Raw genomic sequence first — 72,089 nt, forward strand, 5'->3', positions numbered from 1 at the left:
GGGAAAATGATTTTTTTAAAAGATAATATATATAACTTAAATTTAAGAGTCTTATTTTCAATCTCATCAACATGATTTATTTGTTTGAAGATTTTTGATATATTTGATTGTTCTTCTTTATGAATTGTGAATTTGTATTTTCTAATATCAATATCAATTGTGATGTTATTCTAGATATTTTTGTAAACCGACCTTATAAAAATAGGTTTATCTTCTAATATTAATAACAAAAGTACAATTATATAAGCTGAGAAATTAATTATTTCAATTATCCTTTTATTTCTTTTTTATAATAAAATATTATTAACCTGATATATATATATATATATATATATTGAATATCAGTTAAGCATATTAGGTTATATGATCCATCATCTTCATCACCACCTCTTTCTCTCTCATACTATTTCCCAGATTTCAGAGCTCACGAAGAACAAACATGGAAGATCAGCTCATAACCAAAACAAACAATGAACAAGAAGATGAAGTATCCGTACGCACCAAATCAAACCTCCAATACAACAACACATCTAATGAAGTGTACTTCGACGATGTTGACAGCTCATGCTCAACTCCCTTCGTTAGCGCTCCAACAAGTCCTGACCGTGCTGAATCGGTTAACTTCGGAGGCGGCGGTTTCTTCTACAGTGCTCCGGCTAGTCCAATGCATTTCGTCCTCTGTTCCGTTTCTCCGAAACGGAGTACTCCTCCTTTGTCCGAACCGTCACTCTCCTTTGATTTCGGTTTCTCCGCTAGACACGGAACTACAGTCGATTCAGCATCTGGAGGATCGATGAGTTCCGCCGATGAGTTGTTCTTTAATGGTCAGATCCGGCCAATGAAGCTCTCTAATCATCACAAAACTCTAGCGCCGTTACCTGATCTGGATGAATCTGAAGAACATGGAACAGATCATACAGATGATGGTTCTGTTGGAAGAGGTCGAGATCTGAAATGTAACGATAGATCTTTGAGGCGTAGAGCTAGATCCACTTCTCCTTTAAGAAAATCTTCCTTTCAATGGCTAGACGTTGAGGAAGAGGATGCAGAGAAGACGGAGATAACTGAAACAATCGAAGACAAGAACAACGAATCATCGCCATCGGCATTGGGAGAAACTGAAACTGAAACTACGCCGTCGATGTCAACTTCATCTTCTAGGTCATCATCAACTAATCGGAACTCGAAGAAATGGTTGTTTCTCAAAGATCTACTCCACAGGAGTAAAAGTGAAGGTAGTAGTACTAGTAGTAACAACGGTCAAAGATTCTGGAGCTCCATCTCGTTTTCACCTGTCAAGGACAGAAAAGCTTCAACGCCGTCGCCGTCGCTTCCGCCGGCGGCGGAATCCGGCGGGGAAAAGAAGAAATCAACGAAGAAGGTGGTAATGAATGGTGTTGCAGGAAAGAGTAGGAGTAGAGGAGTACCAATGTCGGCACATGAACTTCATTACAAGGCAAGTAGGGCACAGACTGAAGAGATGAGGAAGAAGACATTCTTACCGTACAAGCAAGGAGTGTTGGGTTGTTTGGGATTTAGTTCGAAAAGCTATGGAGCCATGAATGGGTTTGCTAGAGCTCTGAATCCAGTTTCATCCAGGTAAGAAATCAGATCAGGAAATGGTAATAATCAATCAAACATCTCTGAACATCTTCTTCTTCTTCTTCATATCCCATCAGGAACTGTATAGATGATGATGATTGCTATTTTTGTTTGTTTTATAATTTGTTTTGTTCCATATATCATCTATTATCTGTATGTTGATATCTGCAATTGAATTGAATTGGGACCCGCCTTCCATTCCTGAGTTTGGGAAAAGGGACCTCAGTTTATTAGTTCCACATTTATGTGTATTATTTATGAACCCTAATTGTTTCTTTCTTGAAAGAGGTGTCCCCAGTCCCCACCACCATTCAATACTGTCCTTGTACAATAATAAACTTTGTGATTAAATTATGTCAAGACCTCTTCTTGCCAGGGCTTATTCAAACAAAAGACTTTGATTCCATTCTTACAGTCTGGAACAGATTAGGGTTACCACTTTAAATTAGCCCTAATTTTAAAATAGGGTTCAAACTTTAAATATCTAAATAATAAATCAAAAAATTATTATATATATATATATATATATTAAAATGGTTATATTAAAAATGATAAAACTAGTTTATTCATGGAAAAAAATCACGTTATTTTTCGATCTATTTCACCGGTATATCAAAACAAATTATATAAAACATTATAATAATAACATGAATGATACGCATTGGACGTCTATAATCATTAAAAGATAGATCACATATTTTGCTCTTTTTTAGATTTAAAAAAGAACTAACATGACACCCCACCGTTATAGTCTCGTTTAAACTTAAAGTTTTTTCAGATAAAATTGAATCCGCGACTTTTTGGTCTCTTAAACCAACTCTTACCACTAGACTACTTTGATGGGATTAGTATGTTTGACTTGATTCAAACTTACATGGAACCTAAAAGATAATTGAAACTGGCGAAATTGGATAGTCAACTTTAGAGCAAGAAATCGTTAGCCACACTAATTAGCGTCGACCAGCTTTGCGATGCAGACGAACACGAAGAAGAACGCGAGCAATGAAAATGTAAAAGAGCTAATTGAGTTCGAACGAAGTGAGAAGATCGAAAAGACGCTGGATCATAGGGTTCAGGTCGATATCATCTCGAATGAGATGTCAGAGGGAGAAACTATTTCAAGCTTTTGAGAGCGAAAAAAGCTTTGATGTACTTCATAGTTGGGTTGTACCTTCCTACCCCTCTGACCAAATCGAAAAAAGTTAGGAGCGTAGCCCCAGCCAACCCGAGCTACTTTGGTCAGTGTAAACTTCTGAAATGAGCGAGATGAAAGAGATCTAAACTAGAGTGGAGGGAGAACTCAGAAACCTTCTTAACACTATTGTTGTCATCTCCTTTACTTGAACCGCGCCATTTTTTTTAACATATCCTAATTCTCCTATTTAGCAAGCTGCTACTATGACCATCTCTACTCTTCTCTTCAATCTCGGGATACCACCGGTTAGATAGTCAAATGGGTTCAACTCATCTGAAGAGTGAATTGACCCGAGACACTAACACTCAGATTTGTTCTTACCAGGAACCTCTTTCTTATCTTGAAGCTGACTGCGGAAAAGTTGCTCTTTCATTCATTATGTTATCTAGGGCTTTGCTCATGCCCCTATCTTCATTTGAGTTAATGCCTATTAGTTGTGCTATTTGCTTCTCTCCTCTCTCTTTGTTCGGTTTCTCTCCTCTCCCTCGGTTATCAAGCTTTTGAGAGTGAAAAGAAGATTGACGCAACATTATTCATTTTCCTCTTTTTGTTTCCACGCTACAACTAATTCTCCACTGTAGACGCTGGATGAGACTAAAGTTGAACATCCAATCTCGCTAGTTTCAATTACTTTTTTGGTCTCGACAAATAGATTCAATGCTAGCTCTCAGTGGTGATATTAAGTATTCACATTCTTATCTTAAGTCTTCCCTTCCTAAACAAGTCTTTCGAATCCAGGATTGATTTTGTGGGTAAGAAATGTATATATACAGTAATAGAAGCAAATCTCCTATTGAATTTGGGTTGAATGGGAGTTCTCTTTATTTTTATTTTTTTCTCTTTTCACTTTTTAGTTTCCTAATATGTGTTTAAGAAGTCCATGCAACATCCAGATCACAAACTTCAACCGTGCTTGTCGCTTCTGGCCGCTTTATTTCATCACCCTAAATCTTAGTCAGCACCGACAACAATCTCTTTCTTCTTAGCGGTTGGGCCGGTTTTGAAGCAAGCTACTTGTTGCTTATCTCGCCCATTACTTATTATTAGTAAGATAGGTTGCTCCTTTCCCGTTTACTCTTCGTTTAATTAATACCCACATAGCGGTATTTAATTACATCGATCTGAAACATCTAGTCCACTCAATTGCATCAACCCTTCCTTTGGGTGAGCATACGCTTCTTGGATTGTCTTCTACCCAATGCTTTATCCCCATTTTTTTTGTTCACATTGGTTTACCTTGATCACAGGTCGACCCCATGGCAGGAAGAAAAGACGATTTTGTGTTATACTCTAGTGATCGATCCATACCTTTTTTACCTATGCCTATATTAATATCTTCCAGTTGTGGATCCGAAGCGAGTATGAATCGAAAATTGAAAAAATATCAATATGGTATAAAATGTGAAGTGGATCCCTCAATCGATGTTACACATGAATCTTACTCAAATCTATACATTGAGCTGAATCTTTAGAAGTGAGAACAATGGACATAGTGTATCACTCTATAGTAGGTACTTCTAGGCCCCTTCTCGGCTAAAGTTTAAAAACGAACTCGAGTGATAACGTTTTTTTTCCAATAAGATAGTTCAACCGAAAGCAATTAAAATAGTAACCCAATATACTAAATGAATCTCAGTTATACTTCACAAAAGAATATATTTTATTTAAATTAATATACTTCAATATCCCAATTAATATTTTAACAATTTACAATAACTTAAGTCTACTTCAACCTGAATTATTTGAATTTAACATTAAATAATTTATTATTCAATTACATAATTTTACTATATCTTTTCCTCCTTAATATTTATTTTTTATGCAGATTACAGTTTACACATATTTTAATAATATATTTGAACAAAATTAGTTCGAGTAACTTAATTATCCAAAATAATTCAAAATCAAACCAAATATTTTTAAAATAATATGCAGCTTATTAATAATCCAATATCTAACCAAGCCTAAACACATACCTTGGCCCTTCTCTAAAATCAAAGAGAAAAATAAATTTTCAAAGTAAAATGTCAATAATTGTGTAAAAATATTTAGACGAGATAATCTTTTAAAACATAACTTAACTATATATATATTAACATTTTTTTTTCGAATTGAAGCGTTTTCAAATAGATATATTATAAAAGGCCAAACAATAATGATAAGCTCATATTTGAATATTAATAGTCACTTAAAACTTTTAACATAAATAATTTGTCCGGAAAAGAGAAACGATTTCTTTTTTTAATTAATAAAATATTTGACGCTAAATAATTCTTATATATATATTTTTTAAATTACTAAAATTGTTAAATTTCCTATCTAGTATAAGATGGTGCATTTCAAAGCTTGAGGCTTAAGTGTACAAAAATTTGTCAAGTTCAACCCTAATTTGTAATTGTGCATGTTATCAAAATAAAAATAGTTTTGAGGATCTCTTTATAAATTCAATTACTTAATAGGCTTATTTATAAATAGTTTAAAATTCCAGACCTAATAACAATAATTTTCTCTCCCTCTTCTTTCTAAACATCATAAACCCTACAATGATAGTTCTTAGTAATGAAATCAATCTTTGAAGAAAGATGTCATCTTTGATATTGAGAAGATCATCTCATCTTGTTATAAAATCAACCCTAAAACGAAATCTCTTCACTCCCCTCAATTCCTTTACCAAAGACGCTCAATTTCACCGCTCCCGATTCTCAAATCTCATTAACTCGAATTTATCATCTGCGATTCATTCAAGTACTATCATCAATAAAGGATGTTACCGTTCGTTTACTTCTCAGCCCGCCTTCGAAGCCGCTACAATCGATGGACTAACAGTCGAAGGTATAATCGCCAATCAATGGCCAATACTTGACGAGAGTGAAAACGATTGGAAAAGCCATGCTTCAGCGATCGCTCAATCCATTCATCTAATCAAGAAACGGATGCAGGTATATGTTAAATGCTCAGTCTTTTGTTTGTAACTTGAATTTCAGTTTTTCTGAGATGTTTCATTGAATTGGATGTAGTGGAAGACATTGATCGTTAGAATTCAGATGTTATCAGCTCAATTAGATAAACCAGATCTTTGGGATGACCCTGTTCGAGCTGGGAAGATAAGTAGAGAACATGGTTCACTTATGAGCAAAATGAAAGAGGTGAAATCTTTTGAACAAGAGCTGTTAGAACAGATTGACATGATTAAGCTTGCCCGAGAGGAGAATGATTCGGATTTGGAATCGGTGGGCTCTTATTTGTTTCTTCTCTAGGCATGTGCTTATTTATTTTTGTACTATCAGTTTAATGTTTATGTTCTTGGTGAATGGAATCCATTTGCTGATGCTAATGTGGAGATGGGTTTGATGTATAGGAAGCATTGAAGGCTTTACTCGATATGAGAAGATACTCATTGGAGAAAGAACTTGAGGCTTTATTGGCTGGAGATCAAGATCCTTGTTCATGTTTTATAGAGGTAATTTTATACATTGAACTGAAATCTATTGGATTGTCATTTATATGAATATTGAGGTTTGTTTTCCATAGTCTACTTATGAAATTGTATAAAAAATCATAGTCAGTTTTTCAATGAGACCCTGCTGCAAAAACAAACCCAATGCTAAATGAAATCAATGGACTTATGGGTGAGCTAACCGCCAACCTACCCTACCCGATCCTATCTGAATCGAAAAACATCTGATTCACAGGATATAGGATATTGATATACAATAAATCAAACTATTAGTGTCTAATATAGGTCTAGACAAATTTGGATGATGATTTTGTGTAATTATTGAATTTGTTTGTGTTATGATGGAATTTGATTTCGCTTAATTAATTATTTGAAGTTATTTATAAACATGTTTGTATTTTTCTGTTTTTGTATATAGGTTCAAGCTGGAGCAGGAGGCACTGAAAGTATGGATTGGGCTTCAATGGTCATGAAAATGTATAAGATGTGGGCTCAACGCCGTGGATATGGAGTGACGGTTGTGGATGAGATGCCTGGAGACATAGCGGGAATAAAGGTTGATTTTTTTTTGTTTTCTTTTGTTATCTCTGTAACATGTTTATTTTGATTTTGTAATAATGCTAGTTTATTGCGCTTATAATCTTATTATACCCGCAGAGAGCAACCATCAAACTAGATGGGAAATACGCATTTGGTTATGCAAAAGCAGAGGTGGGAGTGCATAGGCTCGTTCGTATTTCTCCATTTGATAACGCCAAAAGGAGGCATACTTCATTCGCGGCCGTGGCTGTAATACCAATCCTTGGAGATGCATCTTCTCAAGTTCAAATCAACGAATCTGATCTCAAAATCGAACGGTATCGATCGGGTGGTCCCGGTGGCCAGCACGCTAACACGACCGACAGTGCTGTGAGAATAACCCACGTTCCCTCCGGCATTACTGCGTGCAGTCAAAATCAAAGGTTTCAGTTTTTCTTTTTTCAGCCATAGAAAAAAAAAACAGTTGATGTTCCTCTTCAATATAACTAACCTTGTCTTTTGTTTAACCAAACAGGTCACAACATCAGAATAAGGCTTCTGCAATGGCTGTTCTTCAAGCGCGTTTAGACCAGCTGGAGATGACCCGTCAAGCTCAGATGAATGCCCAACATACACAGTCTCTTACGGAGATCAGTTGGGGCAATCAGATTCGCACTTACGTGCTTCATGTAAGAGGATTATGAATGGTTTATATATCTTCTTTTACAATGACTGCTCATTATTTATCGTTTGTTTGTTCTTTCAGCCTTATCGGATGGTTAAGGATCTTCGGACGAACTACGAAGTATCGGATCCAGATTCTGTTCTAGATGGAGATATAGATAGCTTTATCTTGAGTTTTCTTTCATCTTCATTGGATAAGGAGGATGTTGGATTCTGATCAAGACTCTTTATTTAGGATTAGCAACTTTTGAGATTATTTTGTGTCATATTATTCCAATCTATGCAAGCCAAAAATCCTTGGTACTAACAAAATAAAAAAACACTGACTATCTGGATTTATACAATTTGTAATCTGCTTTACACTATGTTATCTCATTTGGATCTATATCTATGTTAGACATATGATACAAAAATAATTTTCAAATGAGGCTTGGACCAACTATGTTTGGAGGTTGGATCCTGTCTTCTTCTTTTTTTATAATTATTCCACTTTTACCCTCAGTGCTATGTTAAATAAAAAAACTAGTTTTGTTTTTTCTTTATTTATCCACTTTTTGATGCTCTCCACTTAAGTTTAGGTATATAGATTTTGAACAAAAATATATATCAAGATCACCAATTTTGATTTAATAAATGAGGTTGTGCTAGTTTTTTTTTTTTAAATAAACGCCAAAATAGTAATAATTAACTCTTCAACACTTATAATTCTCTCCCCAATTTTACTTATAGTTGATTGGGATGGAATATGTATGATATTTATATCTCGGTCTAGATTTTTGTCCTGAAACATTTATAAACACGATAAAATATATAATATTAAAAAATATATATTTATCTAACTTTATTAAATATTGTTTTTTCTTTATAAATATGATATAACTGTGTTCGAAACCAAACATAAATGGTAGTAAAATAAATTTTCGAAATAAAATGAGAGGGAATGATTATTATTTTCTCCGTCCATATCCGTCTCATTATCATCCCTAATTATCTAGGTGAAATAAATTGTTTTTTGATGATGTCCATTTTTTTAATTTGTTTAAATGTGGAATCCTTATTGGATTGACGCCGCAAATTAGATGATTTCGAATAAATTCCTTAAGCGAAAGCGGACGAGGGAATTTTATCGGGCGAACTGAGATGCTAGAACCAAATTCCAAGACTAGAACTCAACTTCCTAGGACTGCCCACTCAAAGCCTGCCCTATTTCTCACAACTAACAAGGAGCCTTGCGTTAGACACGGATAGAACAGAAAGGCTTAACTCAAAACTTGAAAGAGAGCTTGATGTAGGAAATTGTTCAGGTCCTGACATTAATAAGTTAGCAGTTAGGAGGTAATTTTTTTTTTTTGTTTCTTCGAGCTAATTTGTTTGTTTTATATTAATGAAATATAACTTAGAACAAAAATGAAATATATATATTTCAAATAAATTACATGACCAAAGATTGAATAATATAATGGTTAGTTATATTCTAGGGAGAAAATTATATTCCATTGAAATTTCAGGGACCCAAATATCGATTATCTCATGTTAATATAAAATAAACAAAATGTTTAATGGGCTGGACTTTGATTGTTTGGGCTGGGTCCTTCAGACTGTAATCAATCAAAACCCTAATCCATTACCAAATATATTCTTTGTCTCTCCCAATTCTTTCTTTTAATTGAAACCTAAAGGGGCTAGGTTTCAATTATATATATATATATACAGAGAGAGTTTGAAGATCAAGTTTCTCTGAAAATGGCGACTCCAGCAGTTGAATCCGTTCAATGTTTCGGCCGCAAGAAGACTGCAGTAGCAGTCACTCACTGTAAGCGCGGTCGCGGATTGATCAAGATCAATGGCTCCCCTATCGAGCTTATTGAGCCAGAGATCCTCCGTTACAAGGCTTACGAGCCCGTGCTCCTTCTCGGCCGTCACCGATTCGCCGGCGTCGACATGCGCATTCGCGTCAAAGGAGGTGGTCACACATCTCAGATCTACGCCATCCGTCAGAGCATCGCCAAAGCTCTTGTTGCTTTCTACCAGAAGTTCGTTGACGAGCAGGCGAAGAAGGAGATTAAGGATATTCTGATGAGGTATGATCGTACTCTTCTTGTTGCTGATCCTAGGCGTTGTGAGCCTAAGAAGTTTGGTGGTCGTGGTGCTCGTTCTAGATTCCAGAAGTCTTACCGTTAAGAATCCGAATGTGGGGGATTATGTTCTTATCTTTTCATTGAAGAAGTATGTTTCAATTTTTAATCTTTTCTTAGACCTTATTTTTATATACTAGTTGTTGGATCATGGTTTTGGAAATATTAATCTCATTATTTTCTGTTGAATGTGAACTTCTTCAGTTTGGTTGAATACATTTTGTTTGGTTTTCATTGATTTGAATTAGCTTCTATATTCAATTATGATTGCTTTATCATATGTTTAAAAGAAGCTGATGATATGGTCTTTCCTTGGCTGAATCTTCAATCCTGTTTAATGAACACTAATTTATTACAAATTCAAATAAGAAGAGTACAAAAGGTATAGTTGGTTATTTAAAGGCTTGAACATTCTCGTTTCCTCTCTATGATTTGGAATTGGTGTAATTCATGCTATCCTTCTAAGTTGAATAAGATGATGATCTTGATTTCCTATTTAAGTTCATATAACCTTGAAATTCATTTTCAATGATGTTTGACATATGATTTTAGGGTTTTTCGTGGATAACGAAACCTTGTATTAGGTTATCATATTAAAAATGTAACATGATAGGCCAAGATGTTTGAAGCTAAGGTGAATTTGTATTCATTTTTTGAATCCTTATGCATAACACCATTTTTTGGTTGAACTACTGCTAATGAGAGTCCAAGATGTTTGAGGTTAAGGTGAAATTTAGTATTTACTTTGTTTCCTTAGAATATTCAATAGGTGAAAGGATGATTTTTTGTTTAAATCCAGCTCTAATTTAGTGTCTTGTCCTTGATTTCTAACCAAGTAAGCCTGAATGCAGCTTCAACACTGTCAATGCTCCAACAATGAACTATTTGGATATGGTATCTTAATAAATTTGTAGTTGTTGTTGGGTTTTAGGGTTTCACTATTAACTTATAAATTTATTTTGCGAAATGATTATATTTTCATTTGGTTTAAAAATGTTGATGGCTATGTGATTGAGATTACAATATCAATTGAATAAATAAATGCATTTTGGTTTGGTATTTAAAATATGGTTGGTGTGTTTGCTGTTCTGATCTAAATAGGATAGTTTAATTAGCAAAAAACATATTTCATGGAAATGTTTACAGACCTGCAAACATGCATTTTCATTCTCTCCAGAATGGTCCAACATGCGAATTCCATTCCAAGAGTTCATTGTTGGGATGGTAATTAAAGCATGTCTATTCTGAAATTCTTTTTCCGTCTCAGCTTTGTATTTTCGTTTGGCTCCTTATCATACCACTCATCACATTTATAATTTTGAGCGACATTTCTTCTACTATATCCTTACATATTGTCTACATGGATTCCTGCTCTCAACTATCATTGTAGTTATTTGTTCTGGAGACACTTCTTTAAGGAACTACTTTAAGCATTTACAAGAAATTGGGGGACAAGATGTTGCCATAAATGGTGCTCCTGTTGCAAGAAGGCCTCCTATGCAAGCTATCTTAGGATGAAAATGAACCAGCTCGCCTCGAGGCTAATGTGGAACATATATTTGATGGTATGGATGATGCCATTTTAGGAATTTAGTGGCCTTTCTACCTCATGTTTGAAAGTGTTTTCACTGCAAGTCTACTAAGTACTATGTTATCAATTTTTTCTGTTTTTTTTGGTATTCTTTAGCACCTGCATTTGGTTGTCAACATCTTTATAAATTTGATCACCTTATGCTATATGTTGTTTGTGTTTTGATACTATGATATCTTAGTATTGTTTTTAGGCCTTGTTTGATCTTTGGGTTATTGGGGTTTTATCCAAGTTTTATCCCAAATAACCTTGTTTGATGAAATTAGGAAAAATCCAGTTTTTTAATTTTTATTGCCAAAAATACCCCAACTTCTCTCCTCCCCTCTCTCAATACATTTTAAAAATATATTAATTTATATTTAAATAAAATTTAAAATATAATATAATAAAATAAATATTAAAAATTATAAATATATTAATATTAATTTTTATTAATACATCATTTAAAATTTAAATGAATACTAATTTTATAACTATAATTTAAATATTATATAAGATAATAATTTTATTTATATTGTGTATTTATTTTTATTTAATATAATAACATAAAATTTTAAATGAAATAAATTTTATAATATAATAACCAAAAATTAAACAAATCTAATATTTATTTAGAAAGATAATTTAAAATTAGTTTATACCCAAAAAAAATAATAATTTTTTTTATAAATATTTAATTTAAATGAGATATATTTATAAATTAATTAATATTTTTTATTTAAATATATTTAACTTTATTTTTTAGTATAAAATTTTAATTTTAAATGGTATATTAGATAATATAGTTGGTTAGAATTTTATTTATATTTAGAATTTATTTTTATTTAATATAATTGTTTTAAATGAAATAATTTATTAATTTAAATTATATGAAAATAAATTTTATAATGTAATAAAATAAATATAAAATATATATATTAATATATATATATTAATATTATTTTTTAATAATATAAAATAAAATATTTAATTAAATGATAATTTTGGTATTTTAATTTATAAAATAATTGATTTGATTTATGATGTGATAGTTGGGTTTTGGGGTTTTATCCCAATAAAACAAAGATCAAACGAGGACTTAGAGTTATGTTTTATAATTTAGTTATCCTTCTCTAAGGTGATTGTGATTTATTAAAAATTATTCAAAAAAAAATGAAAAGAAAGAAATAATATTTAAAATGTTAAAATAAATAAATCAGTAAAATAATCAAGTCCAAGTGTTGCTATTAAACTTGGCTATACAGTTACAAAATTATATTCACTAAAAACTTTTAAAAAATAAAAATAAAATTAATTCTAATATTTATTATATACAACTTTTATATTTATTTATTAAGTAATAATACTATAATTTGAGTGTCCTAAAGTATTTAATCAAATAAACTATACTATATTTATACAATTTAAATAAAAATCAATATATATTAATATATATATATATATATTTATTTATTTATTTTTGATCAACTATAACCCCAACTTTGTGCGGCATGAGACTAACGGTGCATTTTTGTCTTATGTGTGCTAATATTGTGAGTTTGTAATTTATATTAACACTTTTTTTTTATATCAAATAATTATGTTATATATTTTTATTACTTAGTTAAAATATGTTTATACACTTTATTAATCATTTTTTTAAAACCTATTAAAATATAGTGTAATTCTATTAACTTATATACTTAACTAAAAATCTCTAATAGCTTTTATGATTTTGCTTTTAGATTAATTTTATTTATTTTTTTAATTTTTTTTATCAATATATGTCATGCTTCAGAAGATGGTCAAATCTCCATAAGCTTGTTTCTATCATATTTGGTATTATCGCTCTTCTTAAAATTTATTTTAATATTTTTAAAAATAAAAATATTAATTTGTATAATTATTTAGATATATATTATTAAATATTTACATATTGTATCTTTTTTAACATCATATCATACATCAAATAGTTTAAAATACATTTTTTATTTTTAAGAGTAAATATATATATATATATATATATATATATAATTTATATATTTTATATAAAATATTTATTAATTTATAATTTAGAAAGATTAATATAATAACTAACATTTTTTATTATATGTATTTTTAATTGGAAATATTTATATAATTAAATAATAATGTAAAAATTTGTTTTATTATATTTTTTAAATTATTTATTAATTTATAATCACAGAATTATTAATATTAAAAATTATATAAAATATTTTTTTTTATTATAAAGTGTCTAAAATATAAATTATAAATTAAATATTTGTAAAAATTGTATAATATACATAAACATTTATTTTAACTCATATATATAAATATATTTAAATTTGCAATATAATATATTATTTAATTAAAATATAAATGTATTTCATAATAAAACTTAAATTAACTAAATAAATATTTATTTTATTTAAATGATAAATATTTATTTAAATTATATTATTATATATATTAATATTTTTTTTTTAATTTTAAATTTTAAATTAATAAATATGTTTAAATTGTAAAAATTAAACATACATATAATTTTAATTTTAAATTATTTATATAACTGAAAAAATAATTAATAAAAAATAATTTAAATTTTAATTAATATAAAATAATTAAATTTATAATTAATATTTAAATAGTTTTTCAATCTCGATAAATTCACAAATAATTATAAGAACTTGTTCCGATAACACTCGATAAATATAATAAGATTATTATTATTTTTAAGAAATTGAGATAGATCACTCAATATAATCATTTAAGATTCCTATTTAAAATATTTTTAAGTTTTGATTTTTGTATTAATTTATTAAATTAAAAAGAAAATTAAAATACATACAAGTTTCTTAATTAATAAAAGTATATAGTTTATGTAATTAAAACATTGACTTTAACATACCTAATTGTAAAATTTACCACATAAAGTTATATAACAAAAAAAAAATATGAATATATAACCAGCTAAAGTTATTAACATTAGATAGTAAGATTATTTAAGTTACTGATTTTTGTTAGGAATAATTAATTAACTAATTTATTTTTAATAAATAATAATTTTTTTTTTATCTATTTCTTAAAAGTAATAAATTTAAAAACAAAAAATATCTAAGTAAAATAAAAAATAAAAATTTGAATGATTAATGTTAATAATTATTTCCATAAATATTCATTTTTAGCATAAAGAATTCAAAGTTTTCATTTTAGTTCTTAATTTATTAGAGATAATTCCAAATCAATAAAAATGAAATTAGGAATGGTAATAGACTAGGTTTTGTTCCTTTCTACTTTTTCTAAATTTTTTTACTTCTCATCTCTTTTTGTTTCATTTCAAAAAATATCTTGAAACACCCATTCTATCATGATGTTTTAAGAAAAATAATAAATTTCTATGATTAAATTATATACAAAATATTTTATATAATATATATTAAAATTTATATTATTATAAAAAATAAACAAATATATTAGTGAGGTTATATATTTAGGCGAGGAACAAATACTTTGCCCATTTCTAATCAAACCTGAAAAAAACTAACTTAATAAACAACTTTAAAAGAATATCACGAGACATTTGTCATAGAAAATACGAGAATAAAAGCTATATTTACTAACAAAATTCATAAAACTAACATCTTTAGCTCCTACTTAAATACTCAAGAAAACTCACAAAACTCAAAGAAAATAACCTCTTTTAGTCTATGGAGAGTATTAAGCACAATTTTTATGTATTTTTAATTATATATATATATATATAATATATATATATATATAAATATATATATATATATATATAATATATATATATATATATATATATATATATATATATATAATATATATATATATAATATATATATATATATATATATATATAATATATCGAATAATGACACTAAATTAAGTTTATTTGGTTTGTTTTCTAGATATTATTATCATTATAGTTAGTATAAATTTTGTAAAATTTCAGCCCTGATAGATTTTAAACCTAGCTCCGTCCTTGCTTTAGCGGGTTTTTATTAGATTATGTAACCAACAAATCCAATCTCAAAATCGAACTGCATCAATGGGGTGAGTCGAATCCTGTGAAGTGTGACTAGCACGCTAACACGACTGACAATGCTGTGAGAAAAACCCATGTTCCCTTAGGAATTACTACCTCTAATCAAAATCTAAGGTTTCGGTTTTTCCTTTTTCACCCAAACAAACAAAAAACAGTACGATGTTCCTCTTCAATATAACAACCTTGTGTTCTGGTTCTTGTTTATTGTTTGTTCTTCAAGTGCGTTACAATTACAATTGAATTTGATGGAATTTATGTCTAGTGGAATCCATATTTGATCAGTATCTCTTTGGGTCTAAGGAACGACCATCTTTGGTCTTGTAAGGTGCATTGAATTGTTGTTATAACCAATGATCCAATCTTGTAACCTAATAAAGAAAACATAAAAAAATTGCAAAAAATCTATGCTCTTTTCACACCTAAGAAGCAAGTAGTCTCAATCTCCACATTATAAAAGTCTTAATAGAAAATATATGTTTAACAAGTTTATCCCAAGTTTATCCCAAGCAACCCAGTGTATATTATGTTGGCTATTATGATTCCACAAAAAAATAGGCATTTTTGAGTTGAGTTTCTGGCAAATATATTTCTGGTATCATGAAATTAGTCATAATATAACCGGGAATTGATTGAATAATACTTTTAATAAGCACTTTTTAAATCGTTTTATAGATGAAGTTGCAAAGAATAATGGGTCGAAAATGACTAACCTCACATGGTGTTGCAATCTTTGGAATTAAAGAGATAATGGTGCAATTCATTTCAAGTTCATCTCATCACTAATCAATTTTGAGATGCTCTCAGTAAGGGGTATATATTTCCTCTAGTTTCACTTTTGAAGATACTTAAAAACGATGGAGATAACAATAAAACGAACAATGTCCAAACAATACGATAATTATTAGATATTCTAATTTCATGGCACCTCTCTTCAATAATGTTGACTATGTGAACTAAATGGGATTTAACGAAATATAGTTTCAACAAAATAAAAAATGTAATATTTCAAATAATTTAAATGGAAAATATTGAATAATATCTTGGTTCGTTATATTCTAGGGAGAAAATTCTATTCCAATGAAAGTTCATGGACCCAAATATCGATTATCTCATGTTAATATAAAATAAACAAAATGTTTAATGGGCCGGACTGTTATATTTTGGGCCGGGCACTTCAGACTTGTTATAAATCTTAACCCTAATACATTACCACATATATATTCTCGTCTCTTCCAATTTCTTCTATTTACTGAAATCAACCGGCGGCTAGGGTTTCGTTAGTGAGAGAGAGAGAGAGAGGTGAAGAACAAGTTTCTCTGAAAATGGCGACTCCAGCAGTTGAATCCGTTCAATGTTTCGGCCGCAAGAAGACTGCAGTAGCAGTCACTCACTGTAAGCGCGGTCGCGGATTGATCAAGATCAATGGCTGCCCTATCGAGCTTATTGAGCCAGAGATCCTCCGTTACAAGGCCTACGAGCCCGTGCTCCTTCTCGGCCGTCACCGATTCGCCGGCGTCGACATGCGCATTCGCGTCAAAGGAGGAGGTCACACTTCTCAGATCTACGCCATCCGTCAGAGCATCGCCAAAGCTCTAGTTGCTTTCTACCAGAAGTTCGTCGACGAGCAGGCGAAGAAAGAGATTAAGGACATCCTTATGAGGTACGATCGTACTCTTCTTGTTGCTGATCCTAGGCGTTGCGAGCCTAAGAAGTTTGGAGGTCGTGGTGCTCGATCTAGATTCCAGAAGTCTTACCGTTAAGAACGCCGACTACGGTATTCCTATCTTTTGCAGAAGTATGTTTCAATTCGTAATCGTTTTCGTAGACTTTATTATATACTAGTTGTTGGATTGATCATGGTTTTGGATCTATTAATCTTATTATTTTCCGTTGAATGTGAACTGTTTCAGTTTGGTTGAATACATTTGGTTTGATTTTCATTTAGATGATTTTGTTTCTTAATTCTATCTGTTTCTTTGAGTTATATTATCAATGATGTTTGCTTGATCACATGTTTAATTACATTGATGATTTGTAGGATCTATGCTATAGAATATTTCTGGTAAATCTTGATGTTTACTCTGTTTATGGTATTTTTCAGCTGAATCTTCAATCTTGTTTGATGAAGATTTTGATATATTGATTATCATATGAATTAAATGATTCATGGCTAGGATTTATCTAGTGAAGTATACTAAATTCAAATTTATCCAATTTTATTGTTGATTGTTAGTTACCACTTTCATGGGTTCGGCTATAAAATGATGTTTTTATTATAAAGATTGATCATTTATTGAAATAATTTTCTTACAAATAAAGTGTTCATATCAAGTTGTATTGATCTAATCTATACCAAACCCTTATATTCTAATTGTAAGACCATTCAAATAATAAAAAGTAATATTTTCAAAAATTTCATTTTAAACTTAACAAAGTAAATTAGTGGTTGTGTTTATTTAGGACAAAATGTGATAATGTTGTTTTTTCACAGCACTTATTTGTTAGTCTTCCCAAACGTTGTAGTTTTTAATAACAAAATTCTCATCTCAAAATGTTTTTTATATCTATTAAATTAGTTTTTTCCTATATTTTGCTTGAATTTTGTTGGGATATATGTATAAAAAAATATTTCATTAATTCATTATAAACTTCTCCTGCCCCATACTATGGTGTGATCTGATCCTGTTCTGTTTTCCTTAATATCTAAAGACATCTGATCTATTACAACCTTTGTTTTCTTTATTTTTTAATTATATTTTCCACATATTTTGCAATGCAGAGTTGAAATTACTCACCACGTTATATATTAACAAATTTTTATTTTCATTATTTATTTAAAAATATATTAATGTATAACAAAAAATGATAAATCTAGTTTATTATACTAGAGTAGAATTGAGTTATTCGTATAAATCAATCGGTTAGAATGATATGGAAATAAGAAAAAAAAGCACATTACAGAGAAATTCAATTAATCATGGAATAGTTAATTTTTTTTTTTTTTTTGTTAGGTTAGCCCTTTAAATCTTAACTTTTCAGGAACTATCTAAATTTTGGGTATTACCAATCATAATCATACCTTATAAGAAACTTTAGGTACTAAACATTCTACCATTAAATAGCCTCATAAAAAAACATTTTCTTGAATAAATTTTTTCACTCCTAAAATTTCTTTCAATAAAAAATATACAAATATCCATGCTCACCCCATAACAAATTGTGACATTTTTTCATCCTAATGTGATCAAAACTCTGATGTAGAAAAAAATATTTCTAATGTACAAACAACTTCTATACATGATTCGAATAACGAAATTACTATTCATTAACCGTGAACCTATAGTAATAAAAACAAGCTTAGGTTACGTCTCATTAGACTCTTGTTATTCATCAAATATTGCCCCCAAAATTAATCGATAATCTGTCCCCCGATTAATCTCGAGTTAACTCTTGAAATCTTACGGTTTTACGATTTCACAGAAAGGTTAACAAAGAAGGTTAACAAGTCTGATTTTAAATAAACTCTTAAATAAGTAAACTCTTAGGATTTTAAACTTATGATAATAAGATTTTACGAGTTTACAAATTTATAAATAATTTCGATTTTACGTTTAAAAAACATATTTATATTTAAAAATAAAAAATAAATTTATTATTTACTCTAATAAATTAATTAATATAATTAATTTTTTAAGTATAATTTTTTCACAGTGTTATTTACTTATTATTATTTTTTAATTAATATTATATTTAAATATATAAAATTTTAAAATTGGTTAAGTATAAAATATTTAATTATATATAAATAATAATAATATAAGTATAAAATATTTAATTATATGTAAATAATAATATATAACTATTATTTTCTTAAATTAAACTCTTACGGTTGTAAGTAAACTCTAGATTTTACAAGTTTACAACTGCCCAACGATTTTACGTAAACTCTCAATTTTGACAGCCTTGATCCGGACTACTCGTGTCCACGTAGAATAAATTCATCTTCAAATGTTACCACTCACTCAATGATTAGTCATTTTATAACCAGAATCCGTTCATTAATGTTAAAAATCATCTCGCTTCGATCCTAATCTCCAACACAATTTTGATACTTTATATATATATTATTTATTTTTTCTTTAGTTATTAGGAGATGATGAGGAAATGACGCAAAATATCTTCCCATAAAATCTAAGTCTACTTAGAAACTATAAATAAGAAAATGATACTTCATTAGTTTATCTCTATCTTTTTTTTTATGGTGAGTTATTTCCTCTACAAAATAATATTCATATAATCTTCAATAAACAAGTCATCAAAAAATAATGTTGAAAAGAGTTTGCATGCAATTGAAACAAATCATTATTAATAATCCTCACTAAATGTTATGACCCAATGAAATTGAAGGTCAAGTAAAATAGAGAGCAATGTCTTAATCATGTTAATAGTCTTCACCAACATTTGTAGTTTTGAGCCATTAATTTTTCTTGCATTGATATGGTAGATTCCAATTAATATACATTTACAGCCTATAAAATTGGTAGACAAAGTTAAGACTTAAGGACTTTAATTTGGGGCCATTGTTATTTATGATAATGATCCAAATTGAAAAAATATTTATTGCATTGATATTTAAAATATTATATTTTATTACATAAAATAAAATAAATGTGTTTTAATATTATAATTAATATTTAAATAATTTGTTCAACCACTATTTTGAATCTAGACTATTCTTTTATACCTAACTAGGAGATAGGATTCCACTGAAATTTTAGTTTAAAAATTTCTCCTCAAACTTGATTATCGATTGACTTTTTTAATATTAAGGCGTTTTAAGTGAGAATTAAACCCATGATTTTTAATCTCTTAAAATCACTTTTATCATTTAAACTATTTTAGTGAATTATATATTATTTTTTATGTGGGAACTGAATTTGAGAACATCTAATACAATATTTAATGTTACAAGATATTTTGTTAGGATCTAGTCTTATAAGAAACTAAAATTAACAAAATATTTTTTTTATTAATTTATCTGGTTACTTTTGTGAGTTTTTTTCACAATAAAAGATAATATAAAAAAATCATAAACTTTTGGACAACTAATATTAAGACGACATAATTTCCCACTAATTTAAAGACCATATATAAATAAATGATATGACCCAATGAGTATAAAATGGAAGCTCTTACTAAAATATTTCAAGAGATATGTCTTAATTAAACATGTTAGTTTTCATTCACATTTCTATTATTTTGAGCCATTCATTTTTCATTTATATATGAATTTATGCATACCATGGTCCATTTAATCCATATCATGGTCCATTTTATCCATACCATGGTCCATTCGAATTATACTGATAAAATAGGTAGAGAAAGATAAGATAGAGTCCTAAATAGAAACTGAACTTGGAGCCATTTTTATTATATTTTTCATAATATTGAACCAAATTGAATATTGGAGCATTTGTCTATTTAGAAGTGGATTAGAACAAATATTGACACAAGAATTTTTTGTATTTTTTTTTAAAACGGTTAAAATCATTTCATTAAAATCCCAAAAATGGGAGGGTTATAAATCAAAAGTAGACAAACCCTAATTATAATTAAGGATGACAATTAAAAGACCCTAAAAAAAACTAATTGGTAACATTCATACATTTTAAAAAAACGCAGAGATTACAAACAGAAAAGACTATATTCAAACTTAACTATCTCAACCTAGCATTTTCCCATGCCATCTGTTTTCATTGAGAGATATTCTTTCCCTTCCTCTTCCTTTTCCCGTTTTTATGACGATGAAAGGAGGTTGTATTGAAAATGATGATGTGTATTGTTGTTTCTCATTTTAAATTCTCTCTTTGTACGTACGAGCCCGTTTTGATATAATAGAAAGAATTGTTTTTGAGAATTTCAGGCTTTTACCTTTGTTATCTTTAACTTGAATTTATGTGTTCTTGTCTTCATTATCTTCGACTTCATCTTCAGACTCCACATTGGATTTGTAATCTTCTTTATCGGCTTTAGAATTCTCTGTTTGAGCTTTGAAATTTTGGGTATCTTCCTCTTGAGTTTCCTCAACAACAACTCGAAGTTCATCTTCCATTTCCATTCTGGTCCTTCGCATTATAAATTTTTTATTTTCCTCTTCACCTTGATTCCCTTTACTTTCCTTCCTTCACTGCTTTCCTTTTTCCCAGAATCTTTCTTACTTTCCTCCTCTGTATTTTCCTTATTTTTGTCTTTTTTATCACTATCATTGACTTCCTTATTCTTGATTCTTCTATTTCATTTTCCTGCTTTTTTGCTTCCTGGGCTTTCATGATTTTATGTTCTTCCTCAATTTCTTTTGCGCATTTAGTACTAACATGTTGGAAAGTATTGCAGAAATCACACTTGTTTGGCCTACATTCATATGAGATTTCCATTATTGTGGGCTTGCCCTTCCTATCAACAATTGTCATGTTCCTTGGCAATGTACTTTGAGGATGTACTTCAATGCTTATTCTAACAAAAGTAAGGTTCTCTCCTCCCTCTGTAATTCGATCCATATATAATGGTTTCCCCAATAGACTAGCAAAGTGACTTAGAGCTTCTGTATTATACATGTGTGATGAAATGTTCCTAAGTTTGAACCATATTTGGGTTGTTTCCTTTGGTCTGCTTAGAATGCTTAATTTTTCAGACCATCTCTCAAACTTCATACAGTTGAATCCAATATAAGTATGCCCAATTTTCAGAATATCATCCAAATTCGTTCGCTTTTTAAATTGTAAAAAATAGAGATCATGGATGTTTGCAGAAATCTTCTCCAATCCTTTCTGCTCACATTGTTTCATTAGTGATTCCTTAGTGTCTGAGAAAGATACACGGTTCTTTCCTATGTAGTTCCCAACAACTACATTTTTCCATTCTTTGACGCATTTCTTCTCCACTTCAGTGGACAATTTAAATTTAAAAGGAGAGTTGAGAATCTCAACTTTTGTTTTAAACTCACTCAAGTAGATTTGATATTTGTATGCATGATCTTCTATTTTCTTTTCTGCATACTTTTTCAGACTTCATTTACCTTTCAGTTGGAATTGTCCTGATAGAATTTTCAGTATTGTTCTAACCAACTTAGGTATTTGATCACTTTTAGAACTATTTTATTTCTTAATTTCTAACTTCATTCAATAATTAAGGCTTTTAATATAAATTGAGAATGTTATGATTATTTAAAAATCTCTAATAAATCTCAAACCCCCACCACATAATTCTTCTTTCAAACACTATTGCACTATTGTTTCACACACTAGTGAAGTTCTCCCACTCATTAATAACTATTTGTCTTTTATGGCTTAATTATTTAAATAATTCAATTTAATATTATTTCACATCTTCTCATCTCTTCTCTAATAATGGAGCGGATTTGAACGGAAAATTATATTAATGATTTTTAATATAATATATATTATAATATATTTAAATTCATATTGTTATTATTATAAAAAAAACTTAATTTTTTTTATTAAATATAAAAAATAAATAAATATATCAATAATTTTATATATTTAATTGTGTTTACCGTGTTAATAGGAGAGTCAATTGAGAATATTAGAGAGGGACTATGAATGACAATTATAACTTGTTCTACGATTTTTTATCCGAATCACCCTGTTAGGGGCGGTTTTTCCCTGAAATCGAACAGAGATGGGGCGGGATTATATTTGTGTTCTCTGCCTCCGCAATTTTACCTCAAACACGAATAAACATAATTTAATATATAACTTTACCAATATATTTATTTATTCGTTATATTTTATAAGATTTATAAGTTTATTTTTTTATAATAATATAAATTTTCATTATATTACAACATATAATATTAAAATATTCGTTTATCTAGTTTTTTTTTTAGATAATATGGTATAAGTGACATATAACATTGCCCTGTGGTCGGGATTCTCTTAAACCGAGAGGGAAGGGAATGGTAGTAATTTTTTTTTCTCAAAGTACGTAGAAATAGCCGGGATGGTAAACATATTTTCCACCCAATCTGGCTCATTGTTATTCTTAGTGGGGGCACAAATATCATCTTCATTCCATCTCTGATTAAATACCGATCAAACTTAGAAAATAACCACCAGGAAGCAATTTGTTTTAAATCACTCAAATTCATTAATAAAAAAATTAAAATATTATCTATTTTATAAATATATATTAATAGATTTTTTTTTTTTTTAATTAAATACAACTTTTCTTATTTAATCAGGACTAAACCTCCACTCTTCTTTCACACAAACTCTCTCCTCTCTAGACGACTGTTGTTACTATGGAAAGAGACGACGAGCCACTAACGCCATCCGGCCGAATGTTTCTACGGCCAGAAATGGATCAAATAATCCACTGCGTTTTCGGCCTCGGTAAACCCATCGATATACAATCAATCAAAGATGAAATGGATCGTAATATGCATATCGCACACCCTAAATTCACCAGTCTCCTCGTCCAAGATCGCCACGGCCGCCATTACTGGCGCAAGACTCAAGTTAACATCGACCGCCACTTCATCATCATAAACAACCACGCTTCTTCCCAATTAATCACCGACGAGGAGTCGGTCAACGATTATCTCGCCGATCTTTCCATTTCCTCGCCGCTCCCGACCGATAAACCGCTATGGGAATTCCATGTCCTCGTACCTAACAAGTGCGTCGTCCTGCGCGTGCACCACGCGCTCGGAGATGGCATTTCGTTAATGGCACTTATGTTATCAGGCTGCCGGAAAGCTAACGATCCTAATAACCCACTTGTTTTACCCACCGGAGGAAGGTTATAAATAATTAATTTGTTAAAATTTAATTAAATTATAAATATTTAATTAAATCATCTTTATTAAATTATTAAAAAGGTATACTTTTGAACGGCCAAGAACGATACGGAATCTTGTTCAGGCGACATGGATTACGACGAGGTATGTTTTGGAGTTCATAATGAGAAGTTTATGGATGAGAGATAAAACGACGTCGTTGAGCGGCGGCGAAGGAGTGGAGCTTTGGCCGAGGAAGCTGGCGACGGCGAAGTTTTTGCTGGAGGATATGAAGATCGTCAAAAGAGCAGTTGCGGGAGCGGTAAGTCGGAAAAATTACTTATTGGTTTCATTGATGTATTTTATTTAATGTTTATAGATATATTAAAATTTCTAAGTAGATGAAAGTGGTGAAATTTAAAAAAATAAATTTATATTATTTTTTTTTATTTTATAATGAACTATGATACTAAGGGAGAGAGAAATAAATTTGAGAATATAAACAAATGACAGGTCTCAAAATTAAAAGATTTTTTTTTAAATGAATATATATATATATATAAAATAATAAATAATAATTTAAAATAAAAAGTATTTTAATATTTTGATTATTGAGGGATTGATGTAGGACTAAATGAGTAAGTTGTTCATGAGCCGCTTGGTCATAGCTCGACTTGAGTTTGATTTTGATCAATTTCGAGTCGAGCTCGAACTGACTCGTTTAATATTTGAGTTGAGCTCGAGCTCATATAATATTTGTTCAATAACTTGCTGAATTTTTACTAGCATGATAATAAAAATATATATATTATTTATTTAATATTAAAACTTAAAATTTATAATATATATATTTTTTCATAAATATTTAAAAAAAATTCGAGTTCAGCCAAATTTGTAAGTAAAATAGTCGAATCAAATTCGAGTTAAAATTTATAAATTTGTTCGAGTTGAGCTAATAAATATTTAATCGAGTCGAGTCGAGATCAAACTCAAACTGACTTAGCTCGACCTAACTCGTTTACCGTCCATGGAGCACTGGAAAAATTAACTCAAAAACCGAAGAATGTCTAATTATGAATAAGATATGTGTAGTTTACCAAACAAAGCACTTGACAATTGATATTTATGTTTAATAATAACTATTTTATAATATATTTAATATTATAATTTAATGATTTTATTTTAAAATTTTAAATTAATTTAATAATTTCAATATTTATAATAATTTCAAATAAAATATTTTTAAACAATGATATTATTTTAGAATTAAACTTTCTAATTTATATTTAATTTTACTTATAATATATTTTAATAAAAATTACTACTAAAATATTTACTGAATAAATAATTTAATATATATAATTTATTTATAATTGTTAAAATTAATGATAATTCTGAATACATATTTTTAAATAATAATTTATTTTTATTTATTTTAATAAAATTTATAATGTATACATATAATCAACTAAATAACTATATTAAAATATTTATTAAATAAATATAGACTTAAAACAAGTAAATAATGATAATTTAAAATAAAATATTTTGAAATAATAATTCTAATTTTTAATTAGATTAATAATTTTAATTTATGTATATAATTATATTTATAATACATTTTTATTTAATATATATATATATATAATTATTATTTATTATTAAAAAATTCAAAATAATAAATTATATATAAATTAATTTTTTTTAATCTTATTATAAAAATTCTAAATATATAAATTAATATTTTAAAATATCTTATTCTAAATTCTTGGGTAGTTATTAAGTAAATATTCTATATTAAGTCTTAATTATATAGTTTTTGTTCATTAAAAGTTTGTTTAATAATTAAAAAATAATAATAAACTTCTTAATACCCTAGTTCTAACATATATATTGCAGACAATTAATGATGTGCTTTTTGCGGTAATCTCATCCGGGCTCTCAAGATACCTTGAGTATCGATCACCATCTGGTAATGTATTTTGTTATAGTTATATATTTTTTTAATTGATATTTTTATAAGCTCATGTAAATAAAAATTACTCATTGATAAATATTTTTCAATATATAAATAATGTGTATATAACTATATATAAACTGTCCACCTCGACCAGGTCTTCCCGAGGGGCTTCAAATCACTGGGGTTGCTTTGTTCAACTTGAGGGCACTTCCCAATTTTAAGGTCGGTTTTGATTTATTATTATTTTAATAAAATTGGCAACACTTTCAAATGAAACTATTACTTTTTTTAAGTGAAAATTGTACTCGAGACAATTGGTCACTTGGATAAGACTCGTATTCTCCATCGTTATTAAAATATCAATACTCAATTATTGCCTTAAAAACGCATGTTCTTTGACAATAACACATTTTAAATCGTATCAACCTTTTGTTAAATTGACGAGTTTTATATGAAAGTTTGGATACATGCATGTAGGATGAGTTGAGGTTGAAAAAGACAGTTTTGTCATCTGGTAACATGTTTGGCATGCTTCTATTGCCTGTTTATTACCATAAACCCGATGTCGGTTGCAGTCCTTTAAAGCATGTAGAGAAAATTAAGGAAGTGATGACTAAGAAAAAAATGTCGTCCGAAGCTTACTTCTCTTACAAACTCGGACAACTTGCAATGTCATGTTTTGGACCAAAGGTATCATATAAATAAGATTGTATTTCTTTTACTATCATTATTGACTTTTAGAAGATTTAAGATCTCGTTAAATTTGATAGGCAACGAGTTATATGTTCAACAAAGTAATAAAGAATACGACATTTACAATATCAAATGTGGTCGGACCACAAGAAGACCTCACTTTTGCTGGTCATCCAATTGATTACATTAGAGTTACCACAACAAGTCTTCCCCATGTAAGTAATTCTTCTTTTTTATTATCTCCATAATAAGATGAAAGAAAACGTCGTGTTTTGTGTTTTGATGAATGATTGTTTAATGTATTTTTTTGTCTCAATAAAGGCACTCACGATGCATATGGTAAGCTACGCAGGAAAGGCAGAAATGCAAATTCTCGTAGCTAAAGATATTATCCCCGATCCACAAATACTGGCTAAGTATTTTGAAATTGCATTAAATGAAATGAAGGAAGCTGCAAAATACTAGTAAAATATCTATGTTGAATCTATTGATTCGAATTAATGCTGTGTTATTTTGTTTGGTTGCTTTCATTTTGTATATTTGTGTTTTTTGTATTGGTAACAAATACTACAATATATTTGAAGTTGTATGGTCTTAATATATAATGAGATTTTACCAATTAAAAAAGAAAGAGAAAGAGTTGTAAGCAAGAATTGTAGTATATTAGCCTCTGAACTATTCAATTTCTTGAAATCAATCTCAAGTTTTATGTGATCAGATTAGACCCAAGTTCATCTAGTTAATAATGAAAAGTATGACCAAATACTCATAGAAATATAAAGTAATCTATAAAAATCCTTTTATTTAACAAAAATTATATATATATATATAAATATATAAATATATAAATATATAAATGATATATACAGCACCCTTATACCTATTTAATTTGGTAAGAAAGAAAAAATATTTTTTCTTTTCTTACAAAATTAAGGAGATGTGATATAAAGGTGTTATTTTAAATCCTAAATCCTAAACTTTCATTTTATTTATTATTTATGCCCTCTTTTTTCTTTTTCTTATTATTTTTTTATTAACTTATTAATATTTTTTTTTAGTTTTATTACTTATAAATATTTATCTAATATTTTTATTTTCACAATTAATTATTTTTTAATTAATTAATTTTTTTGATAAACTCATAATTCAACTAAATAAAAATAAGGGATATTATTTAAGATTTAAAATTTAGGGTTTAGAGTTTATGATTTAAATAAATTAATTAGAGATGAGAGAGATAAATTAATTAATTAATGAGAGAGAAAGATAAATAAATTAATTAATTAGTAGAGACATAAAGATAAATTAATTAATAAAGGAGAGAAATTAATTAATAAGAGAGAGAATATTCGGTGTTTTAAAAATATATTCTATTTTCAGGACTTTCGCGGCCTCATATTCACGTTCTCTATCATACACTAAAGTGTAAAATTGATATTCCTTATTAGCCATGTTTGAGAAATTTGTATCCTATGGTCAATAAAGAGGAAAAAATATTATTTTTATTTTTTGAGAAAATGACCATTTTTAAGAATTTTTTTTCCAAACATGACAATGTTTGTGACATTAACAGTAGAGAAAAAAAAATTATTTTTTACTTTTCGGAAAAATATCATATTTGAAAAAAATTTGTCCGACTGACCGACCACGTTAGATTCGTAAATTTGTTTTCATTCCCGTATTTTATAAAGTTATAAAACGGTGGATATCTCTAAACTCTCTGAGATCCTTAAACCGACAAGTTTCACTCGCTAATATGTGTTTGCGGGCAAATGTGATTAATCCGCGCACTAATCCAGATTAGAAGAAAAAAAACTATACCCAAATGAAAAGGTCCGAAATCTCAGATACCCCAATTTGACAATTTAATATATGTTTACCATTTAAGAAAAAAACTCTTTAAAGTCAGCTTGGAACATTAATTTTTTTGTTCATTCTATAGTGTGCCAACTGCCAACTGCCCCCGGAGAATAAACTTATATCACACAAAAAAAATAATAACAAATAAAACAGAAACCCAAAATCTCTCATTATTACAAACAACAAATTACAAATAACCCAATCTGCCAATCATTCATTATTACATAACCCAAAAAAAATCCAAATTAAGCAAACCACCATACTAAACATTATTTTACTTCTACTACAAGTAACTTTTATTGGCAACCAAACCAACCGGTAAGCCTGGTATATACATCACTTCAAAAGCTTCAAGCTATTACAATAAGAAAACAAACCCAATACAAAGAGACTAACCTCGCAAATCAAGATATGATTTTACGCCTTCGATCTTCCACTTCCCTTGTTCCGAATCATCAACAGCTTCCTTAGAAAACCGCCACCACCACCTTGATCTCCTCCGCGTTTCTTGCTAGGTATAATTGCCATAGACAACTTTGCAGCTGGTAATGGAGGCATGATGCATAAGAATGGTTTACTTTTTTCTGTCCCACTAATAATCGCAAGATCTTGAGGTTTGTTGAAGTCATCCTCCGCCAGCATCCGATCGCGAAGAGATGGTCTATTTACCAGCTTCTTCGATCTGACAATAGTCATTGCTTTGTCCATATTTGTTATTTTAGCCGAGTTTAAAGCCTTTAACTGTTTTCCAAGGTTTAAGATTGTCTGTTGACACTCTACCAGTTTTGCAGATGCAGCTGTTATCTCCCACCCCTGTTTCCACATTAACAACATTTTCAGAAAGGTCAATATTAATAGTCCATTTGGTAAGTGGTTTTGTTAACATATTAAATCCAAAATTTTGGCCAAATAATTCACATTTTTGGGTAAAACTTTCACCCGAAGAAATCACAATCACACAATTTCAATTCCTAGTTACGCGAATTTGCTCAAGTGGTTCTACTGAAATAGTAACTTACAGTTTTTCCTAGCTTCTCATCTCGGCCAGGACTGTCCTTATGATATGGCTTTCTGTCAATACTGCAACATAAGCATCACCCAAAGTCATATAATTATAGTGATGTCTTATTATCAAAGAAAATCGAAAGACTTGTATGAAAAAATTAAGTTACCTTTCTAGCTGGAGTTGAAGCTCGAGACAAGTTGCCTCTAAATCTTCACAACAATGAGTTTTATCCTCGTATTCAACTTCGAGAGATACAAGTTTTTGTAGCACATCGTTTAGTTTCACTTTTGTGATGCTTAGTTGAGTATCCAGTTCTTCATTAATCATCTTCTGGTTTTCAATCTGATCCTCGATCATCCCTTTACACTCTTTCGTTTCTTTTAACTCTCTCTGCAAGTTTCCAACAGTTTCGTTCGATTCCCTAAGTCTTTTCATCAAGTCCTCGTTCATATCACTAGCCAACTTCAGCATAGAATCTAAATCCTGATGTAAAGACTCCAGATTCTTATACTGATCTTTAAAAGGAATGCAGTTTCCCACAATCCACTCCATTGCAGATGCTAACTCGTTTGTAAATATTTCCAAATCACCTTTCCATTGGAAAGCTCGAACTATGTTGTCTTCCCCGAGAGGAGTTGAGCTCGTCTGGCCAATTACTCTGAGCAGCTCGACAATCTTGTGGATCGAATTTCTTAGTTTAGTTTGCAACTCCTTCTCGTATTTGTCTTCTGATTTCCATGTAATATATCCAGTTATAGATTCTTCTCGTCTATCATCATTCCCAGTCGGTTCAACAGAAACTAATGCGAGTTTCTCCATTTCAACGAAATCGTCCATTAAATTGAGATCTGACATCCTTCTGCAGCTCTTATCATTTCGGAAATTCTCCAGCTCTCCAATTAGAGCCAAAGCCCATGACTCGGAACTATTGCTCTCGTCGCTTCCGAAACCGAAGCTTGACTTTGGAGAGAGATCTTTGGAGGCATCGTGATGACAGTACTTCACCAGCTCCAAATTATCTTGAACTGTTCTTAAATCATCTTTTCGGGCCAAGTTTTTTCTTAGTATATTGTTTTCTTCTTCCATCTCATGCAACTGCTCCATCAAGAGATTCATTTCTGGAGTCGAAGGATTATTGTTTCCGAGATTGGATTTTTTTCGGAGAATTTCAACTTCGTTTTTCATCTTGGCTAAAGTGGCAGGACCTGGCAAGCGCTTCCTCATTAGAATCCTTAACCTCTGACATTCCGATTCCAGCTTTGAGATCTTCTTCACACCTTCCATGTATAGCTTGTGTGATTTATCAGTCGACTGACGATTTAACTCAAGTTCCTTCTCGAGCATCCGCAATTCATAGACAAGGAACGCTTTTTCCTTTTCTAATGCGTCCATTTTAGCCATCAACCTGGCGAAATCATCTTCCGCCTGGAAATTCCGTTTGGCTAGATCTTCGATCACCGTTTCTTTCATTATGAGGACCTTAACCAAATGGTTGTTCTCCACAGTTAAACTCGACAGCTTTTTATTCTGTTCGGAAAGTTTTTCCTCTAACCTTTTCTGTGCCTTCTCGAATTCGGCTGAAGTCTTCATAACTGCGTCATGGATTACCCTTTCTTGTCCTCCTCTGATTAAGTTTAACTGCTGCATGGAATCCTTTAGAGCAAAATTCAATTGAGTTAGCCTTCCATTTGAGGCTTCCTCCTGTTTGATTGCTTTTTCTAGTTCTTGCTTCAAAATCTCGGCTTCTGCTTCTGCCTTCACCCGCCCTGAGAATATTTTACATATGAGAGGATGAAAATGATAAGAGAACAAATGTTTAAACTCACCAGAAATGGCCTCTTTAGCAATCCTCGAATGCTTTGCGATATTTTCATCCTTAGCTTGGTTTTCAAGGAGAAGTGATGCCAATTTGAGGTGTAAATCCTTCACAGTTTGCTCCAGACTCGCTTCTTTCTCACGTGGAATCGTCTATAAGCAAATAAGACAACATTTATCACATTTCTTACTTTAAATTCCCTTATTCTACTGAAACCACTAAAACCAGAATCTTGATTTACATATCAACCTTTTCTAATTACAGGCCTACTTTATCATAATAACTTTCAAGTGCTATCACAAACCTCTTCATTGTCTGTTCTTAACGAAAGATCTGTGTTCTCATTTGCTATAATCGTCTTCTCAGATGACCTTTTTCTCCAAGCCCACGTCTTGTGATCCATGATATTAATCAATTACTCTTGTTCACACACAAAAGTTTCAGCAGCTCAATTGTTTGGAAATCTGAGAAATGAAAAAGGAACTGTTAATTTACTCAAGTTGCCAAGTTTGAAAAATATCTGGAAGATGACTTGGCAGATGACATGGCCAGCAACAAAACAAACAAGTCATCATCAGTTGTTAGAATCAATTAACAAGAATAGTGGACCACATCTCACTCAAAAGATTCTAACCACTTTCGCATTTATCCTTTCAATTTTTCATTCATAAATTACTCTTCTAGATTAGTCTAAAGGGAAATTTGTCTAACACATACATCGAATCAACCATCAAATTCGGTGATATTTACATATGTATATATATTTTTCTGTTTATTTAAAGACAAAAATACTAACAAATTACTCTTCTAGATTAATCCTTTGTAATCCTTTTATCTTTTCATAATCACAAAACCTATACAACTATAGAAGACAGTTCTTCTTCTTCTTCATACTCTAATTCTCAATTTGTTCAAAAGATTATCTGAAAGCTTGTTAATATGCACATCCAGATGTGATTATCTTCATATTTAAGCTATGAGATCTTCCAGTAGAAAGTCTAAACAATCACTGATCTAGAGCGGTTACAGGAGCTATACACAAATCCGAAGAGATAAGAGACAAATTAACCAGTTGATATCATGATAATCATCGTCTACATAAAGAAAACTATGATCGTAATCGAACAACTGAAGATTAAGTATAAACAAATGGAAAAAAGGACATAGATACACACTAACACAGACTAAAATGATAAAAAATTAAACAAACTCTAGAAAACGTAGCTATCACTATCAGAAGCTGGATTAATAAATGCAATCTCTATCACAGTCTCATTCTATTTGTCATATAGCATTGCATGTCAATTTCAAGCTATTTCACTGAACATATCGATGAAAATATAACGTTTATGGAATCAGTTTAGAGATGATCAAACACAAACACAAACTCACCTAGCTTAGTTTCTGCAGAGAGCTTGTTCTTCTTCTCCTCGATTCTGTCGGCGGAGAGAAGTATGGATGAAATTAGTGAAGAAGAAGGAGAGATTTAAAGGAAACAGAGCAAGGAGTGAAGAATGCTTACTGTAAGAAGGTCACCGACAGTCATAGTTAGAGTAAAAAGAGAGATGAATCGTTCATAGCCAGAAAGTCGTAAAGCAGAACGGTGACAAAATGAGAGAGATGACGGAGAGAAAGAGAGAGAACCATTTTTGACGTTTGACAGTTGCTCTGAAATGGAGCCAGTGGACCCCAAAATGGCGATTATGGAAAAATAATATCCGGCCTACCCTTCTTTTCTTTCTCTCTCTAAACTTTTTACCTTTAGCTTTTTTATTACAATATTTATAAGTTAAACTTATTTTATATTATGGATAATAATATAGTTTATAATAACTTTGTAACGTTTTATACCATTAATTATATAAATAATTTTTTTTCTCGCACTAATTTTTGTATTGTGGAGGGTGACTAGTATTTAAAGATTTTGTGAAGTATTACTCAAATTCATTTGATAATTTATTATAAGAAATTTAGATTGATACGGTTGATATGTCAGACTTACATATTTAAGTTACTATTTCAATTATTTTTTGGTGCATTATCTAGTGGTAAAAAAATCGTCGAACTTTTAATGATTGTTATTGTCCGATTCGTATCATTCCTAATACTATTATTAAGACGTTTTATGAGATTAGTTCAAAAAAACTAATTGAGTCTGTCAGTTAATCGTTCTTTTCAAAGATTTACGAACTCACTAATTTATTTAGTATCGTTTCTTTTATTTTTTTATTTTTATGTCATGTTTTATTATTGTGTTTGAAAGAAGGCCTGAAGATTTTATTTTACACAAATTTTATTTTATTTTAAACAAATACACATAAAAAATGAATTATTGATAATTATAATTTAAAAAAGAAAAGAGAATAGTATTCTTCTGCAATATAAAATGAAGTGAGAACATATACTTATTTCTAAACATCAAGCCACATTATTGAAAAATAATATACATAATTAATAATTGTACGGATAACTTTTTCTTTTTTTAATAATATCTATGTTGAATTATTTTTTCTTTAAAAAACAATTATCTCAAATATCTATGGCTAAATAACCTGTATATTAATTTCTCTAAAGAGAAATATGTACTGTTTTTATTTAATTATTTTATCAGAGTAAAAAAATTATTTATCAAAAATTGCAAATTAAATATTCTTTTTTAGCCAGATTTATAATTTGACAAAAAAATATTATTATTTAAGCTTTACCTTCTTTTTTCTTTTTTTTTCTTTTTTTTTATTTTCACTCAATTTTCATTTTATCTATTTCAATCACACAAAATTCAAAAAAATAATTTTCATTTTTTATTTTAATAATTCTAAAAATAATTCTAATTCTAAGAAAATAAATTATAATAGGCATATTTAAAAATACTTGTAGCTTGAATTAAACACTTCTAAATATTATTAAATTTGTTAATATACATAATTAAAATATATTATGTAACATTATTTAATTTAAATTAATATTAAAATAAAATATTAAAAAATAAATAATTATTAAATTAATTAAAAAAATTCAAACCCATAACCACGTCTTGAAATTGAATCATTATTGTCCTGTTTAGATACAAAAATTGTGACTGACAATATATATAAAAGAAAGATTTCATTTTGACTGGTGCACATCAATGTCATTACAAATGTTATCTGAAAAGTTAAAAATTATAAAAATAAAAAATTATTCTTATCATCTTAAAAATAATTTATTAAAGAAATTCCAAAAAAGAAAAATATCCATAGAAGAACAGGACATATAGATTATATACACGAAGGAGGATCCCCCACACCTGGATCTAGACTTGGTATCCCTACTTGAGATCTCATTTGTTCTAAACCACCAAGTTTCTAGTTTTTTTTAGTGGCTGAGGATTTGGGTCATCTATACAATGAAATTATTGCCTCATTAATTGCTGATGTTTAATAGTTAAAATTAGAGGATTAATAGTGTTCTTGTTATTAATCATTTGAACAAAGAAAGATTAAAAGAGAGTACATTTTCCACCACATTTCTTATCTTGCTTTTTCAAATAATTTATGTTTTCAAATATTCGCTATATTATCTATATATATATATATATATATATATATATATATATATATATATATATATATATATATATATATATATAATGATGCTTAATTTTTAAAGTGTCCGGATTATCGGGTCGAGAGTTGTGGTTAATTTGGATATATATGTAAGAGTAATTGGATACTTGGGTCGGATTGTGGGTTGACCCGCCAATAACTTTATACGGTTAAAAATTAAATTAAATATATGTTATAGGTATGGTTCGAACTTACAACCTAACAAAAACAAGTACAACCCTTAACCGATTAGACTAATAACACTTTATATTTTAAATTCAACACCAAATTTTATAAACGCGGGATATTTTAACAAAAAAAAGTTTAACTTTTTAACTAACTAATCTATATATATATAATTATGCTTAATTTTTAAAGTGTCCGGATTGCCGGGTCGAGAGTTGTGGTTAATTTGGATATATATGTGAGAGTAAATGGATACTTGGGTCGGATTGTGGGTTGACCCGCCATAAACAAATTTACCGTAATATTTTTTTCATAATTTTTTATATTATTACTTGTGCCTTGTGCATTTGCACGGAATATATGCTAGTTTTGATAATGATAGAAAGATATAGATTTCTAATAAATTGTTACTCGCGTAAAACTCTTAGATATTACTATTCAGTCTCAATATTTATTGTCAATTATATATATATAATTTGTAAAATCACGCATATATTTATATCTGAGTCAGATGTTTTATTTCGAGGCTGTCTAGTATAATTTTCTAGACTAATGATTTTTCTTTAAATCAAATTATTCACGGTAAAAATCGAATTTGAGATATTTAACATATTATATTATACAAGATCATTGTCACTTACAATACTCATATGGGTTAAATATTTATCTATAACTATTCTTTATATACTATTTTGTTTGAATAATAGATTTAACAAACATTTTTTTATTTATTAGATTATGTTAGTTATATTAATGGAATTAAAAAGTAAAATTTTGAAAAGTATTAATAATATTAAAAATATTGTTTCATATAGTTATTATTTATTTTTGTATGTAAGTATTATAATATTAAAAATATTGATCCAAACACTCTAGCTTACAAATAAAATATAATTCTAAATTTTACAAACAAAGATGGATGAGAAGCCTCAAATGATTCCCTACATGAGATCTCATTTGTTATAGACCACCAAGTTTCTAGATATTGTTAGAGGCTTAAGTTTGGGGCCATCAAAAATTAATTATTGCCTTATTAATGTGTAATGCTTGATAGTTAGTTGAAAATAATGGTTTGCCTGATTGATGTTTACCTTTTATCTGTTTTTACATAATTTTGATTTAGAGAATAGATACAAATTTTAAATTTTCTACTTTGGTAAAGTGGTTTTTTCATATAGTAGGTCACATTTGCCTTACTAACCCCTATTATTTTCCTCACATTTATTGCATTCTTTGTCTGAATATATGTTTTGGACTATTTTGTGGAATATTTTCGTTATTTGATTATCTAACGTTATAATATTTTTTGTTTAAGGGAGGATTGGAGTAGATATTACAAAAATATTTTTGAAATGAACTCATTAAGATAATCGTTGAGTTTTTTGATAAGAAATTCCGGTTTGTTCACCTAATTATAAAATCAATTCTAATCGAGTTTTTGGAGATTTGATCCGTGTTCACCATAATTAGCAATATCTCTATTTTGCATATTGCTATGTCTATGCCGGTTTCCTAATTATGTTCTTTAGACAAGTTTTATCATTAAATATTATTGTTTGCAATTTGCAAAAACTTTTTATCATACAATGACCTTTTTATTTAGTTTAAATAAGTTCTTAAAGAATACCTTATTGTTAAAATTGTGAACTTGTAACTAAATATTCTATTTCTTTTTTTTATTGAATAGCCTCTAAATTATTTTAGTTTTAATTTCTAGAAGCCCTAAATCTTTTAAATTAATTTGATTTGTGCCTTGAAGTTTTGAAAGTATTTGAAATAACCCATTTTTTTAAGACAAAGTTTAAGTAAATGGGTAATTTCAAAGATTTTCAAAATCTAAAAAATTGAGTGGTTTCAAAGGTTTTAAGTACATGAAATCAAAATAAGAAAATACTTGAAAGACTGGAAATAAAAATAATTAACTTGAGGCTTACACTGAAAGTTTTGGAAAAATATATATATATATAATGATGCTTAATTTTTAAAGTGTTCGGATTGCCGGGTCGAGAGTTGTGGTTAATTTGGATACTTGGGTCGGATTGTGGGTTGACCCGCCTTAAATTTAAAACGATTAAAAATAAAATAAAAAATGTTGGAGGTATGTTTCGAACTTGCAACCTAATAAAAACAAGTACAACATTTTACCAACTAGACTACTAAGACTTTATATTTTAAATTCAACACCAAATTTGATGAACGCGTGACGTTTTAACATTAATATAAATTCAATTTTTTAACTAACTAATATATATATATATATATATATATATATAAAATGATGTTGAGTAAATGGATACTTGGGTCGGATTGTGGGTTAATCCACCCATAAACTTAAAACGATTAAAAATAAAATTAAAAATGTTATCCGTAATTTTTTTTCACAATTTTTTATATTATTAATCGTGCATTTGCACGGGCTAAATGCTAGTATTAATTAATGTACTTATCATATTTCAAAATAACATTATTTTTGTAAATCACATAATCTTAAGTAAAAAAAAATCTTTTTCGGAGATAGTATATTGGCTAGGGATTTCTCTATTGTTTCAATTTTACAGATTTTGACTGGTTCTTTTTACTTTTAATGTCTATTTCATTTAATGTTTTTTAATTTGATTAATTTATTCTTATTATAATGATTAAACTATTTTTCATAGTTTCTATTGACACTCAAATAGACAATATTCAGACATATATCTCACATAAGGGGTGTTGATATATATATATACATGTTTGAAACAAACATTTTCTTAAATATTCTTCTTCCCATTCTCAAATTGAGACCCGTAAACCAAGAACGGAAACATAAGTCTTTCAATTCACTTCTCATTCTCTCTAAAAGAAATTCTCATTCTCTCTAAAAGAAAAAGCTCACCCTCAAACCTGGGCAGGTTGGTCGGGTCTTTTCCTCTGTACTCTCCCCGCAAAGATAGAAATGCAATCAGTATAACAATACCATGTATAAAAATGGATAGTTAGAATTTTAGATGAATACAACTGCTATATCTTAATATTTATGTTTCTATATGTTTTAATAGTTTTAGATAAATTGTCATAATTAGTTATGGTTTCATTGATAGTTACATAAGTATTTATAAATTACTAGAGAGAAAAGTAAGTTGTCATATTCCTCTTAATTAGTTGTGATGCAATTCAATGAAATATTTAGTAATTTAATCTCTCTATTATTCAAATTTATATTATATTATCGGTAACTTATTCACTCACCCAATATGATATTTTCATAATACCATAGCTAAGTCATATATATAAAGACTCAGACAAATCTATTATCAAAATCATTCTTACGTAATACAAACCGAATTAAGTTACGTACATATATAATAATGCAAATGAGAGAAAGTGTCTTCTTTAGACTTAATTTGGAATTACATATAATAAAAAGAATATTTAGGTATACATGATCTCATGTTTTGGACTTAATTTGGAATTACATATTATAAAAAGAATATGTAGGTACATGATCTCATGTTTTGTTGGTACGGAATTATTTAAATGATTTTAATGTTAGATAATTTATTAATTAAAATATATTTTATTTATAAATAAATAAATTACTTTATCATTATAAATTTTTTTAATTAAATTTTTTTTTTTCAAAAATAATCACCATTCATAATTTTTTTAATAATTCTCGATCGTTTAAATAACTCACAACCGTAAAAGGCAGCCTTAGACTTTGTTCGGTTAGAATTATTTAATAATCTCAACCTAATTAAATAGTATTTCTCTCCTTTTCTAATTTATTAAGTCAATTAATATATTAACTAAATACCAAAATATTCACTATTTTTTTACTTATAATATTTATAATTTTGTATTTCGTATATAACAAGAATAAAATGATAATTTTATTTTTTTAATTAATTAAACTAATTATGAATCTAAAATTATTTTTGTATAATAAATATTTAATTATTATTATTCTCTTTATTTATTTATTATTATACTATTATTATTTAATATTAATTATTATATTTAATAACTAATATAATTTTAATTATAATATAAAATTAATTATAATATAAACTGTCTATACAAAATTTCGTTAAATCGATATAGAGTAGCTCTGATACCATTGTTAGATTCTAGTCTAAATTTTTATCCGTTAAGTCTATCTTCTTAATATTCTATATCGATAAATTGAGATAAACATAAGTTGCGGAAACATATTTGAATCTTTAATATCGAACAATTCATTAAATTATTTTTCGTTATTTTTCGGATCTTCTCTTGATCTTGGATCTTCTTGTTCTGGATCGCAATGTTTGATGTGGGTGGAGTTTTAAGTATTTCAACCTCTATCGATAGTCTTATTGAGTGTTCTTGAGAGAGGAACATAAACTTTTTGTTTGATGAGATAAATATAATAGGTAGATTATCTATATGAGTTTGAGACCTAGTTCTAATATAATCATTTATTATTTGGCTCATCAACAAAATAATAAATAATATTTCTATTTTTACACAAATATATCCTCATATTTATTATAGATATCTAAATAAATCCATAATCTTTATACTTTTATAAATTACTTTAGTTAAACTTTAATCTTTAAATAATGATAACAATTAATATAAAATAATATATGTATTAAATATTGAAAATAATTCCAACAAGCCAATTAAAGATAGAACAACTAGCCATTGAAGTCTACTTAAATAGATATATATATTTGTGTACTCGAGTGGCTGAAATTGAGTTGGTGGATTGCAATTCTTTAAAAGATCCCAAAATCAAATAAAGTAAAGTCTAGTGGGAAGAATAATAGTTGAGGCAAGACATGTTGAATATCAAATAAATAAGAAAAATATATGAGATCTTATAAAATCCATTTTTTATGTCTATCAAATTTAAAAATGATTACATTTCATCTAAAGTCTTTTTTTTTTATGAATGAACTTTAGAGATATGCAAATATATATAACACAAATATGACTGATTTTGTTTGGGGGTAAAATTATGACTTCTTTATTTTGTGAGACTCAAGTTTATTAATAAACCATGTTCATATTAATGATTTAACTTTAATTTAGAACATTTTTAATAAAAACAAAATACAAAACATTTCATATATTAAGCTAGTTTATTATTTTCTATAGTTATTCAAATAACTTGTTTGATTTTATTTTTTCCAGGATTTAAAAATAAAAAATAAAAGTAAATTATTTGAAAATTTAATTGGTTAATTACTAAAAATATATTTATGTATTTAAAATTTAATAAAAGTAAAATAAATATATTTTAGTATTTTAATTAATAAAATAAATAATTTGATTTTTAAATAATAAAAATGTGATGAAAATTTTGTTTAATAAAAATAGATAAAAATTATAAGAAAAAATAAAATCAAACTTTAAATTAATTAGGTAGCATGTGTATTTAATTTGTACTTTTATAAATTGTAAATTATTGAAAATATTATTATTTTCTATTCTAAACCATTTTATTCAAAGTCGTCTTCTAAAAATTAATATAAATGATCATGTCAATTTATAAATAAATTAATATAAATTTAAAAATCTTACTTTGAAGGGAACGATTTACATCAAAATATATATAGAGAGAGATATATCGATGGATATATATATATAGATCGATGGATGTAAGATGTACCCACTGGTTAAATGAGTAAGGTGGGTTAATATATTTAAAATTAAGAATTGAAATTAAAATTTTAAAATTAAAATTAATATATTTTATAATTCTTAATTTCACTATTTTTAACTCAAAATTATAATTTATAATTTTTTCTATATTATTTAAACATAAATATAATATCATTTTATCAATTATAACACGTTAAATCAATAAAAAAAAATTAAAAATTTAGAAAGTTAAAATGTTGAACATATATATTTTTAAAATTTAATAGGTTAAAATTTTGAATTGTAATATTTTTTTTAAAGTGGAAAGTTAAATGTAAAACCAATATTTTGTTTTATGAATTTAGAAAGTTAACATGTCGAACTAATATTTTTTTTGAATTTAGTTAAATTGTCTAACCAATAGATTTTTCTTTATTAGAATCGCACTCTAAATAAAAACTTTTGAAACTTAAGTTATCTTAGTAGGTTATGTCAAAAGAAAATACGTTAATAATATAGATGGTATATATTTAAATTATTTTTAGAATTGAATTAAAATTCTATAATTTTTTACCATTCTAACATAAGAATGAAATTGTAATTTAATGTCAATTATAATTCCACTCATATAAATAAACTCTAAGTGTTTACTAACTATATACTTAATCTACGAAAATTAATCATCTCTGAATGAGAAGCGAAACTCATCTTTCAAAAGAAATATTCATCGGCTAAAGATTTATTTGACTTTGGAAATAATTTTAATTATAATTTTTTTTTTATAAAAAAAATTGACTGAATCAATTTGTTGTCGACTCAAGGATGAATAGGCGGGGTGCAACGGCAGCGTTCAATCTATTACCAGAGTCGTTGCTAACTAATAGCGGTTGGTTAATTAACGTTAACTATCCGTGGAAGGCTTCATCTTCATCACCGATGGATACTCCGGAGAAAAACTATAAGTACGACGAGAACGATGAAGAAGGCGACATTTATCGGATTTGCATGAACCCTCACTAGTGGGAAAAAGACTATAAAATACGGCGAAAACCATCGTTAAAAGCATAATGCCGATGTTAATGATTATTAACGTCGGCGACTAAAGTCGTCGTTCGTCGATACTACAAAACTCGACGTTAAAATATTTTAATTATTAACCACGGCTTTAAGGGGAGGAAGTCGTGGTTAATAATGATACATTATTAACCACGACGTTCTCTTAAATTCGTGGTTAATAATAATACATCACGACGTTCTCCTAAAGACGTGGTTAATAATGTATTATTATTAACCACGACTTTAGGACCGTGGTTAATAATTGTCACTCTCTAGTTTTTTACGGTTCACTTATTAACATCGGCCTTCATAACGCCGACGTTAATAATTGTTACTATTTGGTTTTTGGTTATTTTTTGAATTTCAAAAAACCTGTTTCAAATGTTTTTACGAAAAAAAAGACAATTCATAAATCAAATTCAATTCCAAATTCGACAAAAATCTAAAATCGTAATACAAAATCTCAAATCAAATCGTATGTTAATCACTGATTAAGGAGGAGGGGGAATCCTAGACATGAGCATCTCTAAAGCCTCTTGTTGTGCGCGCACATGCGCCTCTAAAGTCTTTTTTTGTGCGCGCACCTCCGCCTGGATATCGTTCATCCTCTGTTCATGTGCCTCATTTTGTGCTTACTAATTTACACACAACATCTCCACCTCTTCTCATAGGATCATGTTCTCCATCAACGTTTGTTGCGACACACGTGAGTTAACACTAGAAGAAGAACTTCCCCTTTAATCGGGTCTGAAGTGAGTGAGATGTATTCCCGATCCCATCCCGGTCACCCTCTCGTGTCCCTATCGACCAAAACTAAACTCAAACACCTCGAGCAACGACAAATTAAGGTTTGCTTCGAGCCGCTCGTGCATCACAGGCTACAATCATTTACAACATTAATCTTAGTAATTTTAAACTTAGACATCCAAACTAAAACGATAGAAATGATAATAATTAACGATGGCATGCTGAACTAGTGGAGAAGCCGCGTGAGTCGGATCATCGGCAGTCGCTCTCTTAGTGTGTGTTTATAGGAAGAACTCTTCTTGACTAGGGGTGTCCCATCTCCCCTTCCTGTACAAATAACATACATATATCATATGTAGATATTGTGTAAATTGAATATTTTTACTAAAAATTACCATATCTCGTTCTTTTTGCGAAAATGGTTTAATGTCAGTGTGGTGGGGGTACATCAATTTATTTATTTTTGGTCAGCGTTGGTCTTACTTTTTTTCTGCAATTATAAGATAGTAGTTGTTAGTTAATAGTCGAAAAACACATATAATAAAATATAAATGAATATGTACTATACCTTAAATTCATGCGTGAAGTACTGATTGTCAAGCAAATAATTCCAATCTTCGTAATAAAACATTCGAGGAGGGTTTATTCTGATTCTTTCCTCGTCATCAATATACGGGTCGATGTAAGTCCTCTTGTTCTCATATCTCCACTTATCCCATGCCTTCTTTGTTTTTGCCATTGTCTTATCTTTATAGGCTTCAATGGGAATGTTTGTTGAACTCTCGAAAGGATCTTGAAAAATAACAACATATTTTAGGATTGTGAGAGTTTCAAATTATAAGATAACACGTTAAAAAATATAAAACTCACAGAGATAGACTGCCATATATTGTTCAATTGGGAGAGATCAGACCAGTTTTTGAGACGATGTGGCACCAACTCGCCTTTTCGGACAACGCTGCCAATATGACGAGATCAATAATGGGCGTTATCGCATATAGGCCTTCCATCCAAGTCCCTGAACTCCAACATCATCTTCTCTTTAGTTCCCATTCTCGCAAGAACAATGTTTTTGTTCTTTCCCCGCCCCCTCCTCGATGAAGACGCTACTGCAAAATAACATTAAAACGACATTTGTTAAAATTTATATAATAATTTAAATATCACGTATAAGTTATTATTAATATATGTAGTCTCGGGAACGACGGGAGAATTCTCCTCATGGGTGCCAAACTCCTCGAGAATGGTGGAATCTGGATCATCCAGTCTCTCAATATCAAGAAGCTTGGATCCCAAAAACTACATAGGATCATTGGACTATACATCATCTGTACAAGCTCCATCATTTGTACGAGCTCGGAGGTCGTCCAAATTTCTCGATAGTCTTCGCTCTCGAAGCGCGTCCAACTCACTCGATAGTGCTCGTCTAGTACCCCGTTTAGGTGGCATGATATCTGCAACAAAATAAAGTTAAAATTATAAATAAGTAATCATATTGGACACACACAAATAAAACTTGTCTAGATGTTCGAATAACGGGGATTTATCTTTGTGACAATTTTCCATCCATGTTTAGATGCCATATCCGCAAAACAAAATATAATCAACCTAAATTAATCAAACAAAATCAAACAACCTAAATTAATCAAACAAAATCAAACAACATAAATTAATAAACCAAAATCAAACAACCAAAACCATTCAATAATAAAAACTTAAATCAAATATCTAAACATACCAAACTAAACCTAAATCAATCAACCTAAATCAATCAACCAAAATCAAACAACATAAATCAATCAACCTAAATTAATCAACCAAAATCAAACCACCTAAATTAATTAACCAAAATCAAACAACCTAAATCTATCGATAAATCAAACTAACCTAAATCAAGAAACCTAAATCTATTAATAAATCAACATATTTAACTTATCAAACCTACATAATTAATTTAAGCATATCTAACAAGTATCTAAACTATTAACCTACGAGAATAGATCAAGTTCAGACAACACATCCATAAGACCTATCAACATATCTGATAAACTAAAACTTCTGAAACTAAGTAGTTGTAATATTCTCCAAGTTGAATCAATCTCCTACAATTTCTTCTATCAATGAAGAATAAACAATGCATTAAATAGGTGAAAGATTCAGAACTCATGTGTATTGAACTATTTCAAGATAGCCTCAAGCAGATAATGAACTAGTCTAACAAGATATTACTAATCAATAATTAAGAAGAAGCGCGGTAACAGAAAATAAAGAACTCTATCAGAAAACACAAAACATAAATTAACTCCGGTCTCAAGTTAACCCTAAGCAGGTCAATTACTTTCTCCGCGAGTAAAAAAACAATGATTCATCATATTCTTATCATGAAGATGACATCAAGTGAGAGGAACAAGCAACATAAGGTAATGAAATGTTTTACCTGGAGAATTTCGCAAAAATTGTACCATATTGAATCGGAAGAAATTCTATGGACGATAAATGAACAGATAGTTGGAGATTCAACGAACTAATAATTCTTCATGCAGCTCTCTCTCACAAAGGAAGGGGAAGAAGATCGGCGTTAGAAAAGAAGCGACGACGACGGATTCGGCGAAAATGGATTTCGAGAACGGCAAAATCGGGGAAGAGAAAAAGAAGAAGGGAAAAAAAAGAAGTTTCGGTTTTATATTAAAAAGATATTAACCACGGCGTTATCGTGTGCCGACATTAATAATAACATCAACTTTAGGAGGAAAACTGTGGTTAATAAAAAACACATTAACCACGGCTTTACCAAACGTCATGGTTAATAATGTGAACCAAGAAAACGTTTCGTTTTCCAGTAGGTTCACATTATTAACCACGACGTTAGGATAAAACCGTGGTTAATAAATAATCACATTAACCAGGGTTTTACCATAACGCCGTGGTTAATAATGTGAACATTTCGTTTTCTAATAGGTTCACATTATTAACCATGGCTTTAGGTAAAGCCGTGGTTAATGTGATTATTTATTAACCATGGTTTTACCCTAACGTCGTGGTTAATAATGTGAATGTTTCATTTTCGTTCACATTATTAACTACGGCGTTAGATAAAACCGTGGTTAATAAATAATTACATTTACCACGGTTTTACCTAACGTCGTGGTTAATGTGTTTTAGTGTCAACATATTAACCACAACATTACATATTGTCGTGGTTAATAATGTTTGATTAAGGAATTATTATCTTGTTAATTATGTGATTTACAAAAAAAAAATCTCTAAATGTGTAACACTACATTTTGTCAAATTGTCTGACTACTTAGAGGTGGTCTCCAACAAACTCCCCCAAGAGTTGGTCAAGTAAGTTAGCATGGAATTGGACTTAAGGTTTTTTTACCTAATCTTTAACTAATCCTATAAATACCCGCCCTAAATGTGAACCAAGAAAATGTTTCATTTAAAGAGACCTTCTTTTCAATGGCCAAAATCTAAAGGAACCTCTCCACCCTAAATGGTTACATCTTATGAATCAACAAAAAAATCATCGAACAAGGATTGCATATTGGTTTAAAGGAAATTAGTAGTTTAGGAGAAGTGGTTTCATCAATAGACAATCAGACTCTTCTTCGAAATCTCCATCTTGAATTAATTATTCTAACTAATTAAAGATGATGGAAATATCGAAAAAGAGATTGATGATCATTGAAAAAATTATATAAGGAACGTGCTAAGTGACTACAGGAATTGATTTCTCCTTGTGATATTCAACCAATGAGATTCTAACCAATATGCAACATTGTCCATTCTTAGATATCTTCAATTTGCTTTTAACAAACTGAATAATATCTCAAATGAACACAGATTGCATATTGGTTTGAAGGAAATCGATAGTTTAGGAGAATCTATCTCAAATTCCTTATGGAGAGGAACAAAAACATTCTATTTATAGGCCTCAAAAATAATTTGACAAAGATTATCAGTGACGGCATTTGTCGGTGGGTCGTTAATAGTTTGAATATTAATTATTAAGGACGGTGTTATCATAAAGTCGTGGTTAATAAATAGTTTATTAATCATGACTTTATGATAACGTCGTCCTTAATAATTAATAATCTGGAATTTGTTAGTGGACGATTATTAAGGACGACGTTATCATAAAGTCGTGGTTAATAAATAGTTTATTAATCACGGCTTTATGATAATATCGTCCTTATTTATCACGACTTTATGATAATGTCGTCCTTATTAATCAATAATCTGAAATATGTTAGTGGACGATTATTAAGGACGCGTTATTATAAAGCCGTAGTTAATATTAACCACAGATTTATGATAATGTCGTCCTTAATAATCAATATTAAGGAATTTGAAGGTGGACGATTATTAAGGACGACGTTATCATAATGTTGTGATTAATAAAAAGTTTATTAACCACGGCATTATGCTATCGTCGTGGTTATTAATTCTCTCTAAAAAGGCGGGGAAACATGACTTTTAGTCACGACGTTCATCATAAAACTGTGACTAATAATAATGGCGGGAGTGTGGCGGGAAAGTCAAAACATTATCCGCGGAGAATACAATGAAAGTCGTGGTTAATAATATTTATTAGTGTCGGCGTTACATGGCCGACACTAATAAATATTATTAATCACGGAGAATCGATTGCCGACACTAATAAATATTATGAATATCGGCGAATGTTCGCCGTAGAATGTTGGTCGTTAAAAATACTATTTTTACTCGTGCTTGGGGAGTTGGTGTTGGAATTTTTAAACTAATTCTATAAATTCTATTAATGAATGGAAATTAGAATATGGGTAATAAAATTAAATCAATTTCATGTGAAATTCAAATGTGAATTATAGGATGAAATTTGATCCAAATGTTTGAATTAATTAATTTAAATTAATTAATCAAAATGCCTTGATGACCAATTAACAAAATGTTGTTAATTTGTAGTGTGACTTACATGAGTTTGTTATTATTATTAATTGTTATGATAATTTAATATTATTATTAACAGATTAAAAAACCATGTAACGTGAGTATTGCAAAATAAATGTCTTCATTAATTTTGGCAAACAATTATCCTTCATTAAGAAGAAATATTAAGGCAAATGAAGAGGCAAGCAATGCCAACCGTTGGATCAATTGATGATTTAATTAACAGTTTATTATTTCAACAATCTAAATAGGCATTCTATCCCACACCATTCGATGGACAAAAAAAAAACCACATCACTTCTTCATTTTCATTCTTTCTCACTCTAGAATTCCAAAAGTTTTCTTCTTGTTTGTGAGTGTTCTTCGAGTTCTGTGTTCGATTTTTCCGTTGAAACCCGGTGATAGTTCAGGTACTTTATCAAGCTCGTTGTGTAGTGATTTCGGTGCTGAATCACTACTAGATTCGTTGTACCCTGGGAGACAGCCATCTGTGATAAGCTCTAGCACATGGGGAGACGGTGAAACTGTTTTAAGGGAAATGTGCTAAGCACATGCCTCGAATCAACAATTTATTCGGTGATATTGTTTTTTATATATTTTATTTATTTCATCTATTTGTAACACAATATATATATATATATATATTTCTGTTATTTCAAAACAATATTTCTAACAATCTTAAAACAGGTTCTTTGTGCTAAGCTATTTAAGAGCTTGCACCATCGAATATATTTTTTGTCTTTGATGTTTCAGAAATACGAGTCGCGGTGTTGCGGAAGAGATGATGTTCATTTCAAAAAAAATGAAAAAGATTCATCTTAAGGAATCAACAAATAAAGATAAGTCTTTATTATATATAAATATGTTTGATTATTAACACATATGTTCTTATGCTGTTAAAGCTTAGTTTTATAAGCTAATATATTTTGATAGGAAAATTTTCTCAAGAAACATTAATTTGTATATTCATTATACAAATGTTATATAGAAAATAAATTAGAACACAATAATTTAATTTGTTCTAGTCTTATTTAAAGATTTGTTTGGTTATTAAAATTATTAATAATAATGAATGAAAATAAGAAAGTAACTAATATGTTAACTTTCAATTTTTATAAAATTTATGGTGTTAAAATTAATTATAATTGAAACATATGGTTTCAGTTTTAAAATAATTAATTATAATATATACCTTCTTTTTAATTAAACAATATAATTAATAAGAATATGGTAGGATGATTTAATAAATAAAGAGAGATGATATCTTTATTTATACATTGTTTTATATATTACATTTTATTATGGTAATAAGTTATGGTTTTAAATGGGTATATATTGTTTGACAGAGTTTAAGTAAAAAAGAAGAGAAAATTAAGTTTCTTTAAAAAGAAGACAAAAGGTCATAAAAGCGGTACAACAATGAAATGGCGCATTGGTGCAGTGGTTCAAAGTTCAGACGCAATGGTGCGTGATGGAAGGGAGGTCCCCTGTTCAAATCCAACTGATAAGATGATTTCTTTTGTAGAAATCAGACGTGATAAAATGACATTAGTCATTTACGTTGATTTCTTTTATAGAAATCGGACGTGATAAAATGACACTAGTCATTTACGGTGGAACCATTCAAATTTCTTGTATAGAAATTATTAGATGAATGGAGCCAATGATTTCTTTCATAGAAATCTGATGTGTTATAAAATGACACTAGTCATTTATGTTGAAACCATTCCAATTTCTTTTGTAGAAATTATTAGTTGAATGGGGGTAGTCAATGATTTTTTTTTTTTTTTTATAGAAATCAGATTTGTTAAAATGACTTTAGTCATTGATATTAAAACTATTTCAATTTCTTGTGTATAAATTATGAGTTGAATGTGTAGTCAATGATTTCTTGGTAGAAATCGGACTCGTTAAAATGACTCTATCCATTAATGTTGGAGATGAATGAGGTAGTTAATGATTTCTTTATAGAAATCAGACTTGAGTCATTGATGTGAAAATCATTATAATTTCTTGTGTAAAAATTATTAAATGAAATGAAATGGGGCACTATAGAAATTATGTGATTCATAATGACAGAAAATGAAGGTCATATGTATAATGAGATTAAATAAGTTATTTGTTTTAGAACTTATTCTAATCATGCATTTAAAGAGACATGACTATGTTAGTCGAAATTTTCTTCGCAAAAATTGTCTCGGTGAGAACAATCTACTAAGATTTATTTTGAGCATGCATAGTCGCTTCACGCCGATTATTGTTCAAAACATGGCAATGTAAGTGCTTCGATTAATATATAAAATATATTTGATTATGTGCTAATTGATTATTAATATAAATCATGCATATTAGCTAATAATATGATGATTCATGTTATTCATAATAAGTATGATTATCTAGAAATTTATATATATATATATATATATATATATATATATAAATTAAGATTTATTTTCTATCTATTTTTATTTTAATAGATAATTTTGAAATTTGCCACAAATCATGTGTTCTTTAATTGGCAAAAAACTGTTATAGAATGTTAAAGGTCATCTAATTAATTAAGAAACGAATAATTGATGACATGAATATTTATTTTTATAATTAGTTAGTTTTATATTCGATTAAAGATAAATGATCAACATTCTAATTAAGTATAATAATTAATATTCTAATTAATTATTATGTATTTTTTAAACGGTATTTTTAATGATAAATGAAGTTGTATATATATTTGTGTAAGAATATATATGACATATTATTTATCTGATTACGTTTCTATGTTATTGACTATATATATATTATAGTTGTTTTGTCATCGTGGTGACTAAAATGAAAGAAGAATAATATATAATATCATATATATGGATATATTAATTTTGGTTTAAATATATTTGATAATTTTGAAATCAAATAATTACAAGCAAAGTATTGTTTGATTTGAGAATAATGTGGCAAACGTGCCGATATTTCGGGATGCAAACGTGCAACCGGAAATAAATGTTTAAGCGACTTCGGTCAAAGATGCTTGAAACATTATGATTTATTTTGTATAAATCATGTGATATGGTGAATATTTATTTGATTAAATATTCTAATTTCTTTTATAGATTTTAAGTGTTGAAATAAATATTTTAATTGATTAAATATTTTAATTTCTTATGTAGAGATTATGTGAAGAATGATTTATATATGAATAAACATTCTAATCTCTTGTATAGAAATTATATTTTATTCAATTAAATATTTATGATATAGTTATCTTATTCATTGTATGATAAGTATAACAAAAGAAATTTGTAAAAGAATTGTGTGACAATTTCTTGATTAGAAAATCATTGATTTAAATCATATAAGTGTGTGATTTAAAAAATGGTACCAACACGAATGTGGGGGCAAATATTTTTATTGATTATAACACAAAAATAATTGTGTATATTATGATAAATAAAAAGATAATTTATTGTTAGAGAAATATGTTCTCTATAAAAGATAAAGTTGCGCAACTTTACAAAAAGAAAGAAAATAACAAGAAAATGTCTTGTTTATATTTGCTGAGTTGGTGTTCAAATCGATATTTTAGATTTGAGGATTTTGAAATCAAGAAACGTGTCATATTTTGACATTATTTTCATAAAACTTTGAAGAACCAATGTCTTCAAAAGGATTTTATGAAATAAATGAAAAAGAAAGTTTATAAAGTCTTGATATGACTTATAACAAATTTTATAATAATGATATAAAAATTTGATCATACTTTTATTAAAAAGTGGATGTGACAATTATATATATCATGAAGACAATGAAAATTATTTCATTACATGTCTTTTGTATGATATTTTTATCGTTGAAAATTACGATAAAAATGATTAAATCCATAAAGGATATGAATTGCACTAAACGAAATATCATGTTGTTATCAAATGATATATTGATATTATTAAATGAAAGACTTTACGTCTTAAAGTGAATATGTTTACACTTAGAAGTGCAATCTACGTATGGAAATCTCCTAAGAAATTTATGATGGATAGATTAAACGTTATAATCTATATTTTTGACTTATGTCGAAAAATAAAATATTTTTATGTAAAATATATAATCGTTTACACGAAGGCAGAATAGTTCAAAGACATTTTGTCTACTAGTTAGCCAAGTAAACAATATTTTCATAAAATTTTAAATGATAAGCATGTACGAATGACTATGCTTCTTATTAGAAGATGTTCCAAGGTTAACTAAGAATGTACCAACATAAATTTCTAATTATTATGATAGTAATTAGAAATTGGACAAGCTTAGAGTCAGTGGCAAGTCTAGACATACACGTCTTAGACATAATGTCATTATACTATACTCTCTAATGGAGTTATCAAATTTGACTATGTAAGTCAAAGATAACATTGTGGATCCACTAATCAGATTATTGAATAGAGAGATAGTTTGAAGTCTTTTGAGACATTAGCCTACTATAAGTTGGTATGAAGGAAAACCCAACCTATGCAGACTGGAGATCCCAAGAACTAGGTTCAATGGGACAACCTAATTGTACTAACTTGGAAAGTTATTGTTGAGGATTAATCCTATAACAAAACAATATATATTTTGACGAGGATAAGTATATTGCTTTTAATGATTCTTTGTGAGCAAAGAGATCACCTATGTGAGGGAGAAGTGGGGCCGCTTCGAAAGAATTGCATGGCTCAATTCTAGACCCTCTCACAGAACCAGGCGCGTGTTCCATGGCCAAAACGGACACAACTATGAGAGCTTGACATGTATCAGGGAGAATTCTATGTGAAAGTGTGTAATCGTTTACACAAATGGCAGAATAGTTCAAGGACATCGAGTCTACTAATCGGCTAGTAAAGTTATATACTTTCATAAGGGAAGGTTCAAAGGGTTTCACCTACCTATCCTATGTAGAATTCAACTGTTGAACATTTCACCGGGTTAATCTTTCAATTTCCATTAATGTGGGGGATTGTTGGAATTTTTAAACTAATTCTATAAATTCTATTAATGAATGGAAATTAGAATATGGGTAATAAAATTAAATCAATTTCATGTGAAATTCAAATGTGAATTATAGGATGAAATTTGATCCAAATGTTTGAATTAATTAATTTAAATTAATTAATCAAAATGCCTTGATGACCAATTAACAAAATGTTGTTAATTTGTAGTGTGACTTACATGAGTTTGTTATTATTATTAATTGTTATGATAATTTAATATTATTATTAACAGATTAAAAAACCATGTAACGTGAGTATTGCAAAATAAATGTCTTCATTAATTTTGGCAAACAATTATCCTTCATTAAGAAGAAATATTAAGGCAAATGAAGAGACAAGCAATGCCAACCGTTGGATCAATTGATGATTTAATTAACAGTTTATTATTTCAACAATCTAAATAGGCATTCTATCCCACACCATTCGATGGACAAAAAAAAACCACATCACTTCTTCATTTTCATTCTTTCTCACTCTAGAATTCCAAAAGTTTTCTTCTTGTTTGTGAGTGTTCTTCGAGTTCTGTGTTCGATTTTTCCGTTGAAACCCGGTGATAGTTCAGGTACTTTATCAAGCTCGTTGTGTAGTGATTTCGGTGCTGAATCACTACTAGATTCGTTGTACCCTGGGAGACAGCCATCTGTGATAAGCTCTAGCACATGGGGAGACGGTGGAACTGTTTTAAGGGAAATGTGCTAAGCACATGCCTCGAATCAACAATTTATTCGGTGATATTGTTTTTTATATATTTTATTTATTTCATCTATTTGTAACACAATATATATATATATATATATTTTTGTTATTTCAAAACAATATTTCTAACAGTTGATTAATTCTCTTCGCTACCCTTGCGCATGCAGTGGAACCATCAAGTATGTTCACCAGAACTGCCTTCGTCAGTGGCTCAATCATAGCAATTCTCGACAATGCAAGGTTAGTTTCCTCTCTAAGTTGATTTAGATAATCTTGATTTCTAGTGAAATTCATTTTCAATGATGTTTGACATAGGGTTTTAAGGTGAAACTTGAATTATGTTATAAGCTCAATAACATTATTAAAAGTGTAAGGAGAGTCCAACATGTTTGAGGCTAAGGAAGCTTCTCTTGTCTTCATTTTTGGAATCCATATGCATAGCACTATAATGCTTGTATATTTTGTATTGCAGTTTCAACATTGTCAATTGAGCCTATTTGGATATGGCATCTTAGTATACTTGTAGTTGTTGATGGGTTGTAGTGTTTCACTATTAACTTGCTAATTTATTTTGAGTAATGATTACATAATTTTCATTTGGTATATAAAGGTGGATGGTTATGTGATTAAGATTACAGTATCAATTGAAGAAATAAATGCATTTTCATTTGGTATTTAAAATATGATTGGTGTGGTTGTTGTTCTGATCTAAATATGATACTTTTATAACAAAAACATATTTCATGGAAATGTTTACAGATCTGCAAACATATGTATATTCATTCTCTCCAGTGTATGTTGAAAATGCTCCAACAAGTCTATTCTAAGAGTTCAATGTATTAATTTTAATATTTTGAATGATAAATTGAATTAAAAAAAATGTATTTATTTAGTTTGGTTTTATTACAATAATCCTATCAATTTCCTTACATGTAATAAAATAATTTTAAATTTTACAAAAAAAAATAATAATAAAATAATTTTTTTCTTATTGTATTATACCCTCCAACATTAATGGTGATTAATGGTGTCCAAAAAATTCGATCCGAAAGACTCGATCCGTTGATCCGGCCAATCCGATCCGAAAAAATCCGTATCCAATGGATCGGATTCGGATATCGATCTAATCCGATATTTTTACCGGATTTTCGGATCGGATCGGATACGGATCGAACAAAAAAAAATTCGGATATCCGAAGCCGATCCGGTGATTTTAAAATTTTATTAAATAAACAAATCCAAACAAAAATATTATTAAATAAATACAAACCCAACCAAAAATCTCTGTCTTCCTATATTTTCCTTTTCGATTCTCTTTACAAACTCAAATAAAAATATTATTAAACAATTACAAACTAAACAAAAATCTATCTTTTCCTTTTTTCTCTTTACAAACCCAAACAAAAATACAAAATCTCTCTCTTCCTTATATTTTCTCCCATTTTCCTTTACAAACTCAAACAAAAATATGTCTCTTTCATTTGTTTTTCTTCCAATTTCCCTTTAAATCTGTTTGTGAATCTGTTCTCAAATCGTCATTATTCATAACTAAAATCCTTAATAGAACAATTCCAATTTTCTAGCATATGAAAAAAATTTAAAATATGAAAAAAATCAGATCAGCGGGTATCCGGCTGACCGATTCGATCCGATCCGGTACTTTCGGATCGGATAGTGATCGGATACGGATCACAATTTTTGAAAAGAATAGAGGTGGATATCCGATCCGAAATACCGGATACGATCCGATTCGTAGGTTTGTCCACCCCTATTGGTGATCATTGACTGGTTATACTCATTTAATAATATTCATATTCACATGATTTAAATTAATTTTAAAAAAAATAATTATTAAAAAAATTAAGTAAAAAAATATCAATATAATAAAAAAATTCAATAAATTATTTTATTATATAAAAACATAAAAATAAAAATAACATATTTATAAAAACAATTAATTAATTATAAGATCAATTAATATATTAAATGTGAACTTATTAGATTAAAATCTTGTTCATACATACTCGTATTTGAGTTATGAATATAAGAAAACAGGGTGAATGTGATATTTTTTCATCACTCATTCAAAGTTGATAAAATTTACTTTTTATTTTAAAATTTTAAATTATCATTTTTTAAACTTTTCTTGGATTATAATTAACATTTAATACAATTTTTCTTAACTTTAATTATATTTTAAAATGTGTCATTATGTGTTGTGTGGGAGTGTGCACATAATAAGAGTAAATCTAAATTTAAAAATATTTATTTATTGTTTGAACTATTGTTGGTCTCAGAACCCTTTATTCTTGAATCATGGCTGAAGAGAAACAAATTAAAACTAAACTAGTTGATTCTATTCGGTTTGATCGGCACAATTTTGCATTCTTTTGCTCATATCATTTGTGTTAATATTTAAATTTTAATTTTCAAATTTAATCAAATAACACAAGCATTTATTAATTTTAAAAAAAACATGTTTTCATCTCTCATTCATGTAGATAAAATTTACTTTTCATTTAAAAATAAATAAATTTTCAAATAATAGTTCTTGTAATTTTTTCTGAATTATAAACATTTAATACATTTTTTTTTTACTTTTTATTTATATCATAAAATGAGTAATTGTGCCTTCGAGGGGGGTGTGTGCACATAAGAATAAATATAAATTTTTAGTTTTTAACTGTTTTTCTTTTCTGAAAAAAAATAATTTTAAAGTTATTTATTTCATAAATATTTTAATTACTAAGTTAAATATTTATAAAAAAATTTATTTATATATTTCTTCCGGTAACTGTTGGCGTTATTTGAAGCATTTGAGCAAACTGTGCCTGTGCCTGAACAAATCACAAAGCTTTACAACAACATAAACAAGTTTTTATTGAAATGATCCAAATCTGTTGTAATAATATATAGATCAATAAAAACATTCCCACTTTAAGAAAGAAAAAAACATACTGTAATTTGAGTGATTAACTATTTAAGAGAAAAGGAAGAATGTGATTTTTTTTTCTCTAGTTCACCTCTCCACCCGTAAGTTAAATTTCCTTTTCATTTAAAACTTGAATTTTAAAATAATATTTTTTTTTAACTTTTCTTGAATTAAATAGGATAATTTGTGTTGTGTGGTGTACATAAGAATAAATATAATTTTTTAGTTTTAACTGATTTTTTAAATTTTTTTATAAGTTTTTTAATTTAATAAATATTTTAATTATTAAGTTAAATATTTATATCAATTTTTATTTATATACGTATTATAATATAAATATAAATATAAATATAATAATAATAATAATAATGGATAATAGTTTAATTATATAATTATTATATTAATTTAATTATCATATAATGAAAGTTTACTTTATATTAAAATTATAAAGATATATATATATATATATATATATATATATATATATATATATATATATATATATATATATATATTATTTTGGTCTTTTTTATTAATTTTAATTTAATGAAAGATAATTTCAATTTTTTAAAATTTATATTTCTTTAAAAATATATATATTAATATTAAAATATGTCATAGATAATTTTATATATATACTGTATAAATAAAATATTTAAATATATATTATGGTGTGTTTTTTATTAAATTTATCCATGTGAGAGACAATAGAGGGAAGGAACACTAACAAATGGAATACAAATAGTCCCTCCATTGAAAAAATGGAGTGAACTTAATAGTGATGAATCCATGGATTAACAGTATATTGAGTTCATATGTTTATTTAGCTTCTAATAGTGTAAAAGTAAATTTTGATTTCAGTATTAGTTTTATATAAATATAATAATTAATGAATTTTAAAATAAAATAATGAATTTTTTGAATTATTTTTGTTAATTAATTAATATATTAAAATATTTTATTTATATAATATATATTAAAATATTTATAATAAAGTTCTTAAAAAACAAATTCTTAAGAAATATATGATAAAGAATGGGTAATTCTATCTTACTTTTGAATGTTTTGAGTGTGGTTTTTTTTATTAAGTAACATTTTTTTTGGAATTATTTTATTTGGGTTTGCTTTTACTAATATAATATTTTTATTTTATATTTATTTTGTTTACTTTTTATTACAATATAAATATTGTATAACATTATGCTATATAATATTAATAATTATAATAATTTTTGAAAATAAAAAATAATAATTAAAATAGGTAGATTGAATATAAAAAAATCGTAGCCCAGCCCAGCCCAGCACCTATTCTCTTTTTCTTATGGGGTTGATGGTGGGAAGGTGTAAGAGTAACTGTACCCTTTTTTTATTTTTCTTATTTACACCAAATAATGATATAATTATTTTGTTTCCTTATTCAAATCTAATTATCTATTTATCTTCACACCTTATTAATTTTTTTTTTCTTTCTAAAACCCAAGTTAAGAAAACAAATTAAAGATATTAAATTACAATTTATGCCCTCTGGTGTAATTCTAATAACTTATATGTACATACTTAACTAAAATCTCTTAATAACTTTTTTTTTATATTTTTCTTAAATTATTTTTACTTTTTTGTAACCTTTTTAATTATTTAATTTCTTAAATTTTTTAAAAATGATTTGATTATTTTAAATATTAAATTATTTAATTTATAAATAAAAATTATTAAAATACTCTTATTTTATTTTTATTAAATTTATATTTTAAATAAAATATAATATTTAAATAATTTATTTTAAATAAATCTCAAATAATTAGTTTTTGTTTATTAAACATTAAAATAAATAAATAAATAGTATTCCAGATATTAAAATAATTTAAATAAATGTGTTACGTTCTCTTGGCATAATCTGTAATTAGTTACTTATATAAGTTATAAGTTATAACCTAATATTATCAGATAAAACAAACAAAAATAAAATAAAATCTAATATTAAATTTAAGGAAATAAAGACAGACTTGTTGGTCTTCCCATCGGGACATAAAGAAATTTGGCATGGGTCATTTTCTCTAGGCCTCATACCTGGAACAAGTTGCTGTTGATACCCAAAACAAGGCTGGCATTAAGAAAAACCCGCCAATTTAAGATATTGCAAAGAAAAATCAAAAAGATTAAACATGGCGAGATTAGAGGAAAAAAAAGTGAGTTAAATGACTAATTTGATACTTTGATAATAATTTAGTTCATCAAAACATTAGTAGACTATACAATATTAAAAATTACAAAATCATAAAAGAAAATCCCAACAACAAGATCAGGTTTACAACAACTGCATAAACATTTGTTTTTATTGAAATAATCCAAATTTGTATAGATTAATAAAAATATTCACACCTTTAAAAACATACTATAATCTGAATGATTAACTATTTATATTTATAATTAAGTATTTCTGAATTTAATAGAACAAGAATAATATGATATTTGGTGTTTCGTGTGACGTTGTGCACATAGGAACAAATCGAAATTTGTAGTTTGTAAATGTGTTTTATAAAATAAAATTAATTTTAAAATTATTTAATTTAATAAATATTTTAATTACTAAGTTAAATATTTATATAAATTTATATGTATAGTATAATATAAATATGAATATAATAATAATAATAGATAATGGTTTAATTATATAATTATTATATAATAAAAAAATAATAGTTTGTATTTTATTAAATTTATTTTTGAACCGGGTTCATCTAGGGTAGGGTAGGAGTCACTGGATGGATTGGACTGTTGTAGCAGAAATTACGATTTATTTATTTTTTATTATAATACTAGTTTGTTTGCTTATAATCTGATTATAACTCTACAACAATCAAACCAGATTTTTAATAATAATATATTTTGATTTGTTTAAATGAAAAAGTATTTTTTTTTATGAATTATTAGAGATTTTATTTATTTAATAACTATTTAATCTTAAAATTTGTAAAGATTTTTTAATAATTCAGAAATTTTAAAACTGTTAAAAAAATTATAAAATTGTTTGTAAATTTCCATTATTTAAATATAAATAATATAATTATATATGATATATATTAAATTATTTATAATAAATGGTATAGATAAGTCAACCACTTTTTTGGGTTGTGTATAAACTCTTGTTTAATCTAAATGTAAAATTATAATAATTATTTAATTTTAAAATAAAATTATAAAATTGTTTGAAAATTTCCATTAGTTAAATGAAAAATAATATATTTAAATATTTTATTTATATAGTATATATTAAAAGAATTATATTAAAGTTTTTAATGAGTATTATATATATAATTAACCAACTTTTTAAGGGGTAGGTGCATTTTTTTTTAATTTTGATTTTAGTATTCATTTTATATAAAATAATTAAAACAAAATATTTATAAATTTTATTTTTTATATATTAAAGAAGGTAAGTATAGTTAAGAGATTTTTAAGACATTAAGATATGCTAAATAATGTTTTTTTAAGTAACTTTTTTTTTAATTTATTTTAGTTTAGTTTTCTTTTTACTGCTATAACATTTTTATATTTATTTTACTTATTTATTTTGTTAAAGTAATTGAAAAATAAGAAATAATAATTAAAAATATCCGCACGGTGGTGGGCACCGGCCTATTTTTCATATTGGGCCACGGTTTGACCTTTACTCTTTTTTAAATATTTTTTTATATTATTTTAAACTTCAAATAATTAAGAAATCTATTTATTTATTTATTTCACCTTATTAACCTTTTTTTTCTAAAATGAAAACAAATTCAAGATATTAAATTACAATTTATGCCCTCTGGTTTTAATCCTAATAACTATGTATGTACATACTTAGCTAAAATCTCTATATAACTTTTAAGATATTTTCTTAAATTATTTTAAATTTTTTACATTTTTGAGTTTTTTTAAAAAAAATTATTAACTTTTGAATTCTTAAATTATTTATTAATTTTTAAAATTATTTTATCATTTTAAAAATTAAATCATTTAATTTATAAATAAAATATCAAAATACACTTATTTACTTTTCTTAATTTAAATCAAAAAAAAAATTATCATAAAAAAACACTGATAAAACCGACTTTTATTAAGTGAATGGAAATATATTAAAATTATTTTAAGTAAATGTAAAAAATTATTGTCTAAGTTGTGAAAACAGAGCTTGTTTGACTTTAATCTCAAAACTCTGATTTTATCTATATAAAATACCTATAGGAAAGAAAAGAAAAAAAGTAGAAAAAACTAAACAGAAAATAATTTGTAAATCCATAATGATAGCAATTTCAATCAATAATTATAACAGTTTTAAATAGTCTCAATCATAAAAACACCAAACAACCAACAACAACACAAATGGTTGGCACACTGACAAACAACAACAAACAAACACACAAATGTTGTACACACAGACAACCAGGAGTCTACATGAAACTGTTAAAAAAAGCACTTCAATCCAATGACAAACCCGCAAGCTGATCAACAGGGGCAGTTGTCCCACCACCAGATTGCTGCACATTCCTCAGCACATCCATAGCCTCAGCCACCTTAGCTTTCAGAGCCTCTGGAGCTTCAAGCAAGTGTAGAACTTCAGTCTGATCCATCTCCAAAAGCATTCCCGTTACCTTAGCTGCATTCTCAGGTTCCACATTTTCCACAAGTGGGTAAAGATTCTCTCCCAACATAGTTCTTTGATCTCCAAGTGAAGCATTTGCCAGAGCCGAAGCCAAAGCCTGAATCGGGATAGCCTGAGAAGAAGATAAATCACGCAGAGGTGGTGGCAGCATACCACCACCACCCATGTCATAAGGCACGGACACCATTGATACGTCACCCATTCCTCTACCAGGTGGGTATCGGTTATAACCCCCACGTCCTCTTGGCATCATCTGTAAGTAGTTAAATATAAGTTATAACCCAAAATGATCATATAAAACAAAGTCTAATATTAATTTAAAGAAATATAGACAGACTTGCTGTTGTTGCATCATAGGCGGTTGGTTCTGCTGTAGAGGGACTGGTCCTACTGCCCGTCTACCTCCTGGACGCTGACCCTGTTGTCCTTGCGGAACCATTGGCATAAAGAAATTTGGCATCGGTCCTCCTCCAGGCCTCATACCTGGAACAAGTTGCTGCTGATACCCAAAACCAGGCTGGCAAAACGAATCACCAATTCAAGATATTGAAAAGAATAAACAAAAAAAAGCATTGCGAGGTTAAAGCTCGTCTTGCATAAAAAAAAAGTAAGTTAAATGACTAAAATATCCTTTGTACTATTAAAATGTTATGGAAAAAAAAGCAAGGGTACTTTAGTATTTTGATAATAATATGGTTCATCAAACAGTAGATAGCACAATATTGAAAGAAAAAAACACAAAAAATCCCAACAACAAGATCAAGCATTGCGAGGTTAGAACTTGTCTTGCAAAAAATGTGGGTTAAATAACTAAAATCACAAGTAGTAGTAAAATGTTATGAAAAAAAAGTAAACTAAGGTAATTTGATATTTTGAAAATAATTCCGTTCATCCAGCAAAATAGAAAGAGTGATAAAAATTACTTGGGGAGGTATCATAGGTGGCGGGGCTTGTCCATAAAAGATTTGCTGACCGAGAGGCGGACCAGCTGGCGAGTAAATGGGCATGCGAGGAGGAGCCACAGATGGACCAATAGTTACTGGACGCATTTGTGCAAACTGTGCCTGCACAAACCAACACAAAGATTTACAACCAAAACAACAACAAAATAAGTGCTTATGCTCAGGTTCCCAGACAAATGACGTGCAAATGTTTATCTGACCAAAATACCCTCTCATTGATAACAAAATTACCTGGGGTTAATTCATTGTTGTGACTTTAGTGAAGATAAATGTGGTTTTAGAAAAATTTACCTGCAACCTGGCCCTCCTGTCTTCTTTACGCTGTGCATGAGCAACATACAGTGGTTTGCTTACAATCATCTTCCCATTCATCTCCAGGAGCTACAAAGAGATCATAACTAGCTAGGTTAAGACTTAAGATCATCTACATTTTATACAAAATATGTCGTCAACAACATGAACTTACTGCTCTATTTGCCTCTTCAGGAGCAGAAAATGCAACAAATCCTGACCCTTTGCTTATCCCACTAGGCTCTCGCATAACCTGCTCAAGCCAAGATTAATAGGTCTTCAAATGAACATTATAAAAACGCTAGAAGTTCATTTTGATTACAAAACTTCACATAAAAGGCTCATTTTGCTATCTCAACTTGTTAAGTGGCGTCGTTTTGTTTCCTCAACTTTCAAAAATAACTCAAATAAGAAGATGCTTCCAACCCACCAGGCAGCTCAAGTGGCAGGAGAGTTTTGCCTAAAAGTCTTAAGATCTCGGGTTCAATTCTCACCCAGGTCACAAAAAAAAGATGCCTCCATTTATTGGTTAGCTTCTTTAAATTCTTAAATCTTACTTAATCTCAAGCCTTCAATAAAATATTTATTTTCTTGAAAGTTATGATATCAAAATGAGCTAATTTACTTCTAAAAAAAGAAATAGATACCAAATGCACCGAACCTTGTATGAAGTTATAGTACCATATGGAGCGAACAAATCTTTAAGCTCGTCATCACCAACACTATCATCCAAGTTCTTTATGTAAAGATTTAGCCCTAGAGATTTATCAGCCACCTCTTTCACACTCTGCTCAAATCGATTTTTCAATTCTTGCTCCCTTTCAGATTTCTTCTGAGCTTTTCCAACATACCATTCCTTATTATCAAACTTATTCCCATTCAGAGATTCCACGGCTCGTGCAGCATCATCCGAATTCTCAAAGTTGACAAAGCCAAAGCATTTGGAAGTTCCATCAGCATCCCTCATGATTGCGACACTAGTAATCGGTCCAAATTCACCAAATGTCTTCATCAGATCTTCTTCGGATGTTGAATCAGATAAATTCTTCACAAAGACATTAGTGAATTTCGCCTTGTCAACAGCTATGTCTCTTTCTTGTTTGCGAAGGAATGGACCGACATAAACTTGCTTGTCGTTCAATAGCATCCCGTTAAGCTTCACGATAGCTAACTGAGCAGCATCCTCACTATCATACTGAACGAAACCATAACCTTTGGATTGCCCAGATGGATCCGTAGCCACTTTGCATGAGAGGATAGTCCCGAATTGTGAGAAGGTGTCGTGTAATGCCTTGTGGTCAATTGACTTGTCCAGATTCTGCAATGAGAAAATGTGAGATATTGTCGAAATTAAAAACCAATGATACAACAACCGAAAAGAAAGAGAAAAAAATCAATGCATATCCCTTGCCTTAATAAAGATATTGCCAGACCCGCTTTTACGGTTGCTAGGATCGCGACGTGAGTACATTATTCTTATAGGCTTTCCATTGAGAGGAGTGAAATTCAGCTGGTCAATTGCCCTAGCAGCTGTAAAAGGAAGATTTTCTTATTTTGTTAGCAAGCCAACATCAATCAGAGTTAGCCCTAAATACAAGGACCTCTAGATACATAATAGGCTGTTTTTGTATCAATTTTTATCTAGGTTTGTAAACAATTTGATCATAACAAAGAAACAAATCTCAATACCAATTTAAACATAGTCAAGAATGACTCATGATTTTGATTGAGAATCATGGATTTTCCCATCACACAATTCTTGCAAAACTCAAGCACATTTAGTTTAGCTTCTCCAAGTATCCCTTTCTTTCCTTAAATACAACCAAACTTCCTTTGGTGATCTTCATTACCCATTGTCTAATATTAATCTCAAATCCTTAGTCATCAAGTATTGTTAAGGAAGTTTAAAAGCAGATGGATCATAATTGGATTTTATTAATTAAGACCAAGCAAACTACAGCCACATTAAACTAACTTCCAATAGGAAATTCACAAAATGTAATTAACACACATAAACCCTATTTCAATAACATCTTCCTATTCTCAATTATTAAATTAAAATTCTCATAGATATCAACATCATCTACAATAACCCATTAACATAAATCATCAATCTATAAGAACAGATCAATTTGAGAGATTTACCATCAATAGGATTGCTGTAATTGACATAACCATAGCCAAGTGAACGGCGAGTTGCTAAATCCCTACAAACACGAACTGAGACCACCTGACCATATTGATTGAATACATCGTAGAGTTGTGAATCGGTCACACTCTGTTCAAGATCACCCACATAAAGTGAAGTCGTAACAAACTGATTACCACCAGTGTTCATAGCCTGAGGTTGAACCTGAACCTGTGCCATGAAGATAAAAAACAAAAAAAAAAACCCTAGTTTTTCCTTTTTCAACGCTTTTTCAGATTTTTTTTGGGAGAGTTTTTCTCTCTTCCCTCTCCTCTGATTATTGTAAACAAAGCCCTAGATATATTGCTAATAAGGACTGCGATTAAGATAAGACGAATCAAGAGAAAAAGAACGGATCTTTTTTTTTTTGTTTTGAAAATATAGATAATGAGGAGAGGGAAGGATAAAGAGAGATAGATTGTCGGAGATCCGACCGCCGGAAGAGGCGGCGGCGACAAAATAAACTGCTTAGAACAAGAAAGAGATAAGGTATGAAGAGAGAGAAAGAGAGAAGGAGGAAAGCTTTTGACTGCAAAATGCAGAATTTAATGGTGATGAGAGAGACGATCCAATGTAGTTGGATTCACGTTGAATTCATATGTGGGTCCCACTTATGATAATCTTAGCCGTTGGATTTTCAGAAAGTATCTGCTTTTATGTTGTTGGCGTTTAGGATTGCCACCTGGACAGCCAACCTGGCACTTACAAATTTACAGCGTATAGTTGACAGGTAATATTGTAATATTTACAGCAGGTTAATGGGTCGGGTATTATGGTTAAGTGGGCCGTTTGAACACCCACAGGCCCAAGACTTTGTGACTACTAGATTTATATTTATATATTAAAAAATATATATTATTTAAATAAATGAATTAATGTTATAAATGTTAACATGTTATTTATTTATTATCATTATTTAATTAATAAAATATAATATATATATATAACTAATATTATTTGAAACTAGCATTTAACCCGTGCATTTGCACGAGTAATAATATTAAAAATCGTAAAAAAAATTACGGATAACATTTTTAATTTTATTTTTAACCGTTTTAAGTTTATGGGTGGGTCAACCCACAATCCGACCCAAATATCTATTTCCTCAACATCATTATATATTAGTTAGTTAAAAAGTTGAACTTATATTAATATTAAAACGTCCCGCGTTTATCAAATTTGGTGTTGAATTTAAAATATAAAGTCTTTGTAGCCTAGTTGGTTAAAGAGTTGTACTTGTTTTATTAGGTTGCAAGTTCGAAACATACCTCTAGCATTTTTAATTTTATTTTTAACTATTTTAAATTTATAAACGGGTCAACCCACAATCCGACCCAAATATCCAAATTAACCACAGCTCTCGACCCGGCAATCCGGACACTTTAAAAATTAAGCATCATTATATATATATATATTAGTTAGTTAAAAAGTTGAACTTATATTAATATTAAAACATCCTGCGTTTATCAAATTTGGTGTTGAATTTAAAATAAAAAGTCTTTATAGCCTAGTTGGTTAAAGAGTTGTACTTGTATTGTTATGTTGCAAGTTCGAAACATACCTTTAGCATTTTTAATTTTATTTTTAACCGTTTTAAATTTAAAAACGGGTCAACCCACAATCCGACCCAAGTATCCAAATTAACCACAGCTCTCGACCCGGCAATCCGGACACTTTAAAAATTAAACATCATTATATATATATATATATATATATATATATATATATATTAGTTAGTTAAAAAGTTGAACTTATATTAATATTAAAACGTCCCGCGTTTATCAAATTTGGTGTTGAATTTAAAATAAAAAAGTCTTTGTAGCCTAGTTGGTTAAAGAGTTGTACTTGTTTTGTTAGGTTGCAAGTTCGAAACATACCTCTAGCATTTTTAATTTTATTTTTAACCGTTTTAAATTTAAAAGCGGGTCAACCCACAATCCGACCCAAGTATCCAAATTAACCACAACTCTCGACCCGCAATCCGGACACTTTAAAAATTAAGCATCATTATATATATATATATAGATTAGTTAGTTAAAAAGTTGAACTTATATTAATATTAAAATATCCCGCGTTTATCAAATTTGGTGTTGAATTTAAATTATAAAGTCTTTGTAGCCTAGTTGGTTAAAAAGTTGTACTTGATTTGTTAGGTTGCAAGTTCGAAACATACCTCTAGCATTTTTATTTTTATTTTTAACCGTTTTAAATTTAAAAGCGGGTCAACCCACAATCCGACCCAAGTATCCAAATTAACCACAGCTCTCGACCCGGCAATCCAGACACTTTAAAAATTAAGCATCATTATATATATAAAGATTAGTTAGTTAAAAAATTGAACTTATATTAATATTAAAACGTCCCACGTTTATCAAATTTGGTGTTGAATTTAAAATAAAAAGTCTTTGTAGCCTAGTTGGTTAAAGAGTTGTACTTGTTTTGTTAGGTTGCAATTTCGAAACATATCTTTAGCATTTTTAATTTTATTTTTAACCGTTTTAAATTTAAAAACGGGTCAACCCACAATCCGACCCAAGTATCCAAATTAACCACAGCTCTCGACCCGGCAATCCGGACACTTTAAAAATTAAACATCATTATATATATATATATATATTAGTTAGTTAAAAAGTTGAACTTATATTAATATTAAAACGTCCCGCGTTTATCAAATTTGGTGTTGAATTTAAAATAAAAAAGTCTTTGTAGCCTAGTTGGTTAAAGAGTTGTACTTGTTTTGTTAGGTTGCAAGTTCGAAACATACCTCTAGCATTTTTAATTTTATTTTTAACCGTTTTAAATTTAAAAGCGGGTCAACCCACAATCCGACCCAAGTATCCAAATTAACCACAACTCTCGACCCGCAATCCGGACACTTTAAAAATTAAGCATCATTATATATATATATAGATTAGTTAGTTAAAAAGTTGAACTTATATTAATATTAAAATATCCCGCGTTTATCAAATTTGGTGTTGAATTTAAATTATAAAGTCTTTGTAGCCTAGTTGGTTAAAAAGTTGTACTTGTTTTGTTAGGTTGCAAGTTCGAAACATACCTCTAGCATTTTTATTTTTATTTTTAACCGTTTTAAATTTAAAAGCGGGTCAACCCACAATCCGACCCAAGTATCCAAATTAACCACAGCTCTCGACCCGGCAATCCGGACACTTTAAAAATTAAGCATCATTATATATATAAAGATTAGTTAGTTAAAAAATTGAACTTATATTAATATTAAAACGTCCCGCGTTTATCAAATTTGGTGTTGAATTTAAAATAAAAAGTTTTTGTAGCCTAGTTGGTTAAAGAGTTGTACTTGTTTTGTTAGGTTGCAATTTCGAAACATACCTTTAGCATTTTTAATTTTATTTTTAACCGTTTTAAATTTAAAAACGGGTCAACCCACAATCCGACCCAAGTATCCAAATTAACCACAGCTCTCGACCCGGCAATCCAGACACTTTAAAAATTAAACATCATTATATATATATAGATTAGTTAGTTAAAAAGTTGAACTTAGTTTAATATTAAAACATCTCGCGTTTATCAAATTTGGTGTTGAATTTAAAATATAAATCTTTGTAGCCTAGTTGGTTAAAGAGTTGTACTTGTTTTGTTAGGTTGCAAGTTCGAAACATACCTCTAGCATTTTTTATTTTATTTTTAACCGTTTTAAATTTAAAAGCGGGTCAACCCACAATCCGACCCAAGTATCCAAATTAACCACAGCTCTCAACCCGGCAATCCGGACACTTTAAAAATTAAGCATCATTATATATATAGATTTGATTATATGAAACTCTTAATAGAAAGAAACTAGGGTTGATTTTCAAATTCGTAAATTTAAAGTAGAAAAAATATTGATAAAATCTTGAAATTCTAAAAAGAATTTTTTTTATTAAATAAGTACATGTTCGTATAGAGGTGTGTTTAACAATGGGAGCAGACAAATATCATTATCAGTTACAATTCAATCATTTTTGATGAAGTATGAGCGGGGAAGAAGACGTGGAAAAAAGTAACATGACCTAAAAGGCAAATATGGAAATAACATGAAAGATTAAGAACGTCAATTGTATTATTTGTTTGTACTGTTGTTTGATTGGTATCATTTTAAAAGATTGTTGTTTGTCATCTTATAATAAAGTTAAAGTTTGTATAGTTTTAATTTTTGATCCTCCCATATTTTATATTTTTTTAATGAAATAGTGTTAAACAGTTTTAAAAAATAAAATTATTATTATTATTATTATTTTTAACACTTTCAATAATTTTTTTTTTATTTAAGAAACCGCCTCACCTCTAATTTAAATATACTTCTAGAGGTTGAGTCAAGTAATCTGTGTAATCTATGCACAATCTAAAATTATAAAAATAAAGTTATGTAAAAATTTAGTGATTTGAAAAATCATACCCTACCCTATTACACGAATTTACAACATTATATTTTCTTTACTTCTTTTTTCTTGCTTAAGCCTTACTTCAAATTTAGCATAAAATACTAATTTAAATCATGTTCATTAATAATATAATATAATATTTTATAAAACATTATATATATACTGCCCTAAATTATTATGAAATGTTGATTAAAACTGCAATAAAATTTGATGGTAGATAATAATGTCTAAAATGGTCCACGTAACATTTATTCGTTTGTTTTATAACTTACATTCCTTTCGAAACTGAAGTAAATAAGAAAACAAAATAATAAGTTAAATTATATTCTAACTTAATGTCTTTCATTAAATAAGTGCTTACATTCCTCAAAACTCGTAAATAAAACGAGAAAATTACTTTTTCGTAAGTCATCTCTTTAAAGTGAGGTGAGGAATTAAAATTATAATCTATATATATCTAATGATGCTTAAGAAATAAAATGTTGGGTGATATTCACGCTCTCACCACATATCACATAGGTTTATCATATTTTATAAATGTTTCTCTCTCTTGACATAATTACTTATTCATAAATACTAATTTATCTCTCATACCATAATTATTAATTTATCTTTTCTAATTAATTTTTACTTTATTTTACTAATTTTTCTTTCCTAATTATACATATGATTTTTCTTCATTAACTTTATATAAACTTATATTTAATATTATATATATATATATTTATAATATACATAATAATACTATATATAATATATAATAACGTTTAAATAATTTATTAAACTTAAAATAAAATTACAAATTTTACTTTTATATTTATTTCTCTCTCATATTCATAATATACCTTCCTAATTAATTTCCGTTTTGTAACACTAATAATTAATTTATTTTTTTATTTTTTTCCTCATTTATATATATATATATATATATATATATTTCATATTTTCTTACACATCATTTTTATAATTTTTTTCATAAAATAAAATTATAAATATTTTAATTTATTAAAAAATTAATATTAAGCGTTTCTCTCTCCTAAAATCTATATATATAGTATATTTTATCATTAATTTTATATAAATATATTTTTTTTCTTCCTATTATCCTTCTATGAATATTTATTATTTATACACTTAATTAATTAATTTTCTTTTATTCATTATATATTTTATCTATTATTAATTAACAAGGATTAAATATTTATATATACATAAAATTTTAAATTCAATTTAAAAAATACAAGTGGTAATGGTTAAAGTGTTCACATATTTATTATTTATATAATTAATTAATTAATTTTCTTTTATTTATTATATATTTTATCTATTATTAATTAACAAGAATTAAATATTTATACATACATAAAATTTTAAATTAAATTCAAAAAACACAAGTGGTCTAATGGTTAAAGTGTTCACATTTCATATTAGAGACCAGAGTTCGAGTCTCAATTTACGCGAATTTATAAATGATTATGCATGTGGGTATGAGTGGGTGAATTTGTGGTCGATGTGGATGGCATGTGTGAGTCCCTACGTAGTGAGTATGAGTGGGTGAATTTGTGGTCGACGAAAATGCGTATGTGAATTTGTGATTAATGAAGAAGGCCAAAAGTAAGGGTAAGATGGCATGTGTGAGTCCCTATGTATTTGAGTCCCTACGTAAACGAAGATAATATATATAATAATGTTTAAAAAAAATTTAGGGTGATATTTACCAAAATTTTACACATTTTATATAAATTTCTCATCAAATTCTCACAGTACAATTATCTCTCTTTTCTCTTTAGGAGGTGGGTGTCGACAACGGAAGAAAGACCAAAGAAAAATATTTGATCTTGATTTGAAGAAAAAACGGGAAGCGAATGAATACGAGGATTCAAAATTAAAAGGAAATCGCTGATTTCTCTACCTCCGTGGATTCTGATTTTTTTTAAAAAAAAATTAAAAAAAATTAATTTTTTATTTTTACACATTTTATATGATTTTCTAATCAAATTCTCACGGTTTATCAAATTCTCGCATTACATTTGTCTCTCCTTTCTCCTTATGTTTAGGTCTTTCTTAAATCGATACTCCTTTCTCTTTAGGTATATGTTGCATGAGAAGAGGAGGAGGGCGACGCCGACGTGATGGAGAAGAGCGACGATGATGCAACGGAGGAGGGCGACGATGATGCAAGAGAGACATAAAGGAAAATATTCGATCTTGATTTGAAAAAAAAATGAGAAGCGAATGAAGACGAAGATTCGAAATCAAGAGTAAGACGAGTATTCTCTGTCTCCGTAGATTTAGAAAAGAAAATATTTTTTTTATTTTTATTTTTGCACATTTTTTATGAATTTCTCATCAAATTCGTCTCTCCTTTCTTCTTAGGTCTAGGTATTTCTTAAATTGACTCTCATTTCTCCTTAGGTATAAGTAGCACGATAAATGGAGGTGGGCAACGACGATGCGACGAAGGAGGGCGACGACGACGTAAGAGAGACCTAGAAGAAAAAATTCGACTTGATTTGAAGAAAATTGGGAAGCAAAACAAGACGATGATTTGAAATCAAGAGGAACCCGGTAATTCTCTTTCTCCAAAGATTTAAATTTTTTTTATATTATTAATTTTTTTTCTATAACAAAACCTAATAAGATATTTTATAAGAAAACTATAAATAAAATTATATTTTAATGAATAATATTAATTTTTTAATTATTTTTATATATATAATACAAAAATATAATAAATATTATATATATATTTATATATATATAAATAATACAAAATATATTTAACTCTATATTTTGATATGTTTTAAATAATTGATAAATATTTATTAATTTAATTTATAATATTATTATAAATATATATATTTTTTATATAAAATATTATAAAATTGAATTTTTTTTTAATAAAAATAATAATTAATGATATTGTTTAACCAAAATAAAATTATATATATAATAATATATATATATATATATAGTTTTGAAACAAGAGTTTTATGGTGTTTGACGTAAAAAAGATGGTTCAATATTATTTTTTAATAGACATTTCACATATATTATAATTAATATTTTGACTTTTAATGTATAATAAATTATTTTTGAAATTTTTGAGAGGATATAATGAAGCTGAAATAATTATGTACAAAAAAGAAAAAAAATACAAACATATTTTCCTCAAATATTATTTTCGCCAATTTAAGATAGTGGGATAATTCACGTTAATTTTTTTTAATTAAATTAATAAAACATAAAAACTAAATTTTTGAATAAATGACCATATTTGTATTATTTTATTTTAGTTATATTTTAAAAAAAAAATTATAAAGAAAAATTATAATAAATTTGAGATTAGATAACTTCACAAAATATTAATAAAAATAGAAATGTGAAAGAATATACCCACAATATGAAAACCGTTAATATAGTATAGAGTGTGATAAAATTATTTTAATATAGAAATTTTAATTTTTTTTATAAAT

At 28.2% G+C, this 72,089-nt stretch overlaps 7 protein-coding genes and 1 long non-coding RNA gene across 8 annotated transcripts; 6 read left to right on the top strand and 2 right to left on the bottom strand.

Moving 5' to 3' along the window:
• The first annotated feature begins 367 nt into the window (after window positions 1–367).
• Window positions 368–1,969, top strand: LOC124935889. Its single transcript, XM_047476322.1, has one exon. The coding sequence runs from the start codon at window positions 440–442 to the stop codon at window positions 1,601–1,603; it is 1,164 nt and encodes a 387-aa protein (XP_047332278.1). The 5' UTR covers window positions 368–439; the 3' UTR covers window positions 1,604–1,969.
• A 3,364-nt stretch (window positions 1,970–5,333) lies between these two features.
• Window positions 5,334–7,864, top strand: LOC124934189 (peptide chain release factor PrfB2, chloroplastic). Its single transcript, XM_047474682.1, has 7 exons — window positions 5,334–5,736; window positions 5,815–6,027; window positions 6,156–6,257; window positions 6,673–6,810; window positions 6,912–7,216; window positions 7,309–7,462; window positions 7,540–7,864. The coding sequence occupies exons 1-7, from the start codon at window positions 5,380–5,382 to the stop codon at window positions 7,672–7,674; spliced, it is 1,404 nt and encodes a 467-aa protein (XP_047330638.1). The 5' UTR covers window positions 5,334–5,379; the 3' UTR covers window positions 7,675–7,864.
• Window positions 7,865–9,156: 1,292 nt separating this feature from the next.
• Window positions 9,157–9,830, top strand: LOC124934769 (40S ribosomal protein S16). Its single transcript, XM_047475275.1, has one exon. The coding sequence runs from the start codon at window positions 9,201–9,203 to the stop codon at window positions 9,636–9,638; it is 438 nt and encodes a 145-aa protein (XP_047331231.1). The 5' UTR covers window positions 9,157–9,200; the 3' UTR covers window positions 9,639–9,830.
• Window positions 9,831–16,469: 6,639 nt separating this feature from the next.
• Window positions 16,470–17,176, top strand: LOC124936826 (40S ribosomal protein S16-like). The gene has a single exon (XM_047477348.1). The coding sequence runs from the start codon at window positions 16,557–16,559 to the stop codon at window positions 16,992–16,994; it is 438 nt and encodes a 145-aa protein (XP_047333304.1). The 5' UTR covers window positions 16,470–16,556; the 3' UTR covers window positions 16,995–17,176.
• A 6,348-nt stretch (window positions 17,177–23,524) lies between these two features.
• Window positions 23,525–27,170, top strand: LOC124935513 (wax ester synthase/diacylglycerol acyltransferase 11-like). Its single transcript, XM_047475945.1, has 5 exons — window positions 23,525–24,054; window positions 24,134–24,377; window positions 26,469–26,681; window positions 26,762–26,899; window positions 27,006–27,170. Exons 1-5 carry the CDS (start codon window positions 23,555–23,557, stop codon window positions 27,147–27,149), a joined length of 1,239 nt encoding a protein of 412 aa, XP_047331901.1. The 5' UTR covers window positions 23,525–23,554; the 3' UTR covers window positions 27,150–27,170.
• LOC124935036 lies at window positions 25,872–26,736 on the top strand. The gene is made up of 3 exons (XR_007099071.1): window positions 25,872–26,003; window positions 26,146–26,213; window positions 26,469–26,736. It is a non-coding gene; the product is annotated as an uncharacterized LOC124935036 (long non-coding RNA).
• A 1,519-nt stretch (window positions 27,171–28,689) lies between the features above and the next one.
• On the bottom strand, window positions 28,690–31,851 carry LOC124933737 (filament-like plant protein 6). The gene is made up of 5 exons (XM_047474173.1): window positions 31,671–31,851; window positions 31,377–31,518; window positions 29,717–31,316; window positions 29,564–29,624; window positions 28,690–29,357 (listed from the first exon to the last, which is right to left on the bottom strand). The coding sequence occupies exons 1-5, from the start codon at window positions 31,767–31,769 to the stop codon at window positions 28,962–28,964; spliced, it is 2,298 nt and encodes a 765-aa protein (XP_047330129.1). The 5' UTR covers window positions 31,770–31,851; the 3' UTR covers window positions 28,690–28,961.
• A 28,530-nt stretch (window positions 31,852–60,381) lies between these two features.
• Window positions 60,382–64,731, bottom strand: LOC124936754 (polyadenylate-binding protein 2-like). Its single transcript, XM_047477274.1, has 8 exons — window positions 64,168–64,731; window positions 63,434–63,552; window positions 62,684–63,340; window positions 62,198–62,275; window positions 62,023–62,112; window positions 61,693–61,833; window positions 61,107–61,286; window positions 60,382–61,022 (listed from the first exon to the last, which is right to left on the bottom strand). Exons 1-8 carry the CDS (start codon window positions 64,388–64,390, stop codon window positions 60,585–60,587), a joined length of 1,926 nt encoding a protein of 641 aa, XP_047333230.1. The 5' UTR covers window positions 64,391–64,731; the 3' UTR covers window positions 60,382–60,584.
• Window positions 64,732–72,089: the final 7,358 nt, after the last annotated feature.

The sequence above is a fragment of the Impatiens glandulifera genome, chromosome 4 (genome assembly GCF_907164915.1).
Source record: "Impatiens glandulifera chromosome 4, dImpGla2.1, whole genome shotgun sequence".
NCBI lineage: Eukaryota > Viridiplantae > Streptophyta > Magnoliopsida > Ericales > Balsaminaceae > Impatiens > Impatiens glandulifera.

Coding starts and splice junctions, on each gene's coding strand:
- LOC124935889 (XM_047476322.1), top strand. CDS start 440: ATGGAAGATCAGCTCATAACCAAAACAAACAATGAACAAGAAGATGAA.
- LOC124934189 (XM_047474682.1), top strand. CDS start 5,380: ATGTCATCTTTGATATTGAGAAGATCATCTCATCTTGTTATAAAATCA. Junction 5,737..5,814: donor TAATCAAGAAACGGATGCAG/GTATATGTTAAA, acceptor AATTGGATGTAG/TGGAAGACATTGATCGTTAG. Junction 6,258..6,672: donor CTTGTTCATGTTTTATAGAG/GTAATTTTATAC, acceptor TTTTGTATATAG/GTTCAAGCTGGAGCAGGAGG.
- LOC124934769 (XM_047475275.1), top strand. CDS start 9,201: ATGGCGACTCCAGCAGTTGAATCCGTTCAATGTTTCGGCCGCAAGAAG.
- LOC124936826 (XM_047477348.1), top strand. CDS start 16,557: ATGGCGACTCCAGCAGTTGAATCCGTTCAATGTTTCGGCCGCAAGAAG.
- LOC124935513 (XM_047475945.1), top strand. CDS start 23,555: ATGGAAAGAGACGACGAGCCACTAACGCCATCCGGCCGAATGTTTCTA. Junction 24,055..24,133: donor GTTTTACCCACCGGAGGAAG/GTTATAAATAAT, acceptor ATTATTAAAAAG/GTATACTTTTGAACGGCCAA. Junction 24,378..26,468: donor GTCGGAAAAATTACTTATTG/GTTTCATTGATG, acceptor ACATGCATGTAG/GATGAGTTGAGGTTGAAAAA.
- LOC124933737 (XM_047474173.1), bottom strand. CDS start 31,769: ATGGATCACAAGACGTGGGCTTGGAGAAAAAGGTCATCTGAGAAGACG. Junction 31,519..31,670: donor TAAGAACAGACAATGAAGAG/GTTTGTGATAGC, acceptor ATTTGCTTATAG/ACGATTCCACGTGAGAAAGA. Junction 31,317..31,376: donor TGCTAAAGAGGCCATTTCTG/GTGAGTTTAAAC, acceptor AAATATTCTCAG/GGCGGGTGAAGGCAGAAGCA.
- LOC124936754 (XM_047477274.1), bottom strand. CDS start 64,390: ATGGCACAGGTTCAGGTTCAACCTCAGGCTATGAACACTGGTGGTAAT. Junction 63,341..63,433: donor CTGGCAATATCTTTATTAAG/GCAAGGGATATG, acceptor TTCTCATTGCAG/AATCTGGACAAGTCAATTGA. Junction 62,113..62,197: donor CTGAAGAGGCAAATAGAGCA/GTAAGTTCATGT, acceptor ATCTCTTTGTAG/CTCCTGGAGATGAATGGGAA.